The 72,089-nt window shown below is 42.7% G+C and overlaps 2 protein-coding genes across 7 annotated transcripts in view; both read left to right on the top strand.

Annotated features, from left to right (window-relative positions):
• Window positions 1-587, top strand: part of LOC111866230 (UDP-GalNAc:beta-1,3-N-acetylgalactosaminyltransferase 1) — a 76,002-nt gene extending 75,415 nt beyond the window's left edge. The window contains exon 2 of the mRNA XM_023854988.2: window positions 1-587. This exon is cut by the window's left edge and continues 3,012 nt beyond it. The gene's annotated coding sequence lies outside the window, so the exon portion shown is untranslated.
• Window positions 588-12,901: 12,314 nt separating this feature from the next.
• On the top strand, window positions 12,902-68,508 carry LOC111866223 (band 7 protein AGAP004871). 6 transcript variants are annotated; one of them, XM_023854971.2, is made up of 10 exons: window positions 12,902-12,987; window positions 26,301-26,397; window positions 33,080-33,100; window positions 51,411-51,517; window positions 54,853-54,925; window positions 60,719-60,801; window positions 65,671-65,930; window positions 66,472-66,550; window positions 67,302-67,403; window positions 67,557-68,508. In XM_023854971.2, exons 2-10 carry the CDS (start codon window positions 26,355-26,357, stop codon window positions 67,659-67,661), a joined length of 873 nt encoding a protein of 290 aa, XP_023710739.1. In that variant the 5' UTR covers window positions 12,902-12,987; window positions 26,301-26,354; the 3' UTR covers window positions 67,662-68,508. The 6 variants fall into 6 exon arrangements, with proteins under 6 accessions (XP_023710739.1, XP_023710741.1, XP_023710740.1 ...); XM_023854972.2 differs by lacking the exon at window positions 12,902-12,987 and adding an exon at window positions 24,508-24,582; XM_023854973.2 differs by lacking the exon at window positions 33,080-33,100.
• Window positions 68,509-72,089: the final 3,581 nt, after the last annotated feature.

Here is a 72,089-nt window from a genome sequence, read left to right as displayed (position 1 = left end):
CTACATTAGTTGTCTGGTAGCAGAGCGTGATTGCTGGGGAGTTGCGGCAGCTGTCTTTGGCGCAGTAAAGAGCTGATGACTCTGATGACTGATCGATCTGAACTGAATGTGATCACAGATGATTGCTAGCTTTGGGCTCCAAATTTTATACCATGCTTGCTGGGCGGAGCTTAAACTTGCAGTTGTGATTGTGAGCACTGATTGTCTAGCGCACGTGATGATCTACAGATGGGCTGGACATCGAGTGCTGTATAAACACAAGTGGTGGCAGCAACATGTGGCAATATGATACTGACTAGGCGAGAGCGCCGTCTGTTAGACTGGCGAAACTGCCTGTTAGTATGTGGGATGTTCCCACAGTCTTGCTCTAGCAAGTTTAGTGGTCAGACAGTAACTCTTATTAAAGCCAAGAATAACTGTAAAGTTTTCAAGAAAACTCCAGCACAAATCAGTTTATTTAATCAATGATACAGTTTGCATAATAGTATTTTATCATCTATATAAGTTATGTTGAATATTAAAATGGGTCTTAAAGACAGAGGATGGGATGGTATGGATTGGATTGATCTGACTCAGGATAGGAACCAGTGGAGGGCTCTTGTGAACACGGTAATGAACCTTTGGGTTCTATAAAATGCTGGGAAATTCTTGAGTAGCTGCAGATTTGGCTTCTCCTCAAGAAGGGCTCGGCTCCATAAGTAAGTAGGTTATGTTGTGATGAATGGGCAAATTATAAGATTGTACTGAAATGCATAATTATGATCAGTTTTTCTGAAAGTGCTGGAGATAGCAATGAAAAACTCCGGTCAGGGTAGTTAGTATCCCTTTGAGATTCAAAATGGGTATGTTCCAATTCTGAGGTAAATGCTGTACCACTACATACACATAATTCATTATTCATGGGACACAGAAATTGAGCTTTAAAGCTGCTTGCACATGATCAATTGATATGTTTGTGAGTGATCATGAAGAAATAGAAATGGCTTAATTTTTTGCCTTAAGACTGTCTCATAAGACATTTAAGATTTTGGTTCATAGATCCTTCTCATTCAAGACTTATAGATATTATTGTGTGGGCCTGTATAATATTCATAAAACATTTACTTTATGTTGTTAGATTTGTCTACATGTTTATACTTAAATTTTTTGTACTATCAGTACAGTTGGTACTACGCTTAATTTTAAATTGAGTACTACAAACATTAAATGAAGAAGATTCATATTTATATGAAAATGCAGACTGCAAACGTGTAGTATATTTTGAATAGCTGAATAACAAGTTTGGTACTGTGTACTCAAAAGCAAGAAAGGACATAAATTGTCTAATTTTGGTTGGGGTTTTTGGAGTTGTTCCAACACTTTAGATTACATTGCTGTTTCTGTCTTTGAGTTACAAGGAGGATTTGAGCCCTGTGTATGTAGGTTGCATAATAGAAGTAGGAGTGTGTGGTGTGGAGCATGGTGCAATCCAGTGGGAAGGGGCCACCCTTATTTCCACTGTAAGATTTATATATCGAGGTGCATCCTACATCTGTATCATTCCCCCCCCCTGAAGATGTTGGCAGCAGTGTGTGTCCAGAAATGGGGCAACTTTAACCCATAACTTGGCTAAACCCTGAAAGCTGAAATTATGCTTCAGATATAACTTAAGGATGTGAAGATGGGGGAATAAACTACCTAAACTTCCAAATATATTTGTAACACCATCTACAGAACTGGTCAAGTGGCTGGGATAGCTCAGTTGGTATAGCAGTGGGCTACACGCTGGACAGCTGGGGTTCAAATCCTAGCAGGGGCAAGATTTTTCTTTTCCCCTTAGCATCCAGACCAGCTCTTGGGTTAACCCAGCCTTGTATCCAATGAGTACTTAGGGCTTTTCCCCCGGGGGTGAAGCGGCTGATGCTTTAAGCTCCATCTAGTGTCAAGGTTAAGAATGATGGAGCTATGTTTCCACTCCCCCCATATTCCTCCATGGTGTGGTGCTTAGTTGAGCACAGCGACTTCACGTGTACACAACTGTTCTGCTTTGTTTTGGTTATTCCATTGGTTTAATTCCTGGCAAGGGCAAGATATTTACCTTTTCTTCTTAGCATCCACTCTGCCTCTGGTGCTGACCCACCCTCGTATCCGACGAGTGCTGGAGACAGCATCTTGTGTGATAAATCAGTGGGGCCCACAGGTGACCAATCACCTCTTAACTAGTTTGAGGTTAAGAATATGTGGAGATGTACCTCCACTCCCCCATATATCTTCATGGCATGCTGCTTAATCAATTAAGCACAGGGACATCTTTACCTTTACTCTTGTTCCATTGATCATCAGTGTATGCTGACAACGTTTGTTGTCTTCCAGCTGTCACATTTGTATGCGTAAAACAGGATGGAATGGTGGAGCACGAACTTCTGATCAAACTTTCTCACTTGAGTCCATCCAAATGCCAGGTCAGGAGAGAAATTTAAAGTAGGAATGAAGCTGGAATAATACACAGCTTGCTCAGGCCTGTTGAATGGAGGATTGATGAAATGTTGATTGGAAGAGGTAACCAAAATACACTCGCAGAAACCTCCTCTGATGCCATTTTGTTCATCACAATCTTTACATAAACGGCCCTGTGTTGTGGCAAGCCTGTGTTGAATCACCAAAGATATGGTATGGACAGATGTTTGAAGTAGTTTACTGAAATTGTTTGTTAGTTCCTTGAGGCTTGCACCAGCCATCTGTGAGTACAGATGCAATTAGAAGAGACATGATGTACAGATGTGAGGCAGAAGGGAGTGTATAACATTCCAAGCTATCAGGTTAACTAAATAAGGAATGTTAACGCACTTCAGTTGTTTGTGTGCTCACAGAGGACAGAGCATTGCATGGCTCACACTAAAGTCACACATTCTACCACTCATGGTACCATGGAATTTAATTTAGTATAAGAAATGTCAATACAAACTCTTGAACTGTATTTCTGCCCAGTCTTTAAACAGAAAAACGTGAACTATAGTGAAATAATTTTCACACCATAAGCACTACTTAAATGATTGACTAATTGGAATAAAGTTGATTGAAATGCAGATTCCAACAAATTAAACAAGTCAAAGAAGAACTATAACTTCACAGAGATGTTAGTGGTGGCATTTCCTTCAGATAATGATAAATCACTTCAACATGAAGTAATACAATCCATTAGACTGCCTAAAATTTCAAAGTAAGCGCCAAAAACTCGGAAACTTTGTGGGTGACAGATATTTATAGCCTTTGATAATTATGATTTCACCATCTTACAGCTTATATTTTATAAAAAGAAAAGACAAAATACAAAATATGTTTCTCTACAAGTTATCCAATTGCTTTTGAAACTTAAATACACTTCATCGCAAGTTGTTGACAGTGAAGTCAGAATTATTAAAGGATATTCATTAAAAAAGGGCATCAATTCAAAATTGTTTCCATGAAAAGGTACTAAGATATTCACTTGTCTGTACCCACTGGTTTACAGATAGTATTTTGTTTCTGCCAAACTGTTTTTATTGCTTTTAAAATCAAAAGAGGCACATTTTCCTATTAAATGGAGTTAAATATTATTAACAGTATTATCTGTCTATAAATATTACTTGGTGGAAATCCACACTATTATAAAAATGGCCTTAGAAGTTGATTATATTGAAGAGGTTAATGCAGTTAGTAAATACATGTCAGGAAATTCTATAGGGTTCAGAGAAAATTTTAGTATAATGAAGATACTGTACTGTACTTCAAAGTGATCTTGTTTCTTGCTTAGAATAGATCAGTGATTTCCAAACTTAACACAAACATTTTATTCCATCTTTCAAACTACAAATGAGAGAGTGAAAGAAGACTAATTCATGTACCGTCTGTATTTGGTTCAAAGTATAAATCTCAATGATGAATTAGTAAGCTGGATCTATTCCCAGGGGTTTATTTTATGATGCTGTCAGCTTCTCGGACAATGTGATACCAGGTGGTATGTTGATTGCTGAATTATGAATTGCAAAGGGTATGGAAGGAAGGAATTATGGCCTAATTGGGGTATAATCCTGGCATTTGTGAGAGGAACTAAGGAAAACCATTAAAACCTCATACAAAATAGCCAGTGCCCTGGCCTAAATGCGAACCCAGCATCTCCAAGATAAAAGCCTAGAGTATTACTATCACACAGTCATGCTGGGGCTCGGTTCCAAGGATTCTTACAATTCATATGTGTGCCAATTTTGTTTGGAATGGATCTACAGATTTCCTTTTCAAACAGTAACGTGGCTGTTTCCCTGAGGAGAAGGCTGCTAGTGCATGATAACTTCTGCCCTCTGTCTAGTGGTGGGTGATTTTGCTTGCTTACACCACAAAATGGTTTCCTTCACCTTTGACTCTTTGTGTAGTTAATCTGTTCTCTCACAGATATTTAAAAACATAATTCTTAAGTGGAGGTTTTTATATATAAGATATTGGGAGATATACGTGCAAAATTCTGACTTAAACCCTCAAGGGAAGACACCACTTGAGCATTTGGGAGATGTAGTTATATGTAGGAGGTCTGGTCTGGTTTAGTAATTTGCTCTTGGCCTTTGCCAGCACGGTCATTTCTGATTTTGTGCCTGTGGGATCTGTGACCACATTTTTCTGTTCATGAGGACAGTATTAAAGTGGGTCTTATGTAAGTTCATAAGTAAGATATGAAGGTATGGACCAGATTCGAGTGGTTCTGGGTGGGTTCAAATGTTGGACTCTTGTGTACAAAGAAATGGATCATACAATTCTAGAAGGGGCAGGAAAATTCTTGAGCTGTTAGAGGATGTTGGCTTTCTACAAACGGTCTGCCACATAGAGTTGGTTACATATAGGCCTTTCTCAAACACATGAGTTCATCTTTCCAGGAAAACCCTGTACCATGCAGTTGAATGAAATTGAGGAAAGACTCAAATGGAGATAGCTCAGTGCTGATGTTATTGACTTGATCATTAAAACTGAAAAGTAAATGAGCGAAAACCTTAAACTGAGGAACATTAAAGGGGTGGGTACTAAAACTTAAGTAGCTCTCAGAGAAGATGTGTTCATAGTTTGGAAGTCACTGGGAAAATTCTCACTCTCTTCTTACTGAAATCTGAGATAGAATATATTAACTGGGCATACATTTTTTTAAATATTTTGTATTTAACTTGCCTGTTACATCTGAATTTCAGCATTATTCAGATGTGAAGTTGCCAAACGTGTTAGTCATTTGTGTGACCTGTACTTAACTAGTAATGTATTTATACAGGGGTGATGCCCCACTGGTACTTGAAGATCAACTGCATTTACTCATTGCCAATGTTTTCGATGTTAACTATATACAGACTAGTTTTGTTGTACCCAGTCTATTTTTCAGTGTTTAATTGAAGCAGAGTATAAAAAAACTGTAATAAATACAACTAAATTAGTGTCCATGATTATATTAAAATTTCAAACATAGGCATGCAGATGAGATGTTAACCCTTTAAAGCACAGTGGTTACTATATGTACCACCATTTAAACATTCATAAACTCTACCTTTTGCATATAGGGCATATAAATGTGCTTAAATTCTCAGAATAAACAGTGATTGTTTGCCTATACAAAATAAAACAATAGATCTTTGTAATGGGTATTCAGTGTGTTTCCTATGAGGTAGGAATGGGATATTTATGTATATTATTTAGATAAACTTCAAGCTTCAAAGGGTTAATTGACATTTCAATGGTTGTTGCAGGTGGCCAACTGAAAGAAATAAAAGTGATACCATGATTTAAACTTCAATGATTATTTTGCCCTCCTTTACAAGATGAATCACCTAACTGTGATTGGAAGATTTCACCGAAGCTATGCAATGCAGGCACAGTGTGTCTTGCTCAGGTTTTCATGCTCATGCTTAAAGTACTTATGTCATACGGCCTGATTAACCAACCATAAAAGTACTGGATAAGCTGTGTAAACTGTTGCATGTAGCTTCCATATTCCATTACTGTTATTGGACACTAAACAAAGAAGCAAGGGATGGGCAGGGTATGTAGCATGTATTGGAAACAAATGCATGCAAAGTTTTTGTAGGAAAAGCTGCCGAAAGAGACCTCAAGAAGGCAAAAATATAGATGGAAGGATAAAATTAATTTTAAAGAAATAGAATGGGGTGCTGTGGACTGTCTTAATCTGGCTCAGCATAGGGACCAGCGGAAGGCTCTTGTGAACACTGTAATGAACCTTCGGGTTCCATAAAATGCTGGAAAGTTCTTGCAGATTTGGCTTTTGAAGAAGGGCTCAGCTCCGTAAGTAAGTAAGTATGAAAGCTTTCGCTGTAGCGTTGTTGGTTGAGGTACTGTGCTGCAGGCCGGAAGGTCGCGGGTCCTATTCCCGATGACGCAGCCTCTAAAGCCGGGTCCAGACTTGTTGCGTATCCCTGTATCGTATCTCCTTGCGTCCAGACTTGTTGCGTATCTCCGTTGCGTATCAACCGATGCAGCGCGATAAAATTTCTNTCCAATCTTTTGGCGGACTTAAATTTTCAGTCAGTCAGTGGGATGTACAAAAATTTCACAAGGATGCATCCGTCAGATTGTAATGTTCTGTGTTTCGGGGATTCCAAATAACATCCCTCTTTTTATATTCATCAATTAAATATATGCTCTCCTTACTCCACTCCAGTCAGAGTATATGAACAGAGAATCACAAACAGAAGAACGCACACTGGTGATGACTACACTCCAACTGTCTGGAGCTGATAAGCAAAGCGCGATGCAGCCGCCTACACGTCCAGACTGGCACCACTGCAACCCGGGTCGTCCCTTTGATGCGACGGGAAAAGACCGCCAAGCGAGCGAACAGCCCGTTGCGTATCATTTTCCAACGGAAGGATGATACGGGGTACCGTCCACACTGATACGGTACGGGGATACGCAACAAGTCTGGACCCGGCTCTACAGAAATGAGTACCAGGAAGATTCCTGGGAGTTAAGAGGTGGTCGGCGCATAAGGCTGACCTCACCGCCATCTGTGAGCCAATTGTCTAGAATATGTGGATCCTCGACGTCTCATAACCCTATGTAACCCTATGGTCCTTCACGCCCTGTTACAAGGATAGATTTACCTTCTTTACGAAAGCTTTGTATTGACTAATGTGAATGTATTCTTTTTCAGGCCTAATTTTCTTACTTCACAAGGAAATTTTGGCTTAAGGTATATTTATGTGTACGTATCCACTTTAGTACTTTTGAACTACGCAACAGATATTGATCAAACTTGGTACGAACATCATGCCACCAGGAGACGCCGAACTACTTAAGTTTTTTTTTTGTAGTTTCCTTCTATCAGTAATACCAACACATTGACCAAGCGAACTAAACGAAAGTCAGCTTACTGATTGGCTTAAATCATATTTAATAGCCTGTATTACCTAAATTAAAAATAAATAGTACATATTTTATATTAGTAGTTTTGAATTTGGCATACAACATATATTGCCAGACATGCGTTATTGTTAACAAATATTTTTCAATTTCACACTGTACAACTCTAGTACTCCATATACACAAGTATAAACGGCAAGTGAAATCGTAACAGATTTCCTTGCCTGCCTGTACCATGAACCCATGAACAACCTCGCTGCTCATGTTCTACTTCACGTACCATTGGACTAGAGGCGGCTCCTGGCGGTAGTCCATTGTACTACTAGGCTAGTTCTGTTAATGCTGTTAATGACAACAGTGGACGTAGTGAGGTAACATGCATTTTAAGCAGTGGATTAATTAATATACGATGAATCGGTTTGATATAAAATTATTAACAGTGATTTTGATATTTACACACCGTGAAGTCCTCCGTGTACGACAAAATTTTCTACCAGCTCAAGCAAAGTGGACGCAAGTTCTATATGTAAGTTTGCACATTTGTTTTAGTTATCTACAGTTTAGCGGCCTCCGTAGTCTAGAGGTAACGTTACCACCTCATGACTCGTGGTACGCGGGTTCAAACCCGGCGGAGGTCGTGGAATTTTTAAGGGCGGGAAAAATTCAGGGAACAAGTCCTCAAGAACCTCATGTTCGGACATTTACCGCCCAACAAGAGTCTCTAACGCCTCTGGTAGATGGGGGAAGCATGAAGTACTGCTGATCCAGTAGAGGCCGAACCCGCTGGCTAAGTCGGGGCTGATGGCACGCACCAGTACCGGTAGGGTATAGAGACTGGTAGAACATCAAAGGGGGACGTACAATAGACTACTAGTCGCGGTGCATGGGGAAACCCACCCCTCCAATAATAATAATAATAATATCTACAGTTTATTGTAATATTTTTATTCGTAAGGTCTGATTTCATTTCGTGAGAGACATGCGAGTAACAATAAAAAGAAATTACGAACTTTGTGCTGCTTTGTTACAAGGTAGACGAAATCGGTGTGGCACTTAGCCATTGTATTTGCTCGAGCACTGTGCTGATGACTTCATAACTGAGCCTGACAGAACACATTGCCTGTCCGTCTCTATATACATATGTACACTCAGTCATGGAGCCGAAACTGCCATGAGAAGCCGCCAGTTGTGCAGCTACTCAAGGACACGGTAGCGCAGTTGGTCGAGGCACTGTGCTACAAGCCGGAGGGTTGCGGGTCGAGTCCCAATAAAGTCATTGTATTTTTTTAAATTCATCTAATCCTTCCAACCGCACTATGGCCCTGGGGTCGACTCAGCCTCTAACAGAAATGAGTACCAGGAAGATTCCTGGGGAGTAAAGGGTGGCCGGCACATAAGGCTGACAACCTCACCGCCTTCTGTGAGCCGATTGTCTAGATAATGTGGGAGCCTCGACCTCTCACACCTTTATGGGCCGCCACGGCCTGTTACAGGAACAACTGGCGGCTTCTCAAGCAGGGCCCAGTTCCATGAAGCCATGGCTGTAGCGCAGCTGAGTCTGAGTCTGAGTCACGTTGCAACTGACGGTCAGTCAGTCTGTCTGTCTTGGTGTCGAGCCCCAGCTGGGGCTCATGACTAGATATTTCTCTTGAATGAAAGTTACTGTCTTGTCTATGTGTAGCGCCCTCTCTGACGAGAGGTCGGGTCTGTCATTTCTTAGTCAGTCTGTAGTACTAAGTCCACTGTCTGTATTTACACATATTTATAATACACACTTATTTCTTATATAAATGTACAATATTTACACGGCCACCGTCAGTCCAGGCTAGGTACAGCAGATTATGCCCTTTTATATATATCCTAGTAGTATTAGCTACCACGGCAGTCTAGTCACTTGAATGTTGCGTAGCACAGGAAGAAATGCCGTTTTGTATCAGACTGCAGTCGACGTAAAATATCTCCCGAGCCAGAGCTACGTCATAGAAAGAGGGGAAGGGCGGGTTGGGTTCTCCCCGTATTCGCTACCGCTTGGCGGTGTTCCCATCCCGTGCTTTTGCTGACTGGCCAACCAATATTCGTATTTGTAACGGTCCCTGAAGGCCGCGTCATAGCTCAAGCTGTTAGTCATTGACTTCCCACCGCGGCGGCCCGGGTTCGATCCCGGGTCTGGTCAAGTGGGATTTGTGGTGGGCAAAGTGGCGCCGGGCCGGGTTATCTCCGAGTACTTCGGATTCTCCTGCCAATCTTCATTCCACCAATTGCTCCACAATCACCCTCACCTATCATCTGGGGCTGGAACAATAGGCCAGAAGTGGCCGCAGTACACGGGACTTAGTCCCACCCCAATAGCAGTAAAAATAAAAAAGGTCGTTGAAGCTCGGAGTAATTTTGCTATATCTGCACACGTAACGGAGACCTCTTGAGACACTAATACCCTGCCTTTTATGGTACCACAAGATTAACTATTGTACGCATAACAGCCCGCAACCAGCCTCTATCCTGCGATAATGGAAACCACACAGATCGTATTTATTGATAATGCATTCGAATGATGTCTTTCCATCTACGCTTATGTCTTCCAAATGGTGTCTTCGGTTTAGACCTGGGTTTCAACTAAAATATTATGCGCGAACTTCTCATTTCTTCCCTGCGTACTGGGGATCTGACGTCTTGTCAGGTAGATATTTACCGTGATATCGGAGGAAATTGTTGCGATCAACTTCAGGGAGAGAGCGGTCGGTGACTTGAGCAACGAAACCACAGTCCTTGTTTTGACCATTTTACGTGCGTTACTTGCCCACGCTCCACCTTGAAGTTAGTAGCAACAGATTTACATTTAAGTTCGGTACACCACATTAAATACAAGCAAGTAAAGTAAAGCTATCCCTGTAACAGGCCGTGAAGGCCCATAGGGTTGTGCGACGTCGAGTCTCCCACATTTTCTAGACAATCGGCTCATAGATTGCGGTAATGTTCTCAGTCTTACGCGCCGGCCGCTCTTTACCCCAAAGAATATTCCTGGTACTCATTTCTGTTAGAGACTGAGTCGACCCCAGGGCCATAGTGCGGCGGGAAGGATTAGGTCAATTGAAAAAATGCACCTCATCCGATTCGATCCTTCGACCTTCCGGCTTGTAGCATAGTGCCTCAACCAACTACGCCTGCCCCCGTTACACCCAAGAGAACAGCGATCTTTCAGAAGTTAAGTTACTCGAGAGACATATTGTCAGACTGTTGACAGCCAAACTGTACCAATAAGTCGGACTTTGCTTTATGTAAATGCATAGAGATCGCTGGTGTGCTCTTGTCCAACGCCACTGAGGGCTAGCAGAAGGTAGGTCCCTCAACAAGCTGTATTTCGTAATTTATTTCAAATGGAAACTTCGTTCACACGCAAAGACCCACGCACAGACGCACTCACGAACGAACGAACGAACGCACGAACGAACTGCGTAATTACCCACAAGTCCCTTTTCCGGTGCGATTCAGTTAGCAGGGTTGTCAATAGGGAACACCCTCACAGGCCCTGCCGAGTAACGTATTTGACAGACCAGTAAAACTGAAATGCCAAGACTGCTTGTTATTCTTTGTTTCTTCCTTCTCTCTGTTCGTCTTCTTCCTCCTCCTCCTCCTCCTGCAGGGACACGCGTAGTTGGTTCATGCACTATGCTACAAGCGGGAAAGTCGCGGGTTCGAGTTCCGATGAGGTTATTGGATTTTTCAACTGACCTAATCCTTCCAGCCACACTTTGTTCCTGGGGTTGACTCAGCCTCTAACAGAAATGAGTACCAGGAGTCTTCCTGGGGGTAAAGGAAGGCCAGTGCGTAAGGCTGACAGCCTCACCGCCATCTTCGAGCCGATTTGTCTACAAAATATGCCAGCCTCGACGTCTCACAAACCTGTGGGCCTCCACAGCCTGTTACAGGGATAGCTTTACCTTTTATTTTTTTTTCCTTGGCCCTACAGCCCCAGTGGGCCTAGGCCTACCTACATGAACTTCTCCGTTCACTAGCTTTACCTTACCTTACTGTAATATTTTGTTCGTTGTTTTATGACGCCCCTTAGGATGCTGATATTAGTTTGCGCCCACTGTCGTGCGTGTTAAATGTCCTGGTTCGTGGATTTTGGGGTTAGTCTACAGCTTCACTGCTCTGTTGAGCCAGAACTGGGCCGTGAAGCTTCCGTTACTTCGGCCACAAGGAGTTTCGTTCTGGAAATTTTATCCCAATGAAAAACTTGAGACACGATAACATAATATCTTTTTACCTCCCCTGTTTAGTCTATTTTCGCAATGTCCCCCCCCAAAATTGATCGGAGGGTTATGACATCACCCTGCNTGCTGTCTGTGTACCCCCCCCCCATTTTTTAGGTTTGTCACGCTTATGAGATCACCTCACTGTGTCTGTGTAGCCTTTCTAATTTTTTTGTTTTGTTTTCTATGCGATCCGTGTCGTATCAAACGAAAGTAAGTGATTAGTTCTTCCCGGAATTTCTTCTTGTTCTTTTGTTCTTTGGTATTATTATGTGAATTTTAACAAACATGAATTTCGTTTTACTTCATTTTGCAATATGACAGCAATGTTACTTTGGTCTCCGGAAGTACGCCGTGTAGATTGTTGAAAGTTTTGTAACGTTTCGACAAACATTTTACTTACCATCTTCAGGATTCGTGTCTCGGAGAGGAAAGGGTTAGGAAGTGTGGCAGTGGTGTGGAAAGTTGAACTTAGAGCCATAATTGGTTGACCCGAAGAACGGGGTCGATTTTAAGAAGGGACAACCAAAATCATGCATAGGTGGCTGCGTTGGCAAACAATTTATTTTACTGTATCAATAACAGGTAAAATTGTCCCTGTGCTTAGCTAATTAAGCACTACGCCATGAAGGCGCATGGGGGAGTGGATGTATAGATTCAAGTTTTATTGACTTCGGCACTAGTTCGAGGTGAGTGGTCAGCTTCACGTCCCTGCCGCTTTACCCCAGGGGAAAGACCCCCCGGTACCCATTGGATAGAAGGCTGGATGGGCCTTAGGGCCTGTCTGGACGATATGACTACCGGGATTCGAACCCGGACCTCTCGGTTTTCCAGTCCGTACGCAGTCGCTCTACCGACTGCGGTACCCCGGCTAGCTTTACCGAATCAGTAGGTGAACTTAACATGGAGCTGTCGTAATGGATCTGTTCTAGTTTGGAAAACCTCCGTCAGAGCATGTCTTGACAGTTATATCGATTGCCGTATAGATGTCACTAGCGTATAATTAATTGGTAGTGTGTAGTTTGCATATTGTCCTACAGATGGTAGGGCAACTGACATTAGTCTCTGAAGACCTACATACCTTTTTAATATATAGTAAATAATCACCTCTTTAAACGAAATATGAAGGTTTCATGTTCTATTGCTAACATGTTAAGCAAATTTTATGAATTTAGTGGCTCGTGACGCGAAACAATTTTCACGCGTGTCTCTCTAGCTGCCTCCCCAGCGCCGCCTAGTTATGGTGGCTGGAATGGTAATCGTTTGTAGTCGCTCTCGTGAGATCGGCGCGTGACACACCGAGCGAGCTGTGATGTGGTAACCTCGGTTGAAGGGCCTCGAGGGAGACGGTAACGAATCGTACACAAGGGTGAGTACCCCCTAATCTTGATAAATTAAACAAAAAGTTTCTGGCGCACGAAATGTCGGTCACATTGCAGTTTGTTTACTTCTATAGTGAGCTATGTTACATGGAGACGAGAGATGGGACATCCGGGACGTACTCGTGATTACGCGTACTTCTAAAATCTATATATAAGAAACTAGTTATGGTGAGTGTAATAAAAATATGAGCGAATGAGGATTTCTGCGATGATTTCTCACTTTTAGAAAGTTTTTTTTTTCAATCACCAAAATGGTACTCGCATTATGTAATTAGCATCCCTTGTGATGATATTATATTCCTTGTTTATGATAACAGTAATTTTTATAGAAAGAAGAAGGCTTGATGATTGTGATATTAGTTTGGTTCATCTAAAATAAAGCTTGATGATGATGATGATGATGATGATGATGATGAGGGAGAAGGTAACGCAATCCATGTAACAGGCTCTGGAGGCCCATAGGGCTGTGAGACGTCGAGGCTCCCACATCTTCTAGACAATCGGCTCACAGATAGCGGTGAGGTTGTCAGTCTTACGCGCCGGCCGCCCTTTTACCCCTCAGGAAAATTTCTGGCACTCATTTATGTTAGAGGCTGAGTCAACCCTAGGGCTATAGTGCGGTTAGAAGGATTAGGGCAATTGAAAAATCCCACGAACCTTGTACTCTTGTAACGTAGTGCCTCAACCAACTACGCTACCACATACCAAGATGATGATGATGATGATGATGATAATGATAATGAAATATTGATATAGGAGGATGCAGAAGTATGTTGGAGAATTTTTAGTTTTGGTAGGAATGTCTGAAGGCGGGAGTCCACTAGGAAAACCCAGGCGCAGATGAAAGGAAATATTAAGATGGATCTTAAAAAGGTAGGAGGGAACTGGATTCATCTGGCTCAGGATTTGGAACAGTGGTGGGCTTTTGTGAAAAAGGTAACGAGTTTTCGGGTTCCATAAAGTGCTGGGAATTGTTTGAGTAGCTGAGCGACTGGCGACTTGTAAAGAACGCCTCAGTTTCGTTGAGTTGGGTATTACTGAGGACTATCAGATAAGAATGTTTTCAGATGTAACAGATGCACGTATAATAACAAGGCACTCCTATGGAAAGGGGTCGGGATAGCTCAGTCTGTATAGCGACTGGCTATGGGCTGGAAGACCGAGGGGTCGGAGTTCAAGTCCCGGTGAGGGTAAGAATCTTCACTTCTCCACGTCGTCCAGATCGCTTCTGGGATCCATCCAATGGGTACTGGGGCTCTTTCTCCGGGGGTAAAGCGGCCGGAGCCTGAATCTGACCAATCTTCTCCAACTAATGCCGAAGTCAAGAAAATATTGATCTAGACATCCACTCCCCCATACGCCTTCATGGCGTAGTGCTTAGTTAATTAAGCACAGGGACAGCTTTACCTTTCTATCTTTACTCCTATGAATTGCATGTATTTTCACATACTTTCTGCCACTTCGTATTTGAAGGCAGTGAGGAGCAGAAAGGTACGTTTCATATCCGGATCGAAGACAAAGAATGTAACGTGTTTCTGAGTGATTCATAATATGGAAACGTTTCGGAAGCACATACTGCTTCCTTCTTCAGGGTTGGTTTTATGGGATGTGACGTCTTGTGACCTGGTAGATCCAAGGTTCTCCTTGTTTCTATTGGTTTTTCAGGCCCCGGTTCCCCATCTGTCTCTATCCATACATGTTTTACCTCCACTCCTGGCTTACTCTTTTGCGCCTAAGATTAAGGGCGGCCGCACTCCAACTGCGTCAAGTCAAGCATCAAGACACGAGACAAAATACGCAGTTTTGCTTCATTCGTGATTCATCAGCATCATGACTCAGACCGGTGTGTGGCGGTTTTCATAATCTCATTCGTTTCAACTGTGCTCCTTTCTTTGCGTCATGTCGCAGACACCGTGTCTTGCCTGTTACATGTCTTGACACATGCCGGTGTGCTGCCTACCTAAGGGAGCAGGTTCCTCCGAAACGTTCGTGGCGCTGTACCAGAATACACGGCATCACAGGAAGACAGTAATCTCCATAGTCACCGCCATGAGAAGCTAAAATCCATCAGAAATATACAGGGTGATCCATTTAACATTATCAGGTGGAATAATCCCTTCATTACATATGACACCAGGAAATGCCTCACTCTGTATATGCAGAGATATAGCGTAAGATTCGCTCAGTTCATTTGCGTGAATTAGGAATTGCACGTGGTGGGTGGAAGTAAATGTCCTTTACATTATGACAAATGACTTACTACTACAAACAATGACTCTGACAAAAGACAGACCCGTCATCTCGTCAGAGAGGGCGCCCCACAATAACAAGACCTAAACTGTCAAACAGTCAGTCGCAATGTGACTTTGACTTTGACTGCATTAAGCATATCGATAGGCTTACGGCGACGCGTTCTAATTTCATCTGAAGTCATCTTCCCCCCCCCCCCACTTTACGAGGAAACAAGAAAGGAATGAGGACAAAAGTGTACTCACATTTACATTTTGTGTTTTCTTATCCTGAGCACAGATGCGTTTATTAACTTATTTAAAGGCCGCGTCATAGCTCAAGCGGTTAGTCGCTGGCTTCCCACCGCGGCGGCCCGGGTTCGATCCCGGGTCTGATCAAGTGGAATTTGTGGTGGACAATGTGGCGCTGGGGCAGGTTTTCCCCGAGTACTTCGGTTTCCCCTGCCAATCTTCATTCCCCCAATTGCTCCACAATCACCCTCACCTATCATCTGGGACTGGTACAATAGGCAAGAACTGGCCGCAGTAAAAGGGACTTAGTCCCACCGCACTAGCAATAAAAAATTTATTTAAAAAAGTCGCCGGTAATTTTCTTGACCTTTTTCCTTTAGAAAATATTCTGGCGTCCCAATTGGAAAAACATTATCCTGACGTTGCCATGTATAGGCCGGCATTTGCTTCATGAATATCTGACAGTAGTGGAAAGCAAGGCGACCTCGTATTCCCATTGATTTTATAATTTTCTCTACAATATGCCGTTAAGAGACAAGAGGATTATATTAAGAAGGGACACATGAGCTGCCATTACCTGCTAAATGGAAAAACTGAAACATTACTACGTATAGAAACGCGGGCATTAGCGGAAAGAAAATATCGTAGTGAGCAATAAATCGACTTTTAATGGTCGATGGCAATTCTTACGAATAAAATTATCGCTAAGTATCTTTTAAATGTATTGGGAAAATAAAAATGTTTATTTATTGATTTGTTTTTTATTTTATTTGTTTATTTCAGTTAAAACAACAATTTATGAAAGGTATACAGATGACCTATTTATATGAAGGTACCATATCTGGGGCACAATATGTTTCGACCTGTAATGGCTCGTCATCAGGAGCTGATTCATCTTAAGCGCTGAAGCTGTACCTAATATTTACACATATTGTAGGGTTGTTCTCTGTTTCGGTATTGAATTTGTTACAAGATATTGAAAGTTAAAATGAATTGATTAAAAATGTGATTTTAAATTTCTTGAAATCAAATTTAAGATGAAGATATATATAAGCATATTATTCCTCGGGTATGCTGACCGTGTATTCTAGTTCTTCTTGGGGAATGTGGATTCTTGTGTGGAGTAGTCACTCTCTGGCGGTTCTGATGTTGTGCCGTTATTTCCTTGATGTATGAAGTGTTCCGGCTGGCTTCTGGTTGGTGTCCCATCTCGTATACCCGAGGAAAAATACTCGTATGCTTATATATATATATATATATATTGGACGTAGTGTAGTTTGGAATGGACATTAAACGAGTACACGAATATGGAGCAAATGAGATCTGAGTTTGCCTCTTTTCCCTCCTAATCCCTAGCCTCTGGACAACACGGTAACTAATTTATCGCTTTAATTTTTCCTAAATCCCTTCCTTGGATCTATTATACCGATATATTTTACCGGTACATGATATTCGCCCTGAAGATGGCAACTGAAATGTTAGTCGAAACAGAAAACTAATAACGACTGGGCTCTAGCCCGAAAGGCGACCTCATAAAACCTGAAGACAGTAGATAAGAAATGTATCTCATGTTCAAATTACGATTATTAAACTGTAAAAATTAACTTGGCGTGCTGTATACTTCTTGATTGCATTTATTCTCGGTACTGAAGATGGAGGCAGTACGTTCTTCCGAAAAGTCGGCAAATTTTTACCAGGCTACACGGCGTCACACCACAGACTATAGTAATCTTCATAGTCACCGCTGTGAGAACCTCAAGTTCAAAATATTAAAAACCACCCTGCGTCCCGACCAGGCGACACGGGGTCACTCGCAGAAGTTAGTCCTGTTAATAGTAAAGCAGACCCCGGAATGCGTGCTGGAGATAGGAGTAACTCTTCCGAACATCCTGTGCGCGCTTCTTGGTTCCCGCAAAATGGACCGCTCTTTGGGGAATTCATTAGGAACCTGTCTGAACGTACGAAAGTTGTATGAAGAATATGCCCGCAGATGCGGAAAGTTTACGTTCAGGCTTCAAGTCGCCTGCAATATCTTGTTTAGACTACTTGCATAACTTCAGAATCGGAGAAGTTGCCGCATGATCACGGCGAACTGATTGCAAAGTAAAGTTTATGAGATTTCAGGGTTCCTTTTTGTCTTCTGGGATACTGCATCATAATCTGAATATAAACCTAAAGGTCCAATGTTAAGGAGGATTTTACTGCCTCCGTCTTCAGGATAGTAGAACTTTTACTTTCCCAACTTGACTTCCTTTTGAAAGATTTACAAAGGGTTGATCTACGAAGACTCCTTCCCTATTGGTCAAGACCAGGATTATTTCCTTACTCCTCCCCTTGGGGCTCATGATGACGTTTCATATGACCTCCCCGTGTGACTAAATTGAACCTACACACTACAACGTTGAAACATCATTGTCTGCCTACAAACACTAGCCTTTCTGTTAAGTTTGTTCTTATAAGCCGGGATAGCTCAGTCGATATAGCGACTGGCTATGGGCTGAACGACCAAGGGGTTGGAGTTCGAGTCCCAGTGGGGGCAAGAATTTTCATTTATCCATGTCGTCCAGACCAGCTCTGGGGCCCACCCAGCCTCCTCTCCAATTGGTACCGGGGGGGCTCTTTCCCTTGGGTAAAGCTGCCAGAGCGTGAAGCTGACCACTCACCTGCAGTTAGTGCCTAGGTTAAGAAAACGTGGGTCTATACATCCACTCCACCATGCGCCTTCATGGCGTAGTACTTAATTAGTTAAGCACAGGGACAGCTTTACCTTAGCCTTTATGTTTGTTCCCTTGATTTTATTGGTACCTCTTGTCTTGAGTTTTATGGAACCCTCTGTGCAGAACCATTAAAACTATGGAACACAGACTTAATTTGAAAATTAGTTTGGAAGAAAAAATTTCCGAGAGAAATATTCTTATATAACTTGAGAATCTGAGATTCATATTTAAGGACCAGCCCACGTATTGTCCTTGGTTAGTAAATTTACCCGGTGACCTAGCTTTCCGAACGAACTTCCCAAGGTTACAGCAGTTACCTATGGAAACAACACCATACCATAGCAGTGGTAGCTAAAACACACGGAGGTCAGGCGACTTGGGTGGTTGATTTCCCATGTTAATAATTCATTCCTGTGGTATTGAATTATACACAGAATTAGTTATCTTTGTTGTTTTACTGTAAAAAGAAAAAACCCTTCGTCCCACGTCAGAAAGAGGCGTGTAGCTTGACTAGTAGCCATACTGCCCCATGTACGCACGCCGACACGACAAGCAAAACAGCAACGCATTAACACAATATGAATTGCATAGTTCATCCCCCTTCTGTGCTGCCGATGACTATGCTTGCGGCTTGTTTTCCAGTAGCAAGACTATATAGCATCGAACTGTAGGGTTACAGGTGAATAATATATAAAAAATAATTCGAAATGAAGTGGAACTGGTCTGATTGGGTTACTGTCCCAGTGTTTTCCCAGGAGGGACTGGGGAAAACCATAAAAGAGACTGCGTCAGGATAGCCGGTGTTTCGACTAAGGTTCGAACCAAGACTACTCGAGATACTAACCTCGTATTTAACTGGAGGAACTGAGGAAAACCACTGAAGGCAGCAGTCAAGACAGCCGGAGTCTCAATGGAGATTTACACTGAGCCTTCATGGAATACAAATCTAGTTCTTCACCGCTGCGCCAATCTTGTCATTTGGTTATTATTTAAATAAGCCAGAACTTTAAAATATATTTTCACGGTCAGTTATTATTCCTCGCTTGAAACGGACAGAGAGGACAGAGAAATATCTTGTGCGTAGTAGGATGTGAGAGCCCTGTTCTCAAAGACCCTCAGTCTGTTTCTCCCTTCATGTCAGAGACCAAGTTTCACACCCCTACAGAACCACAGGCAAAATTATATTTAAGACCTTGAACGTCTATTTTACTTTAATATGTTAAACGGAGAACTGCAAGGCCGACAAACTCTGCCTTCTGACCATCTCCACGAGTTGGGGCACATCTGGTTGTCTGTTCGAATCGGAGCCGGCACACGTGTGCTACACAACATCAAAACAACTTCCGCCACGGATCAATACTCTCGCTACGTTTAGTATCACTGGCTGACCCGCATGGAAACAGTTACTAAGCGACGCATCCTTCTAAAATAGACCGTTCGTCCAGAGGGGATCCAGGGAGAACGAGTGAGTGAGTGACCGCCCAAGCCACTCCTCAGTAGAGGGGGGAGTGACCGGTAGTTGTCAGAACCCTCCTTTAGTCGAAAAGCACGCCCTGAGTCAAAGTCTGGAAAGAGGAATGGCATGGCATTGGGTCCTGAAACGAAGAATGACTGTGCTGGCGAGGACCAGCAGCAATATACTGGGCTGGGTCACTTCACAGTTGCCACGGAACAGAGGCCGATCTCTGCACGGGAGTTACCAGTATCAACCTCGGCTGCAATAAAACCGATTCGAGAGGACACGATTTCGAATCTCATCACAGATCAGGAACCACATACCAGAAATGATAAATATTGAATCTTTATTCCGATATAAATACGTTACAGGTAAAGGGTAAAAAGACTATCCCTGCAACAGGCCGTGGAGGCCCATAGGGTTATGAGACGTCGAGGTCCCACAGTTTCTAGACAATCGACTCACAGATGGCGGTGAGATTGTCAGCCTTACGCGCCTCCCCCATCTCTACCCCGCAGGGAGATTCCTGGTACTCATTTCTGTTAGAGGCTGAGTCGACCCCAGGGCCATAGGTCGGCTGGAAGGTTTTGGTCAATTGAAAAATTCAATTACCTCATCGGGAATTGAACCCGGCTTGTAGGATAGTGCCTCAACCAACTACGCTGCTGCGTACTCCTCGTTATGTACGACTCCAAGGGCCGCGCTATAGCTTAGGCGGTTAGTCGCTGCTTCCTGTCGCGGCGTCCCTGGTTCAATACCGGGTCTGGTCAAGTGGGATTTGTGGTGGACAAAGTGGCGCTGGGGCAGGCTTTTTCTGGATACTTAGGTTTCCCCTGGAAATCTTCATTCCACCAATTGCTCCACAATCACCCTCACCTATCATCTGGGGCTGGTACAATAGGCCAGAAGTGGCCGCAGTACAAGGAACTTAGTCCCACCCCACTAGCATTAAAAAAAAAGCGATTTCATAAACCTCAACAGCCTAAAAAATTAAGGGGAGCTACACAGACAACTGGACAAACACAGATGTATACACAGACAGCAGGATGATCTCATAAGCTCCTTTTAATTTTTTTTCAAGATAATAAATGAAAATTAAAAAGGAAGGAAACATATAAGTCGCCTGCAATATCTTGTTTAGACTACTTGCATAACATCAGAGTCGGAGAAGTTACCGCATAATCGCGGCGAACTGATTGCAAAGTAAAGTTTATGAGAGTTCAGGGTTTCTCTGTGTCTTCTTGGATGTTGCATCATAATCTGAATATAGACCTATAGGTCAAATGTTCAGGAGGATTTTACTACCTCCGTCTTCAGGATAGTAGAACTTTTCTCTTCCCAACTTGACTTCGTTTTGAAAGATTTACAAAGGGTTGATCTACGAAGACCCCTTCCCTATTGGTCAAGACCAGGATTATTTCCTTACCCCTCCCCTTGGGCCTCATGATGACGTTTCATGTGACCTCCCTGCGTGACTAAATTGAACCTACACACTACAACGTTGAAACATCATTGTCTGCCTACAAACACTAGCCTTTCTGTTAAGTTTGTTCTTATAAGCCGGGATAGCTCAGCCGATATAGCGACTGGCTACGGGCTGAACGACCAAGGGGTCGGAGTTCGAGTCCCGGTGGGGGCAAGAATTTTCATTTATCCATGTCGTTATGTACGACACTAAGGCCCGCGCCATAGCTCAAGCGGTTAGTCGCTGGCTTCTCATCGCGGCTGCCCGGGTTCGATGCCGGGTCTGGTCAAGTGGGATTTGTGGTGGACAAAGTGACGCTGGGGCAGGTTTTCTCCGAGTACTTCGGTTTCCCCTGCCCATCTTCATTCCACCAATTGCTCCACAATCACCCTCACTTATCATCTGGGGCTGGTGCAATAGGCCAGAAGTGGCCGCAGTACAAGGGACTTAATCTCACCCCACTAGCAATAAAAAAATATACGACTCGGAAAAATTCGATTTAATTTAATATTCTGAATTTGAGTTAGACGGATTTAAATTAAATTCGCTCGCTTTATTGCTAACGTCTTGCCGGTTGATGGTGCGTGACGGCGAAGAGGGGGGTGGAGTAGTTTTTAGGCGTAGTCGGAGGAGTGCGAGGGGAGGAGGAGAGATTATGTTCGATTTATGCAGTTGCACTCTCAGCAACTTCTATTTTTGGAACGAAACTGTCACGTGAACTGTGGACTACGTTTGCCTTAAAATACACAAAGACCCCTTTGTTCCATCTCCTCTGCGCTTAGTCGTTTCCGTTGGCGCTGTCATTCTGAAACCTTCGTAACTCTCTGTTGCAGGTACACATGCCCCAATTACACAACAGAAAGCTATCACAGTCGCTCCTTTACAAATCTTACCCTCTGCACAATTTCTCGTTTCCGAATGCAGATAACCTCAGAAGTTCATACATCGGTGTTAACTAGTCTAGTATGCACTGTAAGACGGTCAGAATAAATCATGGACATAAATCAGTGCAACAGGACGCTAAAATATAACATTATAGTCTATGAATATTATTTTTCAAGCTCCCAAAACAAGCTTTGAGGTTCATTCAGTGGTAACTATAATGTTCGTCTATTGTTTTCTGGTACGTGGCCCTGTGTAGTTTGTTAAATGTCTTGCTTCTTGGTGTTTAGCATACTCTTCCGACCTGAAGATGGGGGCATGCGGGTGTCTAAAGAGTTACCAAGCTACACGTCGTCACATCCCAGAAGATAATCCGGATTAATGAAGCGAAAGTCGGCCTAAAAGACGAGAAGGAACTTAGAAAACAAATAAATGGAAAACTTAAGAATGTAGGTAGTAAAGTAAGTAAAGATATCCCTGTAACAGGCCGTGGAGGCCCATAGGGTTGTGGGATGTTGAAATTCCCACATTTTCTAGACAATCGGCTCACAGATGGTGGAGAGGTTGTCAGCCTTACTGTTCAGCCGTCCGTTGCCCCCAGGAAGATTCCTGGTACTCATTTCTGTTAGAGTCTGAGTCCACCCCGGGGCCATAGTGCGGCTGGAAGAATTAGGTAAACTGAAAAATTCCGCCTCCTCGGGATTCGATCCCGCGACCTTCCGGCTTGTAGCATAGTGCCTCAATTAACTACGCTACCGCGTACGCTGATGAAAACAAATAAATACAAAAAGATCACTACAGAAACCTATTCCTCTGTCAGCAGCTGAAATCCAGGGTCTCCTTCATCCAGCTGAAGCCAATCTTGGATATTTTCTTGCGCTGTTTCAGTCTCTCCAGCTGCCCTCAACACAGTCTGAAAGTCCTCTTGCTCCTAAGTTCCACGTGTCTTTTAAAGTGCGTACTCAACTTTGAACAGCATTTTTCATTTTTCATGTTTCGATCCGGATTATCCGCAGTCTGGATTAACCGTAACCGGATTGGCGAGGGTTTGCTGTGCTCTTTCAGTTCCATTGGTTGTACATTCACACGTAATTCCCAGTGCTTAATCAATTAAGCACCACGCCATGAAGACGTATGGGAGAGTGGAGATATAACTCCACCACAATCCAGCCTCTTGTTCAATGGGTACCGGGAGCTCTTTCTCCGGGGGTAAAGCGGCAGAGGCGTGAAGCTGACCACTCATCTCAATCTAGTGCCGAGGTCAAGAGAAAGTAGATCTACACATCCACTCCTCCATACGTCTTCATGGCGTGGTGCTTAATTAAGTACAGGGACAAGCTTTACCTTTAACATTCTTGACCTGGACACTAGATGGAGGTGAGTGGTGAGCTTCACTCCCCGGCTGCTTTACCCCCTGGAAAAGGGTCGCCAGTTATTGCTAATATATTTAAAGACAGAACATATTGAACATGAATCAAGAAGAAGACTTGACTTCGTGCAGTCTGGTAAAAGTTTACCATTGTTTCAGAGGAATTTATTGTCTCCCTCTTCAATGACGAAAAGTAAGATAAGGAAGTAAGGAAGTGGCAAACACCACTTGAACATTTTTTCCATTGTTGCTTCACGCAGCTGTCGCACGGGCCGCGTAGAGAACATCGCGTCCCAGTTAGTCCACTAATGTGTGTTAGGAATCTGTTGCCTAGCAACGGGCGATGTTTACAATGTCATTAGCAATGGCTCTACATGCTTGCTAGTGCGACAGGATGATAAAATAGGACACTGTGATCTCATGAACCTATATTATTTTTTTAAATAAGGGATGTAGGCGTTCTGTATGGGTGTGGAACTTGGTCTCTGACATTAAGGGAGGAAGATAGACTTAGGGTATAGAGGAGAATATTTGGACCAAAGAGTGATGAAGTGTCAGGAGGTTGGGAAAAACTGCATAATGAGGAGCTTCATAACTTGTACTCTTCTCCAAGTGTAATTAGAGTGATCAAGTCAAGGCGGATGAGGTGGGCAGGGCATGTAGCACGAATGGGTGAAGAGGAATGCATATGGGATATTGGTGGGAAAACCAGAAAGAAAGAGACCACTGGGAAGACCATGGCGTAGGTCGGTGGACAATATTAAAATGTATTTTAGAGAGATAGGATGGGATGGGATGGATTGATCTTTCTCGGGATAGGGACCAGTGGAGGGCGCTTGTGAACACGGTAATGAGCTTTCGGGTTCCATAAAATGCTGGGAAATTTTTGAGTATCTGCAGAATTGGCTTCTCCTCAAGAAGGGCTCAGCTGCACAAGTAAGTAAGTAAGTAAGGAAAGTGGGCTAACAAACAAATGTTAAGATTCATTTGGACTAACGCTACTTGTCTTGCCTCGTGTACGCTTATCGAACGTGCGTTGTCCTCGCGGTTTGCATGCCGTGCTGACATGCGCACTGCGTTACCCACGCTGACTTCCCTTTGCCAAAACAGCTGAAAGCGTGGCTTTATTACGGCTGAAGGGACGGAGAGAACGGAACACTGTGGTGAGTCGTTCCGCGTCATCTGAAATTCGCCGACCTGTGCCTCAGCAAACGTACGTATCGACTGGCAACTGCCGTTACCTAACATCTTCCTGGTTTTATTGACCACTTACGTAAGTTGAACGCCCTGTGGCCAGCTATCACATTACTGGATCTGACGTGTCGTGGGCGGGTCATATCAAGATTACTGTAGTCGTGTAGTTACGGACGTCCTGACGTTTCGGAAGAACCTGCTGATCGATTAAGATGATCTAATGGTACTCCTCTAGACGTGAATGCCTTCTTTTCCTCATGTCTTGCAGGCAATAGCCTGCAATAGGCCTCAATTGCTTCCTTGCAAATCCTGCCATCCGATGCTATGCAGTCTATATCGGTGGTTCCCGAAGTGGGCTCCTCTGTCCTCTAGGGAGCGGTGGGATTACTTATTGGGCGCTAAGGGGAAGGAGCGGCAGGGGCTGGAGGCCGGCCCATACGAGCGCGTTGTCCTCTTATTTACGTTTGAAGTGACTTCAAACCCAGCACTGGGAAACTGGTATCACTTCATCAAGCCCATTCATCGCATTAAGAATTCACTGGCAGCGAAGCAGTTGACTTATTGTGGCATTTTATTGTATTGTTATCTTCCTTAGTAAGGAAACAGTAAAGCTATCCCTGTAAGAGGTCGTGAAGGCCCATAGTGTTGTGAGACGTCGAGGCTCCCACATTTTCTAGACAATCGGCTCAAAGATGGCGGTAAGGTTGTCAGCCTTATGCGCCGGCCGCCTTTTACCCCACAGGAAGATTCCTGGTACTCATTTCTGTTAGAGGCTGAGTCGATCCCAGGGCCATAGTGAGGCTGGAAGGGTTAGGTCAATTGAAAAAATCCAATAACCTCATCGGGACTTGAACCCGTGGCCTTCCGGCTTGTAGAATAGTGCCTCAACCAACTACTCTATCCTTAGTGGGTTGTGCAAACCGTTATTCTGAGATTGCTTTTTGTAGTATGGGCTAGGGGGCACTGGGGATGAGTTTGTGGAACCAAGGGCAGCGGTGGCCCGAAATAAGTTTTGATACTACCGGTTTAGATATTGAAAGCTTCATAAAACAGCTAAAAAAGAACAACTTTCGTTTACCTCCAACCCTGAGGATGGAGGCGGAAGATCCCACCGAAATATTGGTACTTTTACGCCAAACTACACGGCGTCACATCCCAGAAGGCTAATATTTTTATCGCACCTACGGAAAAATTGATTTGAAAATATTGGAAAACATTTGTAATGGGTGTGCTCCAAGATTAATCTCTGACACCACAAAAAAATATGCCTTTTTGTTATTCTTAGCCAGTTCACTCCACTTCGCATTTTCAAGCAGTACAGACAGTACTTGCTTTACGAAAAATACCGTTAAGAAATTTCGCCTCTAGGTATTTTTATTATAATGAAGAACATTCTTTAAACTGGGTTTGTAAAGTTAACAGGAAATCGCTTATCCGAAAACTTCCGAACAAAAACGAGAACAGAAACAGACGAATTCATGGTCACCCAGTCCACCTTGAGCTTTACACCGCATCGAACTTTCGTGTTCTATAGGGTGGGGGGGATTTCTGGAGTAGATGTAGCTGAGCGACTGTTAGCTTCTCAAGCTGCACTCTCTTCATTACAGTCAGTATGTTTGTTAGTTGTTATGACAGTCGTTTAGGTGAAATGTCCACATACTTTAATTTAATTTGTTTGGAGATCAGTCTGTTTATTCATGGTATCTGTGTTACACGAAAGTGTTCTGTGTTGTACAGCTGGCGGGAGCTAACACACCCTCTACTCGGGCAACCGCTGGAGGCACGGCAGTCATGATGAACCCCCGTGACGATTACAGGAAAAACATCATTGGAGGTGAGAGCGTCTGCTAAAATATTTAACTTCTAGACTGATATGCCCGGCCTCGTACCACCTGGTGAAGACGCACAGAGAAACCCACAATAATTTCCGCAAATGACCTTGAAATACCACCAGAAATGTATCAACTGAAAGATCGTCATTTTCCTTTTTTATTTATTTAAAAAATCATGTATATACAAAAGTAAAGAGGACGAAATGGGCAGGACATGTAGAGCGAATGGCGAGAGAAGGAATGCATATAGGATATGAGTGGGAAAGCCAGAAGGAAAGAGACCAGTAGCAAGAACAAGACGTAGATGGGTGGACAATATTAAAATGAATCTTAGAGAGATATAATGGCATTGCATGTATTGGATTCATCTAACTCAGGATAGGGACCAGTGGAGGGCTCTTGTGAACACGGTAATAAACCTTCGGGTTCCAAAAAATGCTGGGAAGTTCTTGAGTGTCTGCACAACTGGCGGCTCCTCAAGAAAGGTTCAGCTCCATGAGTGAGAGTGAGTGAAGCTTCTCATATTAACTTCGGTTGAAGTCAAAACTTCACCCGAAGCTGACAAAAAAATTTCAGAAATGTCTGTTGCATAGCGAGATGTACTGGCCGTATACACTGTATAATTTTAGGTCCGTACTGTACCCGCACATCGTAAAAGATTCTCCTGGGTCTTTCGGTGCTCCTTCCACAAGGACAGCAAGATGGGAATGATTCTGTTCTATAACATAGTACACGCAGCTCCCAGGGGCTTTCTTTCCAGTTTAGAGGGCTTACTTTTTTTGAAAATGTTTGCAGGAAAAATAAAAAAAAAGAACAGTATATCAATGCAGTAACAGGAAATACACGTCATCTCTTTTTTTTTTGCTTATATCCTGATGTAATTAGTAACATCATTAAAACTATCACCTCCACCGTGACCCTGCGAGTCGTAGGAGGCGACGAAAAGGAAAGTCTCAAATCTGAGACAGTAAAATAAAGTCGTGAGTCCCAAGGGACTCGGACTCGAGGAAGACTGCCCTGGCAAGGACCAGCAGAATGTACAAATGACAGACCCGTCCTCTCGTCAGAAAGGGCACCCCCCTAAAAATAAGGCCGTAACTGTCAAACATTAATAAATACAGTATCTGGTCATCAGCCCCAGATGGGGCGCGACACCAAGATTTACTGACTGACCGTCAGTCACAATGTGACTTTGACTTTGACTTTGAATTTGAGAGACTGCCGTGTGGAGGTGGGGTGGAATATGGACCTTGGAGGCCCATAGGGTTGTGAGACGTCGAAGCTCCCAAATTCTCTAGACAGATGGCGGTGAGGTTGTGAGTCTTACGCGCCAGCCGCCCTTTACCCCTAGGAAAATTCCTGGTACTCATTTCTGTTAGAGGCGAGTCGACCCCAGGGCCATGGTGCAGCTGGAAGGGTTAGGTCAATTGAAAAATCCAATGATCTCGTCAGGAATCGATGCAACGACCTTCCGGTTTGTAGCATAATGCCTCAACCAACTACGCCACCACCTACCAGACTACACGGCGCGACATCTGCTTTTCTACCCTGAAGCTGGAAGTAGTAGGTTCCTCCGAAACGCTGGCACGTATCTATAAAAGTACAAGCAGTTACGTCACTCTTCTGTTCTGGAGATGAACGCAGTACAGTTTTCCAAAACAGCGATAAATATCTGCCACACTGTACGGCGTCACACCAGTCTCCGGGCTCCAGCAGCTTCCCTCACTGACGTGCGTATCAGTGGCGATAATTAAGTCTGCTGGCCGTCGGTTAACGCAAGACACGTGACATGTACATTTGTAGCAGTTTGTTAGTGTTCATGTTGTGTGAGCGTTGATGGACACTGTGAGGCTCTGTTACGTCACGTCCATGAATAAATGAGCGAACATATTGAACGGGGGTTCAATCAAGGTCATGAGAACCCGCACAAGTGTGTGGCACGCAGCAAAAGCTCGTCTTACGTGGATGCCCATGCCCCTGTGACCCCTGTCTTACACGTAGCTAATGCGCTGATTCAGCCTTAGCCTGTTCCGGCCTCCTCTGTAACACTTCTCGTGAGTTCCCACATCTCTCTCGCCGTGTAGGACTAAGTCACATGACTCCATCCACAATTTGGATCTGCTTCTTCCAATTCTATTTTTTGTTCAGGCAGAATTTCGCCACATCTGTCTTCATTTCTCTGTCTGGATAGCGCAGTCGGTATAGCGACTACGCTACTGGTTGGACGGCCTGGGATCGATACCCGGCAGAGACAAGGAATTTTTCTCTACTCCTGCCCAGTATCGAATGGGTACAGTGGATCTTCTTCACAGGGGTTAAAACGGCTTGTGCGTGAAACTGACCACAAACTTCCATCTAGTCATAAACAACAGACCCGTCCTCTCGTCGGAGAGGGTACCTCACATGAACAAACTTGCCGCTGTCTGACGGTAATAAGGATCTGGTCTTGGGCCCCAGAGGGGTGCTTGACGCCAAGACAGACTGGCCGACTGACCGTCGGTCGTAACATAAATTTGACTTTGACTTTGACTTTGACATTCTTTAAAGAGTTAATTACGTATTTAAGCACAAGGGCAACCTTCAGCGAAGTTGAACATTCCGTCTGACAACAACACGGGAACACAGGCAACCGTACAGTCTAACACTGTTTCCGTTCAGTTTCTTCTTGGTAGTTCCTGAAATAGTTCCACATACATAAACTAGGGATTTGGAAAGGCAGAATGCCGGTTCATATCGATTGCACTTCGCAAGAATTACTTATATAACGATTCTGTCATTTAACTAGCCCTTTCTGGTTCCTACACCCGGGATAGCGACTGGCTATTGGCTGGATTGCCGAGGTGTCGGAGTTCGAGTCCCGGTAGGGTTAAGAAGTTTCTCTTCTCCATATGGTCCCAGGCTTAACCAATTAAGCACTACGCCATGAAGGCGTTTGGGGTTGTGGATGTATAGATCCACATTTTCTTGACCTCGGCACCAGTTTGGAGATGAGTGGTCAGCTTCACCCCCCGGCCGCTTTACCCCTGGGGAAAGAGGCCCGGTACCCATTGGATAGGAAGCTGGGTGGGCTCCAGGATCCGTCTGGACGGTGTGGAGAAGAGAATATTCTTGACCCTACCGGGACTCGAACCCCCACCCCTCGGTTGTCCAGGCTTAGCCAGTCGCTATACCAACTACGCTATTTTGTAGCTTACAGAAATTTGTATATTATAAAACAGAGAATTAAGTTCAAATAATTTGTCATATCAATAGGAATTCCTTGTCTCCACACGCTTTCTACATGGCCTGTCCATTCCACCTTGAATTCGTCCTTAACGAGTTAGTGACTACGCCATGAAGACGTATGGTGGTTTGGGTGTATAGATCCATATATTCTTGACCTCGGCACTAGATGGAGATGAGTGGTCAGCTTCACTCCCTGGCCGCTTAACCACTCCCCCCCGGGGGAAACAGGCCCACGGCTCAAGAACCGTTCTGGACGACGTGGAGAAGAAAAATATTTTGCCCTTACCGGAACTCGAACTCGCACCCCACGGCCCTTGAACCTGTAGCCAGTCGCTATACCGACTGAGCTAGCCCAGCCCTCGACCTGCATGCTTTAATGGAAGCGAAACTCTGCGAGAGATGGAGTCGGTACTTGACGTGTTTTCACTGAATCTGTGATCGTGTTGCGAATTGGACTGTACTTGAATAAAAATGCATTTTATCTCGGCAAACACGTAAAATTGCGACCAGGGTGTTTGAGGCCATTAGAAGGTAGGGGGATATTCCCAGTGCCAAAGCAGTAGGGGCTTAGCTAGAATGATGACGCAGTAAAGGCCGGATTAAGGACTGACAGCGGATTAGTTTCGTGATGGTAATGTTGGTGCCAGACTCGAAGTGACGGGTAATTCTGTGATGCTACGAGGAACAAAGTTAAATAAAGAATTGGTGAGAATGAGACAACCGCGTCACAAAATTAATCGTTATTAAAGGGGCCGAATAGAGTCTAGTACAACAATTTCCCCTCAGTTACACCACGATATAGCGCGCAACCCCGGCATTCGAGAAACCCATTAAAAGCTAGTCTTCCGAATTGCTGGATTTCAGATAAAACATTTATATTTCTAGCACCCCAACAGACACGAATGCAATAATTGCACTGCAACAAAGGAAAGCTGTTTCCTGTGCGGTACGTGCAGAGATTTTATAAACAGCACATTTTAGTGATGTAAGTGGAAGTCTCAAATCTGAGACAGTAAAATATGGTCGCGAGTCCCAAGGGACTTGGTCCCGAGAAACACTGCTCTGGCAAGGACCAGCAGCATATACAAAAGACAGACCCGTCCTCTCGTCAGAGATGGCGCCCCACAGAAACAAGACCGTAACTGTCAAACAGTAATAATTATCTGGTCATGAGCTCCAGATGGGGCTCGACACCAAGACTTACTGACTGACTGACCGTCAGTCGCAATGTGACTTTGACTTTAAATGCAAGCGAGTTTGATAACTGCTGGGGTCAGTTCTTGCGAGATGTTTCAGTTAGAAACTGGTAGCTGAGGCAGAGGGTCAGTTCAGGAACCCACAGAAAGAGAAACATCCATCGTTGGAAGCCGCTACGAAGCAACGACAGTGACAACGTGACTTTGGACACTATTGTGTGTGTAATAGTGAAATGTAAAGTGTGGACACATGCAAAATAATTCGATCATCAAACCAAAACCCTGTCTATAATCACACCACATAAAAAACGAATATGTTTTAATGAAGATAACGATTTTTGGAAGGGGATATGAGACCTTGAAATCTGCTTATAAGTACCAAAGTTTAGGCGGACTATGAAGTTCGAGGCGGTAAGTTTCTTCGAATCCTTTGTACCTCGTTTGCCCCTCGGGTCAGGATACAGCAATCCTACTGCTCACCTTCATAAGGACCTGGATTCTCGTGCCTGTGTTCTGTAAGTCGCTTCCACGCTAACTTATCGCGTGTCTAGCGGACTTCCAGACACGTCACTCGTTCTGTCGTTAGCGTAAGCCAGAAGCTATGAGATATTTAGCATAAGAATTGATACGGGGTTTTGTGTGATCTCTTTTTAAATTACGCGCGTAACACGATAAGAATTACTAATGAGATGACATTATTTCAGTAGCGTCTAGCTTATCTATACCACGTAGCGTCGGATGGTAGATGAATTGGGAATGACTTAGGAGGTCCTATCCCCGAATATGACCGGAGTGACTGAGAAGTAGCACAAAGGCCATAGTCAGGATATCTGGTGTCTCAGCCGAGAATCGAAAAAGATTAGGATAAAGAAAGATTTATATTTTATTTGTTGGATCTGAGGCTCTTAGGGTGGTGGTTATGAAATCTTCTGGGTTCGGAGAGAATCCGGACGTTTCGGAGGAAAATCCCCTCCATATTCAGGGTCGAAAACTAAACCAGACGCATGAGTAGTTTAATTTGTGGTTTGTTTCTGCTGCTTTCTTGCTTGGTTATTTTTCGATTCTGAAGATGGTGGCGATGTGTTCCTTCGAAACGCCAGGCTTCTTCGAACTGGGTGGTGTTAGAACGAAGAAGGCCGTAGCTGCAGACTTGAAGCGGAGTGTAGAATGGGGGAAGACTTTGCATGAATGCTAACTCAGTAGCGGGAGAACCGAAGTGGGTCAGCTGAAATGAGGTTCGTGAGGTTCGTGAGGTCTGTAGCAGGCTGCAGGGAAACCGAGCCGTCAAGCAGGAACTGGAACTCTTCAACATTCCAAAAATAAGTAGTTGGTCGGTCTTAGATAACTAACTCCAAACAGCCGATTCTTCCTCGAGAAGCCGCCAGTCGCTCACCTACTCAAGAGTTTCCCAAAATTTGATGGAACTCGAAGGTTCAGCACCCTGTTCACAAGACCCCGCTACTAGTCCGTATCCTGAGTCAGATGAATCCAGTCCATAAAATCCCATAATATTTCTCTAAAATCCATTTTAATATTATCCTCCAATCACTTGTAGGTCTTACAAGAAGTCTCCTTCCTTCTGGCTTACCCATCGAAAATCTATATGGATTGCGTTTTTCATGCGTGCTACATGCCCTGCCCACCTCATCCTCATTGACTTGATCATTATACATGGAGAAGAGTACAAGTTATGAAGCTCCTCATTATGCAGTTTTCTCCAACCTGTCAGTTGATTCTAATATCTGGACAGAACAGGTGGGTGCGTATTATCTAAAGGATTTCAGCAGTAACTGCAACAGCTCAGTCGGTATAGCGACTGGCTACCGGTTCGACGACCGAGAGATCAGAGTTCGAGTTACGGTAGGATCAAGAATTTTCTCTTATTCACGTCGTCGATACCGGCTCTGGGGCCCACCCAGCCTCCTAACCGGTGGGTATCGGGCGCTCTTTCCCCGTGGGTAAAACGGCAGGGGCGTGAAGCTGACCACTCACCTTCAACTAGTGCCTAGGTCCAGAACACATGGAACTATACATCCACTCCCCCATACGCTTCCATGGCGTATTGCTCAATTAGTTACATACAGGGCCAACTTTACCTTTTGCCTGTACAACGAAAGACGAAGAAACGTATGGGGACTATGCAAGAAATGTAAGGATTCATTTTGATGTGAAACTGAATATACTTGCAGAGGGCAAAGTTGGCGAGCTTAAGGGAACTCTACTGACGATACAAGGATGCTATAATGTCCTTTGTTTTTTCCAGGCCAAGCCAGGGACTCCGTTTGTGAGTACATGACGTACGTGTAAATGTTGTAGTGTAGTTGTGAACTCTGTAGATGTTTGTGAAGATATTTGTAACGGCGGGAACCTTTCAGAAACTGCCTCCTACTGTCATGTTTTCCGCCGGAGTAGGCTACCTCGCAGCGGCCTCTGTGTGCGCACTGCATGCTCTAGTGTAATTAGCGCTGTCAGATTGGTACACCTGCAACACTTTTTGTGTGTATATCTATTACTGCTACTGGATGTTGTTAGGGAGGTTAGATTAGGGAGCATGAGGTAGGTGAATTATATATATATATACATACATACAGCACGCGGTAGCGTAGTTTGTTGAGGCACTATGCTACAAGCCGGAAGGTCGCGGGATCGAATCGCGATGATGTCATTGGATTTTTTTTCAAATTACCTAATCCTTCCATCCGCACTATGACCCTGGGGTCGACTCAAACTGTAACAGAAATGAGTACCATGAATCTTTCTGGGTGGTAAAGGGCGGACAACCTTACAGCCATCCGAGAGCCGATGGTCTAGAAAATGTGGGAACCTCGACGTCTCACAACCCTCTGGGCCTCCGCGGCCTGTTACAGGGATACCTTTACTTTTTTACAAGACTAATCTTGAGGGCTGTGATGAATGCAGGAAATCGGAATTATTAAAGGAGCGGTGGATTAGCAACTACTACCTGAGCCAAAACATAATTCCTTTAGTTCACTTCAGATGAGCTCCACACAAGCACGCTAGTGGCCAATTTGTTCTTAACTGATGCTATACGAAGTAGGTGGATCTGTTTACGTCCCTTCCCCTCCACTTGACTGTCCCTTCATACCTCACCCCGCAAATGTCAAGATTCGAGTCTCTGTCAGTATATATACTGCAGAGTCATACATCGACCCATGACTCTGGATCGCATTAAGTTAACACCCATCAGAATTAAGCTCCGAATTTTCGGGCTTACGAATCAAATTTCGACTTTCGGACTTACGTCATGTCTCGCGGCTCGTCACGCAACTGTTTAACTTGTTGCTTCCAACTTCACTGTTCAAGAGTGAGCCAGGGAAGCGGGAAAGTAGACCCAGACCTCTTCAAAGTCCTAGCTAGGCTTACTCCTAGAGCCTGAAGATTGAAGCAGTACTTTCATCCGAAACGTCGAAAAGCTTCTACCGCGCTACACGGCCACACATCCCAGAAGATAGTTCCTTTTGTAGCTACCGGGGTGAGAACCTCAAGCCCTCTATGTCCATGCATGCAGTTCCATTTTCCCCAGCTGCAAACAAATCTTTGTAATCGCGGTAGAAGATTTGACAGATATGAAATACCAATCCAATTGTGATCATCAGGGTACACTGACAGGCTGACGTCACAGGTTATATTATGAAATGTTTTCCCATGTGACTGGGCACTCTTCATTTAATTTATAACATGAGTGAAAGTACAGGCCGTATTATTTTACCTGGCCACTGGGTTGCGCATGAGGAAAATCACTTAATGGCAACAAGTATCAGGGCAATGTTTGCAGCTGCATTCAGAAATGGGGGCGGGTGACGCACTGTAACCAAGACCCTGTTATACACCGCACAATCCTCATCTCAGTGAGTGGACTTGACCAAATCCACTGCGCATTCTGTTGAGAGTGGCCAGGTCTAAATAGACAGACTGTAGCGATGTGCGGGTTTCATAATGAGAATCATCTAGGGACAGTATTCCGGGTTATTTTCTTTCTTTCTTTCTTTCTTTCTTGCGCACTCTCTTTTGTCCTGTCTCTGGAATTATGTAAACAACTGTCAGCTTCTAAGTGAAGAACGTATTCCGGGGGTGGTTTTGTTGCTGGTTCGGGAATATTTCCTCCGTACGATCCCATCCGCCCTGGCTGCATCAGGAATGTGACAGCGATATACGGGTCTAAGTAGGGCGGTGTCTGTCGGCTCGTTGTTTCCATGGAAACTGAATACAAAATTAATCCCAGTTGTTGGATGGATTTGAGGTTAAATATGAATAGAATCAGTAGATGGCAGCAGTAAGCGGCAGTATTTCAGTCGGCAATACAGCGTGAACCTTTACCGAATGTACCTTTCCCCCTTGCGACCACCCAGTCATTTTATGTATAGAAGTAGCGTGGCAACAGTGAAGGCAAAGATTGTTACAATTTGTGCGTTTTGGTGTTATACTAATCATTAGTGGAGCCGAGATCGCTCAATCGGTATAGCGACGGCCGAGCGGTTGGAGTTCGAGTCCCGGTAGGGACTTTTTTCTTCTTTACGTCTTCCAGACCGACTGTAGGGCCCATACAGCCTCCTGTCCAAAGGGTACGCGGGGCTCTTTCCCCGGGGGTAAAGCGGTCGGAGCGTGAAACCGACCACTCATCTCCGTATAGTGCCTAGATCAAGAATAGTGGAGCTATACCTCCACTCCCAATGTTTTCATGGCATGTAACTAAGCACAGGGACAAATTTACATTTTAATTTTAATTTGAGGTTAAAGTTTAATAATGTAGGTACAGAATTAAGTTGGATCTGACGCAGCCAAGGCTAAGCAAGAGACTCCACTGTCATTGTGGCGAGTGCATTGCGTCTCCCGTGGTGTATTCTTCAAGATCTCTTGATGATGGCCCATACTGAACAATGAAAAACATTTGTTTATGTGATGACAACCGCTGCCTTTTGTCTTCTCGTCCGCTGTCTAAAAACAAAAAATTAGAATATGCAAAACTACAATTTTGCCTGTGGTTCTGTATTGGTGTGAAACTTGGTCTCTGACATTAAGGGAGGAACAGAGACTGAGGGTGTTTGAGAACAGGGCGTTGAGGAGATATCTTGGACCGAAGAGAGATGAAGTGACAGGAGGTTGGAGAAAACTGCATAATGAGGAGCTTCATAACTTGTACTCTTCTCCAAGTATAATTAGAATGATCAAGTCAAGGAGGATGAGATGGGCAGTGCATGTAGCACGAATCGAGGCTGGTAGAAATGAATATAGGATGTTGATGTGAAAGCCGGAAGGAAGGGGACCACTAGGAAGACCAAGACGTAGGTGGATGGGCAATATTAAAGTAGAACTTAGAGAGACAGGATGGGATGGTATTGATTGGATTGATCTGGCTCAGGATAGGGATCAGTGGAGGGCTCTTGTGAACATGGTAATGAACATTCGGGTTCCATGAAATGCTGGGAAGTTCTTGAGTGCCTGCAGAATTGGCGGCTTCTCAAGAAGGGCTCAGCTCCGTGAGTGAGTGATGACAGCCCATGTATTTATATTTACCTTTTTACGAGTTTGGTAAATTCCAGACGCATCAGAATAGAAAACGGCATGACGATTCATAATTATAGGCGGGAAAACCGGAGAGAAAATATCACGTGAAGAGGGGAATTCTAATGATTATATGTAGGGAAGCGAGACGTCATGGTTGTGATGAATGGAGTGACGTAGCAGGGCCACGTGACCGAGATGGCAGCACCAGGCAGAGCTTATCGAGCGTGTGCCATTGCTCGGCGGGTCACATAGCTGCCGCCCCTGACTGACAATGACTCTGCTCACATACAGCGTGAGTGCGGTGCACAATGCCACGAATCGGGCACGAGGAGCTCAAGACAGAGGTTCTGTACCTGCACCCCCCTCATCCCTGGCCCACTGACACACACTCCATGTACAGTCACGGTAAGAACACTATTTTGATATCTAACATTTCTGTTCAAGTAACTGCGCTGATTCGGGGATCGAATACTGAATATTTTGGTTGTGAAGCAGGTTGTGCTCGTCCATAGAGTGCTCTTCTTGGTTAATTGGAAAAAATAGTTGGCGCTATTCATAAGCAAATGTGACAACTATAAGCAAATTTTAATATAATTTTCTTAAAGAAAGAGAAGTGCCTCAATATGGGCTCTGGCAGGGGAAGAAGGGTAAACCAGGCAGCTGCCCCTTTAGCCTAGAATTTTTGGAAACCTAAAATTAGTGTCAAAATTTGGAAATATCTACAAAAATATTTTTTCGTCCCCAAAACTCTAGGGCGACCAATAAAAATGCAAAAGTTCTATGTGTTCCTAACAAATGTTCCGACACCCCTCTGTAACCCCCCCCGCCCTTTGAAAAATATCCTGGTGGCTCCCAAGCCGTGTGAAGTACATACCTTTCGCGTACCGTCAGAAAAATACTGCTGCGTGCATGTAGCATGCACTGAGTACTCTAAGATGGCTGTATTATAGCGGGTGCTTTAAAGCACGGTGTTTGTTAGGTTCTGTGTAACGCGTGGTTTGCCATTTAAGTTGGTCTGCTCTGCATTCTGCTCTCGCACGTGTGTGTATGGGTTCCGTGTGGTTTTCACAGTAAACAGCACAGAGTCCAGACCGGCTCTGGGGCCCACCGAGCCTCTCATTCAGTCGATAGTGTGTACCGGGGGCTCTTTCGCCGGCGTTAAAACTGCCGATACTTGAAGCTGGCCATTAAATTTCTACCTAGTGACGAAATTAAGAACGCGTGGAGATTTACCTCCACTCCCCCATACGTGTTCATGGTGTTATGCTCAATTAACGTAGGTACAATTCTACCTGTACGCTGCGAATATTAATCGTCTCTAGCCTTCAGTGTCTTCAACAGCCGTTCCCTAGCAACGGCTTCTGTCAGTGGAGATTCTTTAGCTTCCCGCTCTCAGGTCCTCTTGACACAGTCGCCCGTGCAGAACTCTCCTAATTCCCTCCATCGCAACTGCCAACTATCAACTACGGAACTCGACTGACCCTGCTTGTAACATTTCTGCACGAACAATATAGAAAACACTGTTTCCACTGTTATAGTCCACCAATACCTCTGCCGTTTTATGCGTATCCTTTACCGCGGGAACCCGTTTGCCGAGCAATTGCCTAGCGATAGCTCTGGTATTGTTGAAGTGTTTATCGGCCGTTAGCAAGCAACGGCTATTGTTCACAGAGTTACCGCTTAGTAACGGATCTCTACGCCACATTAGCCTGTCTGGGCCGAAACATATTGTGAATTGATAAGTGAAACACGTCAGTTTGTGTGACGGTAAACACTCCATTTTTATTCAGTGTAGGCCTATAAACGACCGCCTCTGGCTACAGATCCAGAGGTCCCGGATTCGATTCCCGACGCTACCAGATTTTTTCTGAGAAGTAGTGGGTCTGGAACGGGGTCCACTCATCCTCGTGGGGGTAACTGAGGAGCTATTTCAAGAAAATAGCGGCTCCGAAATTAACGGCCGTGGGGGATTCGTTGCGCTGACCACGCGACACCCTCTATCCGCTAAAGTTGGCACTAACTTCCCCGACAAGCGGCGGTCGCTCGGTCGGTATAGTTCGCTTGCGGACTAAAACCACGGAGTTTGTTTTTTTCTGTTGGCCTATAAACTCTATAAACGGGATATTTTCAGATGTTTGTCTGTGCACGTGTAGGTAGGTACACGTGTTCACGTTATGCACTAATTGCAAGGAGCGAATGCAGGCCATTCCCTCAGGCATGCAACATAAGCTATGTGTTAACGGCGTAGGAGACTGTGAGGCTGCAGGGCTGCGTCCGACTTGGGTTCAGCAAGAGCGTAGAAACACTTCGACTTACAGTAGACACTCTAGTCGTGTTTCTGGAACCCAATCAGAGCGCAGTCGTGACACCCAGAGGCCAACCAACAGCATACTAAAGTTGTCCTCAGCAATGAAATAAAGAAGAGACAGTTAATTGCATGAGACAAGATTAGGTGTCAGTTTCATTTCTGGAAACTTCTTGAAACAGATGACTTCTCAGGTCGGTATTCACGTCATGTTTTATGAGGTCTTGGGCATGCGCACTACCCTCGGCTACGATTAAGAACGAACACTGGATTACATGCACTGCTTGCCACCTAATGTCTTGTCTTATTCTTCGTCCCTGAAGATGGAGGCTATATGTATTCCGAAACGTCGGTTGACTTTCAATTAGTTACACTCCGTTATATCCCATACGATAGAAATCTTCAAATTATTATTCAAAATTCTTAATGGCGTTTTACTTATTCACACCGTTGATGTTCTTGATTATCACGCCGTGTATAAGTGGTTACCTGTATTTCGGAGTAAACTACTACCTCCATCTTCAGGATAAAATTGAAGTGAAGGAAGTAACTTTGAAATGTTGGTAGCCACTTACAAGATCACACGCGGTGCGGTAATTCAGAAGACCACGATATGAATGTGAAAATTACGCACACGATAAAGGAAAGCATCCTCTAACCAGCTAAGTACGGCGTCAGAGTCCAAGTCCGTAATTTGAAGACTTTGGGTATGATCATACGCAAACCAGAAGAAGGAATATCCAAACGCTCATGATATTTCCTCAACGAAACAAGAAATTAACTAATTAAATTAGCTGAAGAGGCCTTTGAAATTCAACGGGAAATCATTTGTTTCATAATCTCTCTTCCTTTATCTCTTTATTACCTTTTCTTCATTCCCTTCTTTCTCCTATCATAAACAGCAACGTGTTTATATAACTTAAATGGAATTGTTAATGGTGAAGTCAGGAAATACTTCAGGTAAGGTACATCTGTTAAATAACACTAATTACCCAACAGAATTGGGTCCCATTATGATTAATAACATTCGATCGTGTCACTCTGATGCTTGCGTAACGCCTGACCACAAAAGTTGTTCACAGTTTGGGCCTGAAACTCTCCAACATTTACAAGGAGGCCTGCTGTTTGGTCATATAAAACATACGAGAAACGTCAATACGTTCGCATGTCCAGTTGTGCCTCTGAAATTGTGATTGTTGCTGACAACCTGTTGATATCGACCTGAATGTATTGACTTCCTGGGAATTTGTGGTCATGTTTGCACGATAGGCATGAGACCCAACATTTGGCTCAAGCACTAATGTTTCTAACTTGTATTTTCACCAGTGTTCTCGGCCAGGACATGTGCACTGTCTTGCATGAGGCATTTCGTGATTTTCCTCCGTCCTATATGGCCGGGATAAATAAAAAGGGTAAAGCTATCCTGTAACAGGCTGCAGAGACCCATGGGGTTATGAGACGTCGAGGCTCCCACATTTTCTAGACATCCTGCTCACAGATGGCAGTGAGGTTGCCTTCTGAAGATGGTCACAGGTGACCGAAACATGTAAAGGAAATAAATATGTACAAATTGAACCACACTGGACGGTGTTAACAATTATTCTATAATTTAGTTTACTAGTGTGACGGGCCAGAATAAATAGAGTTAAGGTTTCATGGCTTATTGAACGATTGAATGAGCAGTGAGTAATGAGTTGCAAGGGATGTGCAAGGAGACTGTCTTGAGATCTGCGGGTCTCACGGTCTTCCAAACGACGGAAAATATCTACCAGACTACACGGCGTTACGTCTCAAAAATCACAAATCTTGACAGAATAACAGTATCCACTATGCAGTGCTGCTATCTAGAGGTACTCTCTCAGTTCTTTTCGGTATCAACTCAACCGCATCGCCGTTGATTGTTGTCATCTTGTATTTGCTAGCATAAACCAATTAGAGAGAGAGATAAGGTAAAGTGGGGAGGTTGTGAGAGAGAGAGACATTACGTTTGGAGGGAGCAAGATACTATATCTCCGGTTTTGAAGGTTCCCAGACAGTGCCCGCTTGTCCTTCTGGTAGAGGTAATGTATATGATGGCAGTTATTTTTATATGACGTTAGAAGGGCTGTGTTTTAGTGAAATTTGATCTAACATTGGGAGGACTGCGTGTGAAGCATCCATCGCGACGTGGAATTTGTGTACCAACCCAGCATTTGCTCTAGCACCGAGGAAAACCACGGAAAGCCTTGATCGAGTTGGCCGGTCGCAGGACCTTCCGGATGCAAAGTGACTTCTAGCCAGCAGTCCGGCACTAAATACGCGAATCCTGATGTTAGTAGGAGCCGGGGTAGCGCAGTCGGTATAGGACTGGCTACGGACTGGACGACGGAGGGGTCAGAGTTCGAGTCCCGGCAGGGTCAAGAATTTTCTCTTCTCCACAGCGTCTAGACTGGCCCTGGGGTCCACCTAGCCTCCTATACAATGGGTACAGGGGGTACAATGGGTACAGGGGGCTTTTTCCCCGGGGGTAAAGCGGCAGGGGCATGAAGCTGACCACTCACCTCCAGCTAGTGCCGAGGTCAAGAAAATGTGGATCTATACATCCACTCCCCCAAACGTCTTAAAGGTGTAGTGCTTAATACGTTGTGCACAGGGACAAATTTTACCTCTACCCTAACGTTAGTCTCTGATTTGCTGTTGAAAATAAAATTACAATTTTTATTACAGATCTTTCATTTCATGTTCATACTTTGGATGAACTCTAAACAGTTGTGTATGACATTTGCGAAGAGAATACGTACCCTATATTCAAATATATAAACGTAAACATAACAACATAACCTCAACGTTTATATTGCATGACAGTTTAAATTCTAAGTGGGGAGGGAGGCGGAATAAACAGATAAAACATGGCGCTGACGAGCTTTATTCAGTGCTTATTCGAGTGTAAGAAGCGAAACGTTTTTATAATCAGTCAAGGTTTTATTTGATTTTGTCTAGCTGCTAATAGTTTCTTGAGATATTGACCACGCGTTTCTGCCGTGGGTGGGGTGAGAGACTGCGCATGTTATCGGAGTCGACCCTGGAAACTGCTCGCCCGGTACCGGTTCGCAGTTGTTTGTAGAGAAGCGACGTGAGGTGGTCCGCTGTTGCGATGGTCAACGAAGGTGAGTGTGGAGTGCATACTTGAAACATCTTTGAGGTTATGTTGTCACTAGAAAGTTACTAGATTTTATTGTAAACGCGACCTGAATCAGAACTTGTCATAGTGGAGATCTCTTTGAACTCATATAAACTTTTCTCTCGTAAGAATGTGGAGGTAGACATACTCTCGAAAATGATTTAGAGACGCAATACCAAATATACTTGTACTTCTGAAAGATCTGTTGAAATTCGCAGCGTAGAGCGCAACAGATGATATTCGCGAGTATTTAATGGGTATAATTTCTAAAGTACAGAATTGTATGACGACAAATAGTGAAGGAAGAAATTATTTTTTTTTTATTTTTATTTTTTCTTATTTCGATCCGGATTAGTGAGGGTTTACTCTGCTGTATCTGAGTCATTACCGCTATACGAATCCCTTTGTTTCATTAATTTGCGACTACAACAGCCACAAGTAAAGGCTCTGACATAACTCTCTCGTTAAATATTTTCTTTTATGAAAATAGCGACAGCTGACGACAGAAAGACTTTTGTTGGCAGATCGCTTACTTATCGGTGCAGTATATTACCATATTCCGACCCGATATTATTACGGTATGAACAGGTGTTTGTTTACAGGCCAGCGGTTACGATGACGTCAGTGCGGCGAAGAGGGTAGGGGTCGGACATGCCTTCCGCTTTGCTCAACTCGACTCTCGCAGAGCGACAGAACTTGTAGGGTCATAAGCAGAACAAATTAATCAGATTTTTCTGCCTTTTCTTTATGTGGTTAGCGTGCCGGCAGTAATGCACGGTAGGGTTGTCCCTGTGCTTAATTAGTTGAGTACTGCGCCATGAAGACATGGGGAATTGACCTATAGCTCCACCTTTCTTGACCTCTGCAGTAGATGGATGTGAGTGGTTAGCTTCACGCCCCGGCCGCTTTACCCCGGCGAACAAGACCCCGGTACCCATTGGATAGGAGGCTTGGTAGGTCCCTGAGTCAGTCTGGACGCTGTGAAGAAAAGTGTTGCTTCAGCCGGGAATCGAACCCAGACCGTCCTGCCGCTATACCGACTGAGCTATCGAGAATCCTAACATTCCGGCAGTTTTTCACTAAAATACGGCGTCTGAAACATCTTTCGATGTAAGTAATCATCAGATAGTGACGTAGATTGTTATGTCATCAAGATTAATTCACTGCGACGGAGTCAATAAATAGGTCACAAATGGATATAAAACGTAAAACCCGTGATGTTCGAAAGTGAAACAAAAAATAAACATTTACTTCTCGACTTATCCTCCACCAACAGTAATACACTCTCCCATCGCTTTACCAGTGCGTCGAAACCCGCAGCCACACCAGCACCCGGTCGGGCATCATCTGCGGCTTTCGAACGTCCTTGAGAGAATTTCTCTACCCAGATGTGAACCACTTTACACGACAAACACTTCCCGCCGTAACAGGAAACATTTCTTTATGAATATCCTTTGCCTTGAGTCCTTTTGCCCACAAAAAAACGCACAACAGAACGCTGCTCTTGGGAATTACAATCCTCGAGTACGGTCGCCATTTTGACTACTGAAACTAGACTTTGAACAAGTGTATGCACGTCTGATACCTACAGTCTCACGAAGATGGACTGTGCTGCTACTTAGTGATACACGTAGGCAACCTATTACATTAATTGCAGCTGTTTTATTTACGTTTGTGACCTGTTTACTGACTGTGCCCCCGTACATTCTGCTTTCCACTTACGGTGGGAACCCCGATCGCTATACCGGAGGTCTCGTTGAACACACAGGGACTTTTCTTCCGTAAGGTTGGCTACTCGAGGTATGACGGACCCACAAAATATAGCCCATAGTACCCAACGGATGGAAGACAAGATCATTCGAGGGAAATGCCGTTACTTTGTCTTTACCTTTTTTTTTGTGGCGAAGAAGAAATGCGAATTTGTGACGTGGTGCGACTTCGAACTTTCTTCAAGACTGAAAGCTGCAGAATTTGAACGCCCTCAGGAGGAACCGTACTGAGAAATATGACATACATTTATGGGCAGGACACTCCACCAGTCCGGGATAGCGGAGTCGGTATAGCCACTGGCTATGGGCTGGACGACTGAGGGGACGGAGTTCGAGTCCCGGTAGGACCAAGAATTTTCTTTTCTCCACGTCGTCCAGACCGGCTCTGGGGCCCACATAGCCTCCTGTCCAATGGGTACCGGGGGCTCTTTCTTCGGGGAGTAAAGCGGCTGGGGCGTGAAGCTGACCACTCACCTCCAACTATTGCCGAGGTCAAGAAAATGTGGATCTATACATCCACTCCCGCATACGTCTTCTTGGCATAGTGCTTAGTTAAGCACAGGGACAACTTTACCTTGCACTCCATTAGTATGCAGCTGCTAGAGGAGGTCCCAAGCACACAGTAATTTTGTATGGGAATAAATAAGACAGTAATAAGTTCTGCTGTTGAGGAGTTCTGGCTTGCAGTACATGACGCCGTGTAGATAGATGGAATTGTACCGACGTTTCGGAGGAAATTTCAAAGAGTAAGCAAAGCAAAGAAACAAGCAGAGCTAGCTATCGAGGCCCTCACAGCCGTGAAAGTAACGAGTATTATATTTTGTGATCCGATGCCGTGTAGCCTGGTACTTTACCGACGTTTCGGGAGAACATCTTGCTTTACTTTTGAAGTCACCGTGTTTGCTGATCGCCTCCTTGTTTATTTATCTACATTTCTGTTCTGATGGAGGTAGTGACATCTTTCGAAACGTCGCTAAACTTGTACTAGGCTAGTGGGCGTTATGTCGTACAAGGTAGAGATCCTCAGACCCAGTGACTTCTGCCTTTGCTTGCAGTGAGGACCTCCGATAGTGAACTAAGTAGGACCCCAGCGGGCGGGTTTCCTTCCGTTTCCTGTACACTGCGCAGAGGGGAGGCTCCGTAAAGCTGATTAACGTGGGGGGGGGGAGTTGTGAACAGTTTGGAAAAATCGGTTACCGAACTATATTCTCGGCTTAATCACGAGAACAGTTGGGGATTAATAGTCATTAAGTTATGTCTAAAAAGGCCGTGCCATAGCTCAAGCGGTTAGTCGCTGGCTTCCCACCGCGGCGGCCCGGGTTCGATCCCGGGTCTGGTCAAGTGGGGTTTGTGGTGGACAAAGTGGCGCTGGGGCAGGTTTTCTCCGAGTACATCGGTTTCCCCTGCCAATCTTCATTCCAACAATTGCTCCACAATCACCCTCGCCTATCACCTGGGGCTGGTACAATAGGCCAGAAGTGGCCGCAGTACAAGGGACTTAGTCCCACCCCACCCCACTAGCAATAAAAAAACATATCTAAAAAATCTTGCAGAGTGCGTCATCGGTGACGTAACCGTTACGTCACTATTAGACACATACCGGATTCTGTTTTGAACACGCGTAGCGTGGAACCCAAAGTCGCCATGCTGAAGATCTCACTCAACACAGGATTTTTCTTTCGTAATGTTGTCTGCTGAAGGTGTGACGTAGTCTCAAAGATTCCGCGGAACAAAATTATTCTTGAGAAGCTAATAGTAGCTTACTTACTGAAGAAATCTATGAGGGAGAGTCACGCGCTCTCTACGCTGACTGCGCTATCCCGGCTCCTCTGACAACAGTGAATGCCATGATAATGGCAGTATGGAGCGTCACTTTGAGACGGGCGGTGCGTCTCTCTGCGTCAGTAGAACAACAAAACATCTTAAGTGACGGGGCCACACACTCACGTAAAGCATTCCATATGTACGAGTACAACTTTATCACAATAACTGCGGTGCTAACCAACAGATAAAGAACTCACAAATTGTAGTATGTTTAGAGCATAACACAGCGTTGGATACTCTCGGTTTATATGTGAAATTCAATCTAAATACACGACAAGCCGGAAGGTCGCGGGTTCGATTCCTTATGAGGCCATTGGATGTTCCAGTTGACCTAACCCTTCCAGCCGCACTATGGCCTCGCGGTCGACTAAGCCTCTAACAGAAATGAGTACCAGGAATCTTCCGGGAGGTAAAGGGCGGCCGGCGCGTAAGCCTGCAAACCTCACCGCCATTTATGAGCCGACTGTCTAGAAAATATGGAAGCCTCAAGTCTCACAATCCTATCGGCCTTCATGGCCTGTTACAGGGATACCTTTTATATGATAGGCTTATATCCAATGGGTACGGGGTGGTAAAGCGGCCGAGGCGTGAAACTGATCACTCACTTCGAGCTAGTGCTGAGGTCAAAATGTGGGACTATACATCCACTCCCCCATACAACTTCATGACGTAGTGCTTAATTAGTTAAGCACAGGGACAACTTTACCGCTTACCTTTATTCATTTATTGATTCATCAATGGTTCCTACAGCCCTTTGTTGGGCCCTGGCCCTTTTTAAGTTTCGTAATCATATACCCAGTCGGTATGACTCTTTGGAATGGGGATCAGCCCGTCCCAAGGACGCTACTTACAGGACAGTACAAACATAATAAAAGCACACATGCCTAGAGTGGGATTTGAACCAACGACCCCAGTGTTCGTGCGAGTGAAGACATAATAATTTCAAATCTAGATACAGTTGTTGACAGAACATTCGATTCTTTTATAATACATCTGAACGTATCAGGGAATTTTTCGGAACAGGATGTGTGGTCCAGCTGCTGTTTGTCTCATCCCCCTTCTGAACGACAGAGATGCAAAGACTGCCTCACACTTCTCACCATAAATGTCACAGTGTTACTATTCCGACGTCGGTGATCAATAAAAGGACGCTGTATCGGGGTAATGATAGAGTCGACGAGCTTATCTATCGACCAACCGAAGGACTCGACGCTGAGGTCACAAAACCACACGCACAGTGAAACCGAAGTGCCGTGTTCTAATGTTCTGATTGCGCCGGCAAATCCGCTAGCCCAGTGCTAGCTCTGAGGAGTTCTGGACTTGTAAGGTGAAAGTACAGTTATCCCTGTAACAGATCGTGGAGGCCCATAGGGTTGTGAGACGTCGAGGCCCCAACATTTTCTAGACAATAGGTTCACAGATCGCCATCCAGGAGGATTCCGGTACTCATTTCTGTTAGAGGCTGACTCGACCCCAGGGCCACAGTGCGGCTTCGTACCAATGGATACCGAGGGCTCTTTCCCCTGGGGTAAAGCGGTCGGGGCGCGAAGCTGCCAACTCACCTCCAGCTAGTGCCGAGGTCAAGAAACCCCATACGTCTTCATTGTGTAGTGCTTAATTAGTTACGCACAGGGGCAACTTTACCTTAATTGTGAACAGAATTTTTCATTTTTCATATTTCTGTCGGATTATACGACTTCCAGCGAGAATAGATCCATCAAGAGAATGCTTAATACTAAACCAGAAGGAAATAGGAGAGTGGGAAGACCAAGATTGAGATGGGAAGAATGTGTGTGGCAGGACATAAGAATTTTGGGTATAAAGAACTGGACGAATGTAGCATCGAATGGAGAAGAATGGCGAGCAGTCCTGAGGAAGACCAGGGCTCACAAAGGGCTGTCGTGCCAGTGATGGTGATGATGATTATACGACTTCCGTTCTAACTGTCACCGGATTAGCGAAGATTTACTGTTTACAAAAAAATAAACGGTTGCACCCTGAAAAATAATTGCTTTTATTCTATTTGAGGCGGTAAAAAGTAGCTACACAGCGATGCGTGCACGGCTGTTAGCAATTTGCTACTACTTCAGCTCACAATATCAATCGCTCGGAAATGACGCAATATTGTGTTCTGCTGGTTTCCTGTACGTGGACGCGCTGCCGGCAGGTGAACTGTCGCTTTGTGCTGAAATTCTTTTTGCCTTAGTGTCTTTACTTCCGAGGGAGAAATAGTCGCTATAGATTTCATGATTGCAAGTTACGGTAAGAGCGCTTATTTCTCGACGCTGATGATGGAAGCAGTATATTCCTCCGAAACGTCGTTTTTTATTTTCACCCGACTACACGGAGTTATATTCGTGTAGATATTGCTCTTCACATCCACAGCTGTGAGAATCCAAAATAAAAGAAGATTGTGACTTTACGTGTCATAACACCGTGAAGTCTGGTAGGTAGGATTGGTAACCAGTCGTGAAATTACCCGATGTACAGGTGGAAGCCCAGGCAGGTACTATATACATCTAACATATAAAGAATTGTATATCCTTCTGCGTGTAATGTATGTATATATGTCAGGGTACCGTGTCTATCCTGTGAGTGTTGCAATTTTCTGACGGTGATATGTGGAGTGCAGCATAGTATACGCAAAGAAAGAGCAGGTAAGTTAATGGTACATTTGCAATACCAGATAATGGCCTAAAGGCTGAAACCTGCTATAAACATGTGACGTATATTATTTCTACACAGTAACTGTTTTCTTTAATTTTGGACAGAACTTAATCACTGCTCTTTGTTCCATTCTGAAGCTTTGACAAGACAAAAAACTAACTTCACCAAAACAATTGTAATCCTCATATGTATCAACCAAACGTGTTGAAACGTTCACATCATATAAATAAACGTTCTCTCTAACTAGTCCCGTTCATCCCCGATAGATGGCATTAATAATATTACTGTAATAGATGGGTGACCGTTATGATAGAATAAGATGTTTATAAAGGTTCGGCCACACAGAGCGCTACGTACGCGACGCACGCTACGTACGCTATGTTCGCTATACGAACAGAAGAATATCTCCCTTTATTGCCAATATGACTGGCCACACAGACTTCCGTACGCTATGTTCCCTATGTTAGCTGCGTCGCAGAGTGTACACAGCGTACGTAGCGTATGTAGCGAACATAGCGTAGCGCTCTGTATGGCCGAACCTTAAGAATGTGCTACAGAAGGCCGGATGGGCATTGCCTAGGCCTTTTTTTTTTGCATTTACAATAATTTCTCCCCACAACAAAAAAGAAGCGTCAGTTCGGAAACTTAATTGTCACACTGCGTCTATACAGACTGTGCTGGCGGAAACCGAAGAAATGCACGACAAAAGAGCACACCGTGACGCTACGATATAATGTTCCTACTATGCGTATAGAGGAGACAGCGTACGACTAACAATCTATGCGGTATATTCGTGGAAGGTTGCGCTAAACGCCGGCGTCGACGTATCATTCGGTAACCTGTACGACTGTTAAGGCATACAGAAGAAAGCAAGGGAATTAAGAACACGAGAACTTGTATACCGAATGATGGGCCTTCCATTTGAATTCTCAACAGCTGTTATATTGATAAATGTTACAGATATATTTATATGCCCAGGAGCCGGGATAGCTTTGCATAACGAGGAGCTTCATAACTTGTACTCTTCTCCAAGTATAATTAGAATGATCAAGTCATGGATGAGGTGGGTAGGGCATGTAGCACGAATGGGGGAAGAGGAATGCATATAGGATATTGGTGGGAAAGCCAGAAGGAAATAGACCACTGGGAAGACCAAGATATAGGTGGGTGAACAATATTAAAAGGGATCATAGAGAGATAGGATGGGATGGTATAGATTGGATTGATCTGGTTCAAGATAGGGACCAGTGGAGGGCTCTTGTGAACACGGTAATGAACCTTCGGGTTCTATAAAATGCTGGGAAATTCTTGAGTAGCTGCAGAATTGGCTTCTCCTTAAGAAGGGCTCAGCTCCGTGAGTGAGTGAGTGAGTGAGTGAGTGAGTGAGTGAGTGAGTGAGTAAGTAAGTAAGTAAGTAAGTAAGTAAGTAAGTAAGTAAGTAAGTAAGGAGTCTGGATAGCTCAGTCGGTATAGCAACGAGCTACGGGCTGGACGATTCGGGTTCAATTTCCGGTAGTGGCAAGATTTTTGTCTTCTCCATAGCAGCCGGGTCGTGAAGCTGACCATTTATTTAGATCTACTGCCGAGGAAGAGAATGATGATGCTATACCTCCACTCCCCCATACGTCTTCATGGCGTAGTGCTTGATTAGTTGAACACAGGGACAGCTTTATCCTTTTCACCTGTTCTGTGGGCGCCATGTAGATGTGCGGCCAGAACTCGGCCTGACAGAGGCGAAGTGACATTTCCGGCGTGAGTTGTTGGCGAGTCTGGAGTGACTGTAAGTTGTTGATCAAACATTCGGATAACGGTTCATTGCCATGCAATCAATAGCGTCTATCCTCTTGGTCGAGACAAAGTTCCTGTTTGTTCAGTGGGTCCTTATCTTGGGTTACACAACAGCGGTGGATAAACTGACGTGTGCGTCGAGACGCTGAGCGACATGTTCCTGCGCTTGCGCGCGCATGACAAACTGACGCGAAGCGAAGTGACGCTTTGGCCTCATGGACGTTTCCGTTCATTTCCTGCGACATTCGTAAACACAGTCCACAGAGATAGAAGTAGGCTTCATATGTTTATCTTTGCTTTTATGTCGAAGACCAAAAAAAAAAAAAAAGCAATGGAAGTGGTGTATCAATTTTTCAATTTATGAGACATTATAGAATGGAAAATTTAATATTCTTCAAGCACAACTAAAAACGCCCCTTGACTTTCAGAGTCAGAGTTACTTCATGACTGGAAGTTTACCGCCAATCAGTTCCTCTTGGTGACAAGCTCCTTGAGACCCACGACCAAAATTTTTATTTTCCAACTGAACACTTGCGGTTATAGCCCTCCTCTCAAACGAGAGGATGGGTCTGTCGTTTACAATTGCTGCTGGGCCTCCCCAGCGCAGTCATTCTCGGGTCCGAGTCCCACGGGACTTACGACCATGTTTTGCTGTCTCAAATTCGATGTTTCCCCAACCGGGAAGGCCAGGTCCCCATATTTATATCCCGTAGGAACAGGGTGGCCCGGTTATGCCCCCAGGCACAGGGTTCCCTTATACGACTCGCAGGGCTACAGTAGAGGTATTCGAATCCACTTCCACGTGGGATCCGTGACTTTCAACAGACTACACCACATTACAGCCCGAAGACAGATCTCTTCATAGTCGCCGCTATTAGAACCTCAAATCCGATGTGAAAATTGAAGTTCCCGTGCTGATGTTTAAGTGAACAGTCATTCCTTCAGGTGTAACCAGTTGAATAGAATATGAAGCTCTGCGAAGAAGTAATTACGACACGGGCCGTATAGAATACGACTTCAACAGTTCTTGGTTGTAGCGAGAACATCTTTAAGGAATTGTTACCTAGCAACGATAGAGAGATACACAGACTGACAGACACGCGCATATGGCAGTTATTATATTCTCGCATGTATTTGTTGCGGAACGTGTTACATAGCCGTTGCGTAGCAGCTGAAGTAGGGATATACTTTTACAGAGCCTTTAGTTAGCGACAAACACTTCGCACCTTAAACAGGAAACATTACTTTAAGAACATCCTTTGCCCACAAAACGCAGAACAGAACGCTGCTCTTCGGTAATTTGCTCCTAAAGCACGGTTGCCATTTTGACTACTAAAACCAGCCTCTGAACATGCAAATGTACATCAGTCACCTAGACTGTCATGAAGCTGGACTGTGCTGCTACCTAGCGATACACATACAGAACTTATTACGTCCATTACAGCTGTTTTACTCCAATCTGTGGCCTACGTACTGACTCTCCCTCGTACTTTAGTCTCCGTGTGTGTAGTCAGAGTGAGGCCTGTCTCAGAGAGATGTGTGTTGCGTGTTGCAGCTGACGAGTCCGAAGGCGATGCAGGCGTGTGTGGCACGATTCTCACAGCCCTCTCCTGGGCCCTCATCATCTGCACCCTGCCCTTCTCGCTGTGCGTCTGTTTCAAGGTATGACAACGTGTGACAGGTATTTGTGTCGTCCTTTCCGTGGGCACCAACACTCCCCCGCCCCAAGCAGGGGTGACAAACACCCTGAAGTCGTGTAAGACTGTGTTTCTGTTCGCCTTAATATATTCAGAACGGAAGAATCTTTTTAAAAATATTGTCATGTAGTATGCAGTGACTTTAGACGGGGTTTGGGAATACATAATGGATTTATTGACCACTTACAGGCCGTAATTACAAATAACTATAACACTATCGCGGCGGTCACGGTAGCCGAGCGGTCTAAGGCATGCACTGTCTTCGCTCGCTCGGAAGCTGGGATCGTGGGTTCGAATCCCACTCAGGGCATGGATGTTTGTGTGCATTTTTCTGTGTTTGTGTACAGGTAGAGGCCTTGCGACGAGCTGATCACTCGCCCAAGGAGTCCTACCGTATGTTTAAGACCTAGAAAAACCGAAGTGAACGGAGTTCATGGAGGTAGGCCTAGGCCCACTGGGGCTGTAGTGCCAGGGAAAAAAAATAACACTATCGCAACTGACACACTTTACAAAATCACTTTCTAGCCCGCAGTGTCTTCACCAGTAGTTGCTTGGAACGGCTCCTAACAGTGGATGGTCCCTGTTTCCGGGCTCAAGTCCTCTCTGAATGGCGGGTCCCTTCCAACTGAAATAATCTTCAAGTCAAGTCAAGTCAAAGTCACATTGCGACTGACGGTCGGTCAGTAACGTCAGACTTGCTGACCGGATATTTATTAATCTTTGACAGTTACAGCCTTGTTATTGTGGGGCGCCCACTCTGATGAGAGGACGGGTCCGTCTTTTGTCAGAGTCGCTGTCTGCAGTAGTAAGTTATCTGTCATAATGTATGCAATAATCTTCCTTCAGTTGTCCTCCTTATAACCTCTTTGCACAGTCCGAGTAGAAAACTTCGTGTTTACCGAGCCGTTCCATAGCATCGGCCGTCTATTCTTGCTTATTAAGAATATGCTGCCTAGCAACGGACATCGTTACGTTTTGTTTCGCGGTCGCTGCCTAGAAACGGGTTTGTAAGCCACAATATTTTTAATATATTTGGTACATTCCTTTTTTTTAGTTTTAATGTTCATTTAAAAATGCTTGAATGGGGAATGCCTGCCATATCTCCTCCAATAAAAATGCAATTTATTGATATTAATATTTGGTGCATTTCCCTCTCTTTAAGTTTTTTCTTTTTTCTCAAAAATCGAGGCGTGGAAGATATCTGGCATGTTTACCCTCTCACTGGAGCCCATGGTCCTCCTGCTCTAGATATCCGTTAGTTAGCTTACACGTAACGCTAGAAGTTAGCGTCTCTGTCTCTGAACGTTATAACGCCAAAATCTCAAACAGCTTGAGATTGTTACCCGCGGGCTCACTGACTGGTAAGGTAAAAATATAAAGCTATGCCTGTAACAGGCCGTGTAGGCCCATAGGGTTGTGATATGTCGAGGCTCCCACGTTTTCTTTAGACAATCGGTTCACAGATGGCGGTGAGGTTGATTGTAAATCGGGAAATTCATAGTCGCAGGTCGAGTTACGACTGTGTTACACTGTCCGTCCGTCTGTGCTCATCATTTCCTGTGGAATGTTCAATATTAATTCGAAGAGCGCGTCATTATTTTTCACAGAGGAAGTTGATTCATGCGGTAACGTTTCTGATTTATATTTGGGAGTACCCGGTACGAATCTCGGCCTGGGCACCGAATATCCTGATTGAAAATTGTTTCGTTGTTCCGTCCCTCCAAGCAAATCCTAAATCAGACACTGCCGTCCACATCCTAATACACTGTTCATGTTATCCAATGTTTCGGCGCTGTGTACTCACGAGTTACACACAGCGTCTTTAAATGGGCGACACATAAGAATTATTTTGTAGTCCAAGAAACACAAAACAACTCAGTTCTCATTACGGCAGGTTTTGATGTTCATGACACCTTAATCTTAAGACTTTTAAGGTTATGTTGCTACTGACGGTCAGTCGGCCAGTGTCTTTAGTGTCACGCACTCATTTTGGGCCGAAAACAAGATTCTTTTACTGTCAGACATTTACGGGTTTGTTGATATGGGGCGCCCTCTCTGATGAGAGGACGGGTCTGCCGTTTACAATTGTTGAGGGCCATCCTCAACGCAGTCATTCTCAGGTCGGAGTCACGTGGGACTCATGACCACATTTTGCTGTCTCAGATTCGAGACTCCCTCAACCTGGAGGACCCTCAGGAACAGGGTGGCCCGGTTATACCCCCAGGCACTGGGTTTCCTTCTCGTCGCCTCCTATGACTCGGCAGGGCTACGGTGGAGGTGTCCGACCCCGCCTCCACACGGGAGGCAGTGAATATCTAGGTTATACATATATTTAGGAAGTTACTTTTCTGACGCAATCAGTTGACACATGTCCCTGAGTATTAGAGCGCTCTATCTCCACTTTTGGGGCGGAAAGGAAATAGGCATTTCTCAGATTTTAAAATATTTTTTGAACTGTCTCCATGTACTTCCATAAGGTTACTGTACTTGCAAATGTGTTTTGTTCTAAGTCAGTTATAAGCTGCACACTTCAAACCCAGTCTCCCGAAAATTGATGGACATATCACACAGCGCACTCTGATGTTTGGGCGACGAATTGTGCAGGCGACCATGTTCGTATGCCGGTAACCAAGGTAACTACTTGAAAACAAACTGCACACATCTAGCTGCTGTGTCGTGACCTGACATTTGGGAACATCGCGTGAGGAAATGAGTGTTATTGTTTACATAAGAGGTATTTCTTTGTAGACCGAAGTGAACAACCCACCATCAATTGGCGCCAATGTTTATTTGGTTATTTGCCGGTACTAATCGACTATAGCCACACATGCAGGGGCAAGTGGGAAGATAAATAATTTGTTAAACGACGGGCCATGAGTAGAAATTCTTTCCAAAACGAGTTACATTTGGATGTATAATTGTCATCATTAGCTTCCGAAACACAGAAAGTGTCAGGCGTACGAATGCTGTGGCTTATATACACAATATGACGCGTATAGCCATTGCTAGGCAATGACTCCGTGAACACATTCCCGCGGGAGTCAACGCGCGCAACAGTAGGACGTCTGTTGCTAGGCAACGGCGAGGTAAACACGCCTCGTCGACAATTCAATAAATCCTTTTCTGTAAGCAGCCAAGTTCCCGATAACAGATGAAATTCCCAACATAAACACCAAGTAGCAGCTGTTATGCTTCTTAATTACAAGAATAAGCAGTAAGGGACATCAAGTGTAACGAGTTTAGCATGAGAATGTAAACGTCTTCCTTCACATGGCTCACATGCAGTCACACTTATTCCAGGTGGTGCAAGAATATGAACGAGCTGTGATATTTCGCTTGGGACGACTCATGTCCGGAGGTGCGAAGGGACCAGGTAAGGAAATTTCGTTTACATCCAGATCTAGGCTATAGCTGTTTTATTCCTTGTTAGTTTTTAGTCGTCTTATGTGCAACTTGTTTTTTAACACCTTTAAAAGCTTTTAACCTTAAAATCTCTTCTACATTTCTGGTGTATGCACACTGCATGTATTGAGCAACATTGGTCATTTTTCAGATATCTCTAAAATTGCTGATGAAACTGCTCTGCTACCGTCTGTAAGTTTAGTTTTTGTGGTATGACCTTGTCTATACACCCATGTGACCTGTGGTGATAGACAGATCCTCTTATTATGTCATGTGTAGCTGTTATGAATGTTTAGAGGTTTTAAAAAGGAAGTTGCATGTAAGACAGCTTATAACTAACAATGAATAAATAAGTGATTTGCAGCAGAATGTTACAATACAATATTATAACTATTTTAATTTTACATAACCAGAGAAGTGGATTCAATACGAGTAAGAATTCTAAGACTTATGTGCTCTCTATATTTCTATGCTTTTGACCTTCTGCCATTCAGGACAAAATTTATTTTATTATATTTTATCTTTCCTTCTTTTATCTAGAAAACTAAAAATTGAAATGTACAAAACTGGAAATTTACTTCTGTGGTTTGGGTATGTAACTTGGTCTCACTCCAATGGAACAGCACAGGTTGAGTATGCGTGAGTACAAGATGCTGAGTAGAATATCTGGACCAAAGAGATAAGAAGTAACAGGAAGAGAGATAAAATTGCATAATGATGAGCTTTATAATTTTTATTTTTTGCCAGTTATTATTAGGCTGATCAAATAAAGATGCTGAGATGGGTGGGACATATACCTGCATGGAAACTGTAAGAGATATACATGAGTAAAAAACTTGAAATTAAGGAGACAACTTGGAAGTCACAAATGTAGACTGGAGGATAACATTAAAATTAGTCATTAATATATGGGTGTAAGAGTGTTGACTTGATTATGCTGACTCAGGATAAGATCAAATGGCAAGTTTCTGTGAACATGGTAATAAACTTTGGATTCCTTAATAGGTGGGCAATTTTTTGGACAGCTCAGTGGCTACTGATTTCTCATGGAGTGTTCCTTTTGGTAGATACTTCTTGAAGGGGAGGAAGTTATTTTTACTTAAGACTTACAGTATTTTATGACTCACCCATACAGTTATGAAAGGACATTTATAGTGCCAAGGGTCAAACTTCAGGGCACTGGCATTGAATTATGAAAAAGGATGATAAATAATTCCCAAAACTGATGACTGGGGGAATTGTCGATAGGTGATATAATTGAAAATGTAAAAAGCATTCATTATGAAACAGTCTTTCACGTGAAATTCGGCAGGTACTAGTGTTACAAATTTGTTTTTACTGTAAATGTTGCTATAATATCCCTGATCTTTGCACTGTGTGTGCTAGTACTTGGCCATTATTTACAATTTCTGTGTTAGTAAATGGCCACTATTACAGTTTTGTCCTAGTACCCGGCCACTATTACAGTTTTTGTGGTAGAACATGGTCACTATTACAGTTTTTGTGCTACTACCTGGCCACTATTTCAGTTTTTGTGGTAGAACACGGTCACTATTACAGTTTTTGTGCTAGTACCTGGCCACTATTACAGTTTTTATGTTAGTACCTGGCCATTATTACAGTTTTTCTGGTAGAACTCGGCCACTCTTACAGTTTCTGTGCTAGAACCCGGCCACTATTACAGCTTTTGTGCTAGTACCCGGCTGTTATTACAGTTTTTGTGCTAGAACCTGGTCTCTTACAGTTTTTGTGCTAGTTCCTGGCCACTATCACAGTTTTTGTGCTATAACCTGGCCGCTATTACAGTTTTGTGTTAGAACCTGGTCACTCTTACAGTTTTGGTGCTAGTACCTGGCCACTATCACAGTTTTTGTGCTAGTGCCTGGCGACTATTATAGTTCTTGTGCTGGTAGCTATTACAGTTTTTGTGCTAGAACCCATTCAGTCTTACAGTTTTGGTGTTAGTACCTGGCCACTATCACAGTTTTTGTGCTAGTACCTGGTGACTATTATAGTTCTTGTGCTAGTACCCAGCCACTATTACAGCTTCTGTGCTCATATTCAGCAGTAGTTTCAGTCTGGGCAGGGTTGTAACTTACAATATTTGAAATATGATGTTAACTGATCATCTAGTTGTATCCTCGACATTTGTAAGAGCCAATGAGAGAGATGTGTTCTGTCACTAGGCGTCCTCTTCATTCTGCCGTGTATTGAAATCTACACCAAGGTAGACCTTCGGTCCTGCGTGTATGATATTCCTCCACAAGAGGCAAGTCAGCTGCAGTGGCAGCACCCACTGTGCACACAGAGTCGTCAAGTTTGGGGTTTTGTACATTTGTAGACAACACTAGTAAGGACATGTCATTGTTGAAGAAGGATTAAATTAAATTTCTGATAAAAACTGTAGTTGGTAGAGGCACTGTGCTACAAACTGGATGGTTGCAGGTTTGATTCTTGATGAGGTCACTTGATTTTTTCAATTAACCTAATCCTTCCAGACACACTATGGCCCTGGGGTCGACTCAGCCTCTAAGAGGAATGAGTACCAGGAATCTTCCTGGGGGGCAAAAGGCAGCCGGCACATAAGGCTGAAAACCTCACCGCCGTCTGTGAGGCGATTGTCTAGAAAATGTGGGAGCCTCGACATCTCACAACCCTGTGGGCCTCCACGCCCTGTTACAGGGATAGATTTACCTTATACCTAATGAGATGTTACATCATTGTTAAATAGTAATGAAATCTGTTGCATCTTATCCTAGTTACTAAACTCCACTTTTGAGTATGGTAAGATGGTGTCACATTAATAGAATTCAGCATTTCAAAATGTCTACATTGATGTAGTTAGGCTAGTTACTTCCATGGCAGTTTATGTAGACTGCAATTGCAGTAACATGGTGGTGCAGAAATGTCAGAGGCTTTACAGATTCTGCATTTCCATTCGACGTTTTGGTATCAAATGAAATTTGAAGAGAATAAATTTAGAATTATATGCATACCCAACAGCTTTCATTTTTCTTATGAAATGACACAAAAATTTTAAGTGTAAATTGGAGTTGGGGATTTTCCCCTTTACATTATATGAGAAGAATCATTATTGAATAGTGACTCACTTCCCTTTTTTAAGGAGAAAATGTTTAATCCTATCTGTAGGTAAATACAAACAAAAATATTCCTGCATCATTTTTAATTTTTCATTGTAGTTTTATGAGATAGACATTAGCTTGCGAGTGTGTACCTCATTTCAACTTTTGAATAATCTGAACTTTTTCAGAGAATTGATACATTATCTTATCTGAGACCACACCAGACATGTACTCTTTAATTTCCTGAAATTACTAATGATGGAGGTCAAATTGACACTAGCACAGCTTAATGCAGGGTCCTAAAATTATATATGACAGTATCTTCAAAACATAAGGTTTTCTGTTATGGTAATTTTTCTCTACAGCCCAAAGCAACAATATGGCAGGCATAAGAAAACATTCTCTTAGTTTTCAATTTAACAGTGTAATAAATGAACTGCTGGCATATCAAATTTTACACTACTCCAGAGGTTCTTGACAGACTTTGATGAAATTTGGTATTGAGTTTCACAGTAAAGGGAATTCATTTTTGGTTTGTACTGGTGAATTATAACCACTGACGCTACATGAAGTTGAAACTGACATTTATAAAATTTTCTTAAAAATGGATTATGCAAGAAATTACTAAGATCCACAGTTCTTATATGAAAAAATTGTTGGATATCATGCAGAAATAGTTATCAGTTATGTGGAAAGTTTTGTCTGATTCTTTGCCATATGCTAAAACGTGATTAGCTTTGTCACAACAGATTTATCTGCAATAAACAGCAATCTGTATCAAGGTCAGAGAGGTATGGATTATGTGTGGGCCTTCTCCATAGAGTTTATGGTTTTATGCTTGCTAATCCTTAATAAAAAGGAAAATGTATAGACATAATCCACAGAGTTAATATTTTTAGGCTTTCTAATATTTGAACAAAAAGGGAATATGTATGCGCCTCCTCCATTTTGTATATTTTATGTTTTACAGTACTTGATACAAGACACTTGATGACTCTGTGTGTATGGACATAAGTTAACCGCATCTGGTGGCTCCTGTCCTCTGTGTCTATACCCATGTCAGCCATGTAGTCTACCCTGTAACCCAGTGCCCAAACATGAAGGTTGTAATTGCTTGGACACTGTGAATCTGTATGAGCTGTTAGTTTATCCACCCAGAGTTGCTGTTGTCTCTTCAGACTTAAGAACAGACAATGATGTCACCTGCAAGTCTTCCCTTTTTATTCTGTCATATTGGTCTATAATGTAATAGTGGTAATTCTGCAAGAAGATGGTTCACAATCTACTTACTGGATAAAGAGTGATGCATTTCCCTTTAACAACAAACACTACCACCACCAGCTATAGCTGCAGCAACATAACAGCAACAATAATAGTTTGATTAATTAGTTAATTAATATAATTTTGCAACAGTAGTAACCTTCTGGAAGCAAGCACTAAACCCCACTGTAAATGCAAACAAATAAAAATAATATAAAAAGAATTGGAATAAAAATAGAAAAATGTAACAATTTAACTAGGATTATATTCATACAAAGGATATGTGCCCTCCAGGGAAATGGTATTGCTATTAAAAATATCAGAACACTGACATTACTTATTGGCAATGTTGGCAAACCTTGAGGGACTGGGTCCCACACTATTGCTTACAGTGAAAATGGAGAAATCCCAAATTATTTCAGTCTTATCAGGAATACTAACAGCTTCCATTGCAGACAATCTGTTTTCCCATTGAAACCATCAAAATGAAATAAAGTGTTAAGGAGAATATGAATTTTCTGACTTGTAATACTGTGTAGTTGGTGGAAGTCATCTGAGATGTCGGTGGACTTGCACTACAACTCAGGAGACTGTGCTCTAAATGCAAATCCTATAAAGCATCAACTTGTCATCGGCAATAAACTATTATAAACTGTAAACATCCTAGAATAAAGTAATAGTTGTGAAAAAAGTCTTACTGATAAAATCAATTACAATATAAAATTGTAACTTTCTTTTGTATATCTTCAAGTTTATTCAAATCTGCCAATGTAAAGTTATTTCAGGTGAATGAGGCATGCTTGATCATTGGTTAAAGCAACATGTAGTACCTTACAGCTCTGCAAGAAAGAAAAATTGCGTTGTGAAATGAACAAGACCTATAAAATCTTTAGTGCTTGAGAAGATATATAATGAACATATCAAGAAACACAGTTCAGTCTTCAACATAACACTGAAATATTCTACACAACTCTTACACAGAATTAGAATATCTGCAGTATGGTAGTTAAAATAGTTACTATTAGTTGTAAAATTAAAATAAATAGCGGTGGTTTTCTGAATGTTGAAGCCCATATGATCTTCAGAATATAAATCTTCCATATTACATAAATATCTATTTGTGAATATTTGCAGTCTTTGTAGACTTTATTACTTAATAAATTCTTAGATACTCATCAAATAATAACAGTTATGGATGTAAATAAAAGAAATTAACAAAATTAGATTGACCTTGAGGTGCACCAGAAAACAAGGCAAATGGGGCCCAGACACACGGACTGTGCAAGGAATAACAGTGAGAGAAATTGTGTGCTGTATAATTGTTAAGCCAGCAACATTGTTTTATAACCCCATCTTAGTGTCACCCTGCCCCTCCCATATGTGTCTCTGAACCGTTAATTTAAACCCCTGTTCTTCAACAGGAATATTCTTTATCTTGCCTTGCATCGATGCCTATGCTAGGGTAGACCTTCGCACCCGAACCTACGATGTCCCTCCCCAGGAGGTAAGCTGTGCCCACAACATTACAGTAGGGGAGCCAGGGGTTTGCGTTGCTAGCGGGTTAAGGAACCTTAACTTCAGCTGTTATGGTGTATATAAATACAGTGTATTGTCAACTTTCAAAAACCATGCTTTCATTTTGGAATATATGGTTTGTACGAGCTCAGAATTGTGTTTCTGTGACAAAATGAGCTCCCCCAAGTCTGTTCTCCTGGCTCGCCTACTGCGGCTGTTCCTCTCTCATGCAGCTTTGATTCTTAAATGAATGGTGACAATACTTTTATGAGCAGCAGCTGCAAATTTTGGGTATTGTTTCAAGAACCTTGTTGTTCTTAACATAAATTTTAATCTAGTTAAACAAAATATGTATTCTTTAACTAAGTTTTTCCCACTTTTTTTTAAGGTTACAGCATCAGTATTTTAATCATACCTGATACAGAACATGTTGGCACTAATGTATGCAACTTAACAACACATTTTAATGCTGTTGTATCATCTTAAATTGGCTGTGGGTAATGTAATGTCCAAATTTGGTTTCATTAATTAGTCTAATGTAAGTAGTTTCTTTTAGCTAGAAGTCCGAGCCTATTTTACCAGATTCCCCCGTTTACCGCTTAATGGTTGGGGGACTTCAGATCTTAGTATCTGATTCAGATGGTTAGTACGAGGAATATGTTGTGAAGCGGCCTGGTATATTCTGTTTCTCAGACTAAAAATTTTTTCTTATTTAAATTCGCTTAGTGGGGGGTGGAGTCCAACTGGTCCACTCAGCATGGTGGCCAGTGATTGGTCTATTGTAGCCTGCCTCGGGTCATTATGATGATGGAGAATTTCGTGGAATGAAGATTGGTAGGGGAAACCGAAGTACTTGGAGAAAACCCGCCCTAGTCCCACTTGATCAGACCCAGGATCGAACCCAGGCCACCACAGTGGGAAGGCAGCAACTAACCGCTTGAGCTATGGCGCAGCCCCCTTTCTCAGACTATGTGAGGCATTTGTTGAGTGGAAACAAAGTAGAGCATTTGTAACTGCTTAGAAGTCCACGATGTATGAACATATATTGTGCTGTCAGCTTTGAGTTTGAACATTACATTTACAGAACATTTATGTACTCAATGCTGTCTGCTAATTTGTTCACACAGTATTTGTACAAGCTAAAGGTTGCTTGAGAGAAAATTACATTAGAAGAGACAGCAGTTTTTGGTTTATCTGAGTCCATGAAAAGTTACCATTTATTAAGAATCATAGTTTCAGTTGTGTGCACGGCATGTTTGTGAACCACCCCGTGTGTGCCCCTCATCCTGCATGGGAACATGCACATTGACACTTTGGTGTTACAGTTGGTGTTGTCACATGACCCACAGTAGTGTCTCACCATCACATGTTTTGTTCGGTTTCATATGCAGTGATAGTAAATATTGAAAGATAAATTGCTTCAACACATGACATGCTAGCTTTGTGTGGAAAGCTAAAAGTGTTTTCCTTCCTGCAGCACATTTTTCTTTCGAAATGCTCACTTCTGTATTGTAAATTGTTGTTTTTTAACATTGTCCCATTGTCCTGCTTTTTTTAAAAATAACATTTTGGAGACTGGATTCTGTCTCTGTCTTCATGTAGAAACCTACTTAGATGGGCCCAATTGATAGAGCTAGTCCCTGTCTCTGGACACCAGTACCTAGAGCTCTGTTAATTGGTTCCAGCTGAGTAGGTTTTTACCTCAAGATGGAGACAAAATCCAGACCTCAAAACACCATTTTAAATAAAGACCAGGACAAAGGATAATGTCCAGAAGTACAATAATTGTCTTACTATACCATCATCAAAGACTTTCAGATCTTATTTGTATTTAGTGTTTCTTACAACTGCATTTCTGAACTAGATTCGTGGCTGTAACGATGTGAACAATAAAACCAGTTCATAAATTTGAGGTTATGGAAGAAGTCCCATAGATAGGAAGAATAGTTAGCTTAATTCCCATTATCTTCCTACTGTTCTGTTCCTCTCTAGCCCCCCTCTGGTCTATATCAGCCAGTCCACATCATGTGACACTGCCAAAAGTTATCACATGGTTATTACATCAACATTTGTATGAGTGGAGAGGCTAGATGACTGGACAGGAATGTAGGTAAACGTATGGGAGAAGGAAGCGTAACTGCTCGATCGAGATGTGGAAAGGGGGGTTGGGGGTCCATCTGTGAGTCTCCATACCATGGCCTCAACTTTAATACAACTAGTGTGGAAGTTAAGATTATGTGATCTTGCCTTCTTGGACATGGAAAATTATTCAGGGAATTTAGTTTATTCAGAGTGTGCAGAAATAAAAACAGCAAGATTAAAGATTAGTATCTTCTGGGATATGACACCGTGTAGTCTGGTAAGATAGTTGCCAGTGTTTTAGAAGAACCTGCTGCCTCAATCTTCAAGTTTCTTGATGCTAAACCCCAGAAGATAATAAACTTCATAGTCATTGCCATGCGAATTTTAGTACCAAGTCTGACTGAAAAAAAGATAAACCTAATAATATGTAAAGTTTCATAATTAAACTTAGAGGTCAGACTTGAAATTTATATTCCTATATTGTCATACCCTACACGTGTATTGCACAGAGAATATCCCCCCCCCACTAGTTATTAACCACCCTTGACTGGTGACATCACTCATTGTTCCAACCAGAGCACCATATTTTCATATATGCTGTAAGAAGCCTAAACATGAGTTTGTTATGAGTGAACACTGAGTATGCCACTACTGAGCAACAGCGTGCAACAGATAGTTACTTGAAGGATACATAGTAAACGGAGCCTTCTGAATGTTATCTGTTGCAGAATCAAATGCTTTGATCCATGCACTACACACACAAAGAACGACACTGAATTATGATAATGAAATATGATTTTAATCCAAAAGGTATCCAAGAAATCAGATTGCAATTCAGAGGTATTTTTTTAGACTTCTACATGGACTTCGCTAGATTTGATTACAACAGAAATTTGGACATCAGAGAAAAACTGGAATTTATAGATATAGTTAAAGAGATGCAAGGGCACCAATAAAATTTGAGACATTAATTGTAGTAGGACAGAGAGAAGTGGAGGGCTCTTGTGAACACAGTCATGAACTTTTGGGTTTCATAAAATGTTGGGAAGTTCTTAAGTAGCTTCACAACTGGCAGCTTCTCAAGGAGGGCTCAGCTCCAGGAAGTTAGTGAGTTAGTTATGTAGTTAGTCAGGTAGTCAGTCAGTCAGTTAGTTGGTTGGTTGGTTAGTTAGGTAGCTAGATAGCTAGTTAGTTAGTTAGGTAGCTAGATAGCTAGTTAGTTAGTTAGGTGGCTAGGTAGATAGATAGATAGTTAGATAGCTAGTTAGTTTATTTGTAAAGAACTGAAGGAGCCTGTCTTCCACAGTTAGCATTCCACTACTGACTGAAGGGATTGAAGGACTTAGGACAACAAGAACAGTAATGAAGAGAGAACATCTTGAGATTCATAGGACCGGGTCTTAAAGACATAACACTACAGAGTGGTTGGCTATGAGCCTTATGGACCGCTTGCTAGGTAAAGACCTCAAAACAAACAATGAGACATCAGCCATTGTTATGCAGTGGCGTGGTAAACATGCCTCTACAACAGAGTTACTGGTGGAAACAGTGTTTACTACTGGGTTCGTACAAAGGGGTTATAAGGAAGAAAATGTGGGTGACCCAGTCAGCTGAAAGTCAGCCTGTGCAGAGAAGACTAGGAGGTTGATGTGAAATGGCTGCCAGCCTGGCAGTTATCGTTCGAGTTTTCAGTTCTCTACAGGAGGCTGTGAAGAAAATAGTTGTACAAGTGTGGCTGTGAAAAGAAGACTTTATATGTGATATGTGGAGTAGGTAATTCAGTGAGATTATTATTGTTCCTACGTTAAAATCCATTTCCAGGAAACGGCTAGTGGAGACTGTAATAAACTGAGGACAATAGGCTGTGTATGTCAGTGATTTGTAAAGTGTAGTCACAAGTCATGAGTGTATAAGTGGTCATTAAATCTATTCTCCAATCCAAACCCTGTCCATAGTCACACATAAATCATGATAATATGATTCATAAAGTCTCTGTTTTATAATTTTGCAAACCAGAAATTAATTTATCAGCAGGTCTATGTTTCTGGAATTTTCCTTCAAACTATTTCTAATTTCTCCTGTGATACTATCGCCATATAATCTGGTGAACTCTTTACCAATGATATCCTGCAAAATAAATAAAATTTCATTTATTATTACATTTATTTCAGTAAACTAAATAGAGACTATCAACGTTTTTGTATAATTATTATAAAGTTTAAACTACATTTTATATATATGTTTAAGAATTACACTTCATATTTTGAGCCTGTTTTTTTTTTTCAAATTGCCCCCATTCCAGTAAATGGAATTCTTGGATTTGCAAGGAATTTTGAGCCCTGCAGTGCTCCAGGTTAGGAGGACTGTGATACTGAATAATATGTATGATGGATGATGACAAATAAACATAAATCTTCTTGCCTTAAGCGTGATTCAAACCCACAGCGCCAGTATTTACTTTTCCCAGCTTTGTGTGCATCCTGCTTGCATCCTGTTGCAATATTGATGGACGATAAATACGTGGATGTAAAGTTAAACAATTACAACAGGATGCTGAGATACAGAACTGCTTGTTTTAGTGTAAAGGTTAACTAGCAGGTTACTGGCTACAGAATTTTGTTTGAGACATATCTGCAGTAGTATAAATGCATGAATTTTGGTGCAGCATGTTTACGGAATGCTTTGGTTATTTCTCTTCATAGTTATGCAGCTTGGTCCAGTAGGACTTATTGCTGCAGACTGTAGAGCTTTGGGCTGATGATGTTTACGTGTGTAGGTTCTCACGAAAGACAGCGTCACAGTGTCTGTGGATGCTGTGGTGTACTACCGTGTTTCCAATGCCACAGTCTCTGTGGCCAATGTGGAAAATGCACATCACTCCACTCGCCTGCTGGCGCAGACCACCCTGAGGAACACGCTGGGCATGCGACCTCTGCATGAGATTCTCAGTGACAGGGACACCATATCCAGCAGCATGCAGCTCACACTGGACGAGGCGACAGATGCCTGGGGCATAAAGGTGGAGCGTGTTGAGATGTGAGTCTTGCCATTCTAATGCCCCATCGTATAAAATTTTGTATGTTTGCAACATAATTTTAATAAAATCCTTCCACTGGTTTTGGGTCATGTAGTAGCATAATTGGTTGAGGCACCATGCAACAAGCTGGAAAGTCGCGTGTTCGAGTTCCAAGGAGGTGGATTTCTTCAATTTACCTAATCTTTCCATCCATACTATGGCCCTGTGGTCGACTCAGCCTCTAACAGAAACGAGTACCAGGAATCTTCCTGGGGGGTAAAGGGTGGCCGGCGCATAAGGCTGACAACCTTATCGCCATCTGTGAGCTCATTGTCTTGAAAATGTGGAAGCCTCGACATCTCACAACACTATGGGCCTCCACAGCTTGTTACAGGGATAGATTTGCCTTTACCTTCCATTGGTTTAGGGACTGATATAAGTCACCAACAAATGGAGTGATATGGCTGTCATGTAAGATCTTTTTGTAAAGAATGTCGAGTTCCAACAAGGAAAGAAGTGAGTGCATAATGAGACCGACACTGCTTTGAATTGATTCCACAGCAAGGATGTCCGTTTGCCTGTACAGCTTCAGAGGGCTATGGCAGCTGAAGCCGAGGCTGCACGGGAAGCTCGTGCGAAGGTAACAAGTTTACTGCGATGAAACATTATCCTTTTCAGACCCAAATCGTTTTCATACGTTCTCCATCTCTTCCTCCTACTTCATAATCTCATTTTCCTTTACATATCATTTTTTTTTTGTTCTCTCTATCCTCTTTCAGTTCTTCTCTTCTTGTTCATCTTCTCTTTTGGTATCCTCCTGCATGATCTCACTTTTAATTGCTGCTGCTACTGCTATTGCCACAGCCACTGCTGCTTTATCCTGTTCTGTCTTCTCTCCCTGTCACTTCATGTTGTTCTTCTTACCCATGTCTTCCTCCATCATCATGTTCTTTCCCTCTCCTTCGTCTTCAGTTACATGGCCCCACGGTTGAGTGTTCAGATTGTGACAGTGTTAACAGAACACGCGGGCCATGTATCATGGGTAGGTTTACCTTATTTTCTGAAGTTAATCTCTCAAAAGCAATAATTTGTATGCAAAAAATAAACATGGAACACAATTTCGTTGAGTGAATATATCTTCTGTCAGAAAAATATTTTAATCTGCTTTGTATTTCTTAAAATTTATATGAAAATGACATTAAATGAATCAGATATCCATGCTGTCCAGTTTGGAGCAAAGTAAATTTTAAAATTTATAAAGCATCATGAAATAAAACATGATAACCAAAGTTGGAACTTATGCCTAAGGCATTTCGTACTGTGCTACATGCAAAGAGTGTCTGTGAGTGAAATATAGGCTCAGATATGTCGTTTATTGTTTGGTGATAAAGGTGATTGCTGCTGAAGGTGAACAGAAGGCCTCACGAGCCTTACGTGAAGCCTCTGAAGTTATTGGTGATTCTCCAGCTGCATTGCAACTGCGCTATCTTCAGGTATGTGCATCTTTGGGTTCAGAGATATTTGAATATTGCATGGGTCTCTGTCCACTATGCATCAATAACCTGCTGTCTCGCATGTAAAGTCAAGCAAAAAAGTATACCAGGGATTTTGAAGTGATTTTTGACCCCTTTTGTTATGTTTTGCAGACTCTGAACACCATCTCGGCAGAGAAGAATTCCACAATTGTATTTCCTCTACCTATTGACCTTCTCACCTACTTCGTGAAGGCTCAAGAAGCTGTGTCCAAATAGTAGATACACAATTCTCTTCTATCAGTACTGATAGAAAGGAAAAATTTGTCTTAAAACATTCCTGGAAGAGGTAACATATGGTGTACAAGAACAAATACAGTTTTCTTGGGAATATCTACTGAAACCAATTTACTGGTGTGAAAGTATATCTCTAAATGTTCATTTCACAAAAATAAACCTCAATCTTAGTGTTCAAAATAAACTTTCTTTAAAATTTCCTATTAGCTCATATATCAGTTTAAATTAAACAGTTGGCCAAGTCTGTGCTCCCAACCAAGATGGCTTCAGTTGGCAAGCCTCCATCCTAATGTGCTGCCTACTTACATGTTCATAACAGGGACCTGTACCAGCAGGCGCAAATCAGAGTAGTGAATCTAAGGGGAATGCTCAAACATGTTGAATACTGTCAGTTCTGTGGACTGACTTTTCAAAAAGGCAAGGGTTTTTTTGTGTGATATATTGCCTTAGTCAACTGTTGTCCAAGGCTGTGTATATAGTAAGCAGGAGACTGATGTCTGCAACAGGGTGCTCCTGTCCTACAAATATAAAGATCAAGGAGCAAGCAATAATTAATTATTTTCTTTCAATGGGGTACTGAACTTGAAGCTGGAAAACAGTGTAATCAGTTAATATTTATTAAAAAGTAAAAATGTGATACTGAATACAGTGTCCGGTTCCATAAATTTTTATAGGGTGCTAGAATAAGAATACATTTCCTTATTACGTGTGTGGCTTGTCCCCATACTATGGAAGAAATATGTTCTTAAAAATGTGTATCATGAAATTTCATAAGATGAGCCCTATTTTTATGATGACTCTTATGTTAGAAGTGGAGATATGTTCCTAACGAAATATTTTCAGTCTACAGTTATAATAAGAACACACTTTTTTATCTGTCATAAGTCACAACAGGGACGCTTTCATGTTCCTTTATATATACTGCTTGCACTGAACTTTATGGCTTCATTCCAGATATCTCAAATAGGGTGGAAATAGGAACAATGCTACTGATACCTTTATGTCACTTATGCATGCATACAGACTACCCAGTGGCTAGCTAAGTCACCACTTCTTAGACATATGCAATCTGAATTTCTTAACAAACGATTTCTTGAAAAAAAAAATTGTTTGGACTGAAATCTTCTTAGATAGCATTTTGTGTTTAAAAAATATCGAGGTTTACCCAACTGTCCATACTGACAATTTAATGGTCATGTTTTATAATTCATGTGAGGCCAAAATTCTGTAACCAGAACATCCGTAATGTTGGGGCTCACTGTATACTGCAGCAGATCTGTTGCTTGAATTGTATAGTATTTCCTTATTGAATTTAATAATCTTTTTATCTGTACCAAATTGGATGAGTAATTTAATTTTGGTCCAAATCTTGAATAATCATTTGAGATATGTTGCGGATATATCCTGAAGCATTAATAATCTATTATTTAATTGCAAATATGACCTGTCATTTACATGACAAAATTCAGACATATTTTTATTTTACAATTTGTCAGTTTTATTAATATATATATATATTTGGCTGTGTTATACAACTGCCATAAAGCTATTGTTCCAGCCTTGATATGTAAGAAAATGCAAATTAAACGAAATACCTCAGGCACATTAATTAATATGTATGAAAAAATGGTAAAATGTAATCCTGTGCTCAAAAGCAGACGAACATACGTAGTATCAGCTCTCCGGTCATTTTAATCTCAGAATTCTGTCTGTTATAAATAAGAAATTTTTGACATCCTGAGGTTTTCGTGGCCACTAATATGTAACTTTGGATGTTGGGGTTTAGTTGTGTCACCTGTTGAAACTGTTTCAGTGTTTTGGTGTTCATTGCAGTTTCCATCTTCAGGGTAATTGAAGTTGAAAGAGGATATGACCCAATTCATAGATCTTGCAGTGATAGGAAGAGTGGGCATATGGAACATGGTGCTATCCATTTTGAAGAGGCCACGTAATTAGAATGATGTTGAAAGATTTGAAGTGAAACAAGATTTTATTCTATTTGTATATGTCTTCATGGTTGAAATTGCAGGTGTGGTTGACTATTTCAGTGGCTTCCCTGTTGATATGGATGCAGTTAGTGTGGACATTTGTTAGAGCTCCTATTTTGTCATGTTAAACATTATATCTGGTCTGTGTGCGGTGTCTGGCGACAGCAGAGCTTTAGTTCCAGGTCTGTTTTTGCTTCAGGGTTCTTAAGCACATAGTTTCTTCCTATTAGATAGCACCAAACTCCAATTTGTTCTTCTGTCTTTTTCACCCTGCAGATGATGACTTTAATGTACCTTGAAACATTGGAACAACCTTGACACATAACATGACAACACTGAAAGAATAATTTACACGCAAGAACTTGGCCGTTTTCAACGGAAGGGGCAAAGTGTAATCAGTGCCAGCCATCACTCTGCTTGTGTGCACTAAATTGAGTTTCTATTACATGTGAGTTTAAACTCTTTTAAACTTATTTTTAATTTTCTGATTGCTGCATCATAATCAGTTGATAATGCCTATTACTGCAATATGATTTCACTTGATTTATTTCTTATGCCAGAATTAATTATACTGTATATAGCTACAGTGGACCAAAACAAAATTACCTCCCTATATTTAATTTTAAACAATATTTTGTTGTGTTAATAAAATAATTTTTATTCTTCAGTTTTTTTGTAAGGGGGGGTATGCAGTAGCGTAGTTGGTTGAGGCGCTATGCTACAAGCCAGAAGGTCATGGGATTTTTTTTCAATTGATCTAATCCTTCCGGAAGCACTATAGCCCTGGGGTCGACTCAGCCTCTAACAGAAATGAGTACCAGGAATTAATTAAATAATTATCCTGGGGAGTAAAGCGTGGCCGGTGCGTAAGGCTGACAACCTTACCGCCATCTTTGAGCCGATTGTCTAGATAATGTGGGACCCTCAACGTCTCACAACCCTATGCGCCTTCACGGCCTGTTACAGGGATAGCTTTACTTTACAGTTTTACTTTCTCGTAACAAATATTGCTGCCAATTTTCTATCAGTCACAGACAGAAAAATGGCAAATGTAATGTTGTATCTAATCACAATAGTTAAAGACACTCATTCTATGCAAGCTATTATACATGATAGTGAAGTGCAGAGTGAAGTTTTGGAGTGCTATACACGTGCATGTCAGTTGCCACAAAGTACAAAGTTTAAACCAGTCCTGCTGCTGTTGCTTGCAGGGGTGATGGCTGGTGGTTTTCTGCAGTGGTTCTCAAAGTGTAGAACACAGGGGATTCTCAAATGGCCTGCAAGTTATCCCAGAAGACTTAACTAGGCTGACACTTTGGGACTTTAAAATCAGCTCATGGCTATCTATGCAAAGAGATCTATCCCCTTCTACTAATTCTGATAGACATTTGAGGTTTTTACTGTGGAGCATATTATGTTTATGGTCTTTTGGGATGTTGTACCATGTAATATGATAACTGGTAACATCTTGGTGCAACCTACTCCATTCTTCTTCAGCGCTAAAGTGTAGATAACTACAAGCTTATTGAAGCGACATTTCTATGTATCATACTGCATGAAGTCACATCCTGAAGACTAATAATAATGCTGATAAAATGGAGTGCTAGCAACGGTGGTCCCTACCAGATGGGTCAGAACATCTGAGAACCACTGCATCTCATTTACATGTCATCCTAAACACTGTTCCCTAATGCTTAAAATGAAGTATTTGATAATATTTCATTAATATATATCTACAAATAAGTCACATTATTGCCAGTATGGTTATTCATATACATTTCCATAAAATTAGATGTTTTTATTATAGAATTCCACTACAGCATTTTCTTCCTTGTTTAATTAAGACATGTGTGCGCTAAGGTGACTGTAACGGAAGTACTTTGTACACTGTAAAATTTTTCTATGACTCTGTTTGTAAGAGCAGCTAGTAATGAAACAGTTCTAGATACTTGTTATTACTGGCTAGCATCCAGTGTTCATTCTATGATGTTCTACAGTTTACAGAATTTTGTGGTGTAGACTGAACTAGCATCGAATGGTCACAAATGTATGACAACAGCATACTGAAATTTGTCCAGTTGTTTTTCAATTATGTTTGTTTCACTACCCACAACTTATGAAATTAGGTCCATAGATACTTTTATCTTTGGTGTCAGTCCTCATTACAGTGTTTCACAGAACCACAAGCTGTCAGATAACTTCAGATCATTGTCTATGATTTGATTTAATTTATGAATTCCTTTTATACATTTAAAGTATTTTTGTGTCGTTAACAGTTACACATGTGCAGAATTTCAGTGTTTTGTAAAAGATTCTGAAATAAAAGAATCCACTTTGTGTTTCAAATGATGTTTGGCTTTTTGTAGTCCAAATCATTTATACATGATTTAACCCTATTCATGTAAAGTGAGCTTTTGTAATG

This window comes from Cryptotermes secundus, unplaced genomic scaffold (assembly GCF_002891405.2).
Source record: "Cryptotermes secundus unplaced genomic scaffold, Csec_1.0 scaffold834, whole genome shotgun sequence".
Lineage (NCBI taxonomy): Eukaryota > Metazoa > Arthropoda > Insecta > Blattodea > Kalotermitidae > Cryptotermes > Cryptotermes secundus.
The sequence above is the reverse complement of the archived record's forward strand: the minus strand, read 5'-3'. Positions and strand labels throughout refer to the sequence as shown.

Excerpts from the sequence above, each read along its gene's own strand:
- LOC111866223 (XM_023854969.2), top strand. The coding sequence starts at position 36,651 with ATGCCACGAATCGGGCACGAGGAGCTCAAGACAGAGGTTCTGTACCTG. Across the intron at positions 51,518-54,852 it reads CGCTGTGCGTCTGTTTCAAG|GTGGTGCAAGAATATGAACG; the intron begins GTATGACAACGT and ends CACTTATTCCAG. Across the intron at positions 54,926-60,718 it reads CGGAGGTGCGAAGGGACCAG|GAATATTCTTTATCTTGCCT; the intron begins GTAAGGAAATTT and ends GTTCTTCAACAG.